General features: G+C 38.1%; 2 protein-coding genes across 2 annotated transcripts; both read left to right on the top strand.

The window, feature by feature from the left end:
* Window positions 1-752: 752 nt before the first annotated feature.
* LOC131427468 (glycine receptor subunit alpha-3) lies at window positions 753-35,718 on the top strand. The gene is made up of 6 exons (XM_058590684.1): window positions 753-1,109; window positions 33,478-33,560; window positions 33,634-34,088; window positions 34,206-34,441; window positions 34,535-34,891; window positions 34,955-35,718. The coding sequence occupies exons 2-6, from the start codon at window positions 33,481-33,483 to the stop codon at window positions 35,162-35,164; spliced, it is 1,338 nt and encodes a 445-aa protein (XP_058446667.1). The 5' UTR covers window positions 753-1,109; window positions 33,478-33,480; the 3' UTR covers window positions 35,165-35,718.
* Window positions 21,988-29,613, top strand: LOC131427180 (uncharacterized). Its single transcript, XM_058590148.1, has 3 exons — window positions 21,988-22,201; window positions 23,239-23,514; window positions 27,782-29,613. The coding sequence occupies exons 1-3, from the start codon at window positions 21,988-21,990 to the stop codon at window positions 29,611-29,613; spliced, it is 2,322 nt and encodes a 773-aa protein (XP_058446131.1).
* Window positions 35,719-54,713: the final 18,995 nt, after the last annotated feature.

The raw sequence follows: 54,713 nt of genomic DNA, 5'->3' as shown, positions 1-54,713 counted from the left end.
GAACGCATGGTGATTTGTGCGTCTAGAATTTAGTCAACAAGTATGCCATGAGTTCCGGAGAAGCACATGAGACTCTGAGTGCGACTCACTCAATAGGTGAAGAAAACTCATATTCACAGAAGCCAGCAACGTCAAAATCCATCTCTGTCAACCGTCCCGGTAGCGTGATAAATTTCATCATTATCAAATTTACAAGTGGCCCTTCGCTTCCTGCATCTCGTCCAGTTGAGTTCCTTTCGATCGTTCCCCCTCAACAAAAGCGCTATTGTTAGCCACTGCGGGTTTCGAAAGCATCGTCGTCATAATCATCGTTGTCTTCGTCACGTGGTGGCTCACCAGCAGTCCTATTTTTTCATAATTTTTTTTTTTTGGTTTACGTGCATTGAAACTGTTCCTACGGTCAACTGTACCCAGTTCTCGCTCTTATCCTTCTCATTATCCTCGGCGGTGAGCTGCTGCGGAAAAGTGTTCTCGGGTACTCTGGTCTCCCCACCATCTTCTCCTACCAGGCCCACGTGTTCGGTTCGGTTCGAGACTCTGTTCGAGCTTCTGCAACCTAAGAATCCTAACGCTGCTGCTGCCCGCTACTGCTTTCAACCATCACTCACCGGCAGAAGAATCAACAACAATGGAGGATCAAGGACGCGTCGCATACACATCAGCAGCAGTGGCAGCAGTAGCAGAAGATTTTCCTCCAACAGCCCAAGAGAGAGAGAGGCGCAGCGAAAATCTATTTAAGCCCACCCAAAGTTGCGAAAGCGCTTAGTTCAATTTTTCTACTTTCCCCCGGCGGCTCGGAACCGGTGAATCCTCGTGACGACATCAGGTTGTCGGTTTTCACATTTTAGCAGGCCATGGATTAGTGTGAACCGTACTGTTCTTAACTTGAAGCAAATGGATAAGCTTTGGTTTCGTTTACAACTGCTGCTACAGTACTGTTCGGAATTGATTGATGTAGCGTAAAATGTAACTTCTGGTAGTGGATAGAACGGAAGTGTTTAGTGTTACAAATAAAAATTTGATGAGTGAAGAAACTACTACTACTACTAGTTAGTGAAATACATTGCAACGATCGTTTCATTGAGCACTCAGTTATACAGTTCCAATTTGTAAGTGATGTAGAACTAAATATTACATGATCTATGTTCTTATTCGATTTATAACAAAATTACAATTACCGTGAAAGTTGAATTGTGATGTGAAAATTCATTTCAGTATTTAAATTTATACGACGTTTTTTTCCTGTATTTTTTCGCGTTTCGTTTTTCATTCTATTATTTATAACTTTGCAACACTAAATCAGATCAACTTATTAATATTTTTCTGGAAAATTACACGCTTTGTTTATATTTTTTACTGATCTACGTAACACTTCCAAGTACTTGTTCTAGTAGTTAGTTAGTTAGTAATTCCTCCTTAAGTCTTTAAAACGGCGCTTTTTTTGTGGTAGGAAATAGTTACCGGTAGCCCGTAATTTTTAAGTTTAGGAAAAAAATCCGAAATCCTTGTCAGGATTAAAAATCATGAAACCAATCATTCTTTCCTCTCAGAAAATCATTACAGTTATTCATAATTTGATTATCAGAACGATTCGCATTATGAGCAATAGCTCTGCTCTTATGAAAATCCATCATGGTCGTTATAAACGTTACATGCGGAATATATTTTATTCGAAAATCGTTACTCCACTTTTTAAACCGGCTTTCACTTTGAACCTTCCGAATAAATGTGATAGATGCAGACATTGGAAAAAAAGTACTACTAAATTTGTGTACTTGCTCCTGAGAAATGTTTAATAGTTTGAAATTAATTGTGTTTATCGATGAACTGACATCATATAAGATTACGAGTGGACTATACTAGGGGAACGTGCCACTTGAGCCAATTAGTTCATGAAAGTAATGTTTTAAATTATTAAAACTGAAAAAAAGGTATTTATGATGTTTTGTTGTTATTCGGTTATGAATCTAGAAAACCATCATCTAATAAAAGACATGAAAATGTTTTCGCCTAATTACGTGGTTTAATGTTCATAGAAATCTATATTTATAAAAATGAGAAACAAAAAAGCTATTTCACAGTTTCAGAAAGAAATATTTGAATGATTTTAATATGGAATATGTTTAATATCAAAACCACAATACTTTAATACTGAAAATGATTCAAAATATAAGAATTCAAATTAACCTTTAGAAGAGACTCGCTACTTTGCTATTCGAAAGCATAGTATTTAAAACATTAGTTAAGAGGGGGGTAGGGTCTAAACGATGGAAAAAATCATAATTTTTGCGAATTTTTTCCAAAATTATCGTTCAACAGAATAACTTCAAATGTTTTGCATGATAAAAAGCATCATTCGAATAATATTTTGTAATTTTGTCGTGGAAAAATATTGAGAAATAAGTCGGTGAAGAGGTTTTAGAACGCTTCTTAAAAATCATGATATGCGGTGTCCACTGTATCTCAGCGCAGACTAATTAGAAGTGAACAAATGAACGGAGCAAAGTTAGAGTAGAAGTTTTTCTAGACCCCAACGTCTCAGTTTGAATTTTTTTTATTTTTTAAAATTTTTGGCGATTGTTAAAAGTGAAGACTACGATTTTTCACTAAAAAATCCGCCATTTTGTAGCTGTTAAACCTCCCCAAAGTAACAAACAACGAAAAGGAAAATGTAGGGATCTGGTTTTTTGTATGTAGAAAGTGTGTGCAAATTTTGAAAAAAATTGGTACAGTAGTTTTTGAATGACGATGGACACGGACTTTCAAAAGCTGCTTTCGAGAAAAATGCGTTCAAAATTTTTTGTCTATAAAATTAATGGTAACAATTAATCACTCCAGGGAGCCCGTAGGGTCTAACATTTTCAAAAAATCATATATTTTCTTTTATAATTTATTATAACGAAACAATTCAAGAATGTTTTGTCAAGTTTTGAAGTCAATCGAAGTGGCAATCTTGGGCATGTGCGCCGAGCTCTTGCTTCTTCGTAGAATGAGATAGCCATAGATAAAGGTCCATAACTTCCAGAGTTTCGTTCCAATAGGCTTGAAAATTTCACAGAAAATTCTTCAAATCCTTTAGTATAAGAAAATATAAAGAAAAATATAAATGATTTTTCAAAAGTTTTAGACCCTACCCGCTCCTTAAAGCAAAGATTTCTGGGAAAATATTGGAATCATACATATAAAATGCATTTATAATACCATTTCTTTCACACCTTCGAATATCAATAATCGTTCATATGATTTGTTTGATTGTGTGAGACTAGCTCCGAATTCATTTGCTAAATTCAGGCTCGGAATTCAGATCAAGAATTCAGTTCATTAATTTAGTTTCAGAATTCTGGGACTGAACTTATTTTCATAATTCAGGATCCAAATTTAGTTCTAGAACTGAATACTAAATTTGAATTCCGAACCTGACTTGAAGCGCTGAATCTAGTTACGAAATCAAGAACTTGGGTTCTGTTCTTGAATTCAATTCCAACATGCTCAAAAACTAGAATCAGGAGTTAAATTCAGTTTCTGAAGTCAGTTTAAAAATTCTGGTTCAGCTTTTGTTCCAAAATTCAGATCTAGAATTTATATCATGATTTTTGTTTCGGAATTCTGAATTTCTTTTTCAGAATGAGAATTCTGAGCTCAAATCAAGGTCCCAACAAATACGCGCAAAATTTCACCTGCTGGAATTGGACGAATGGTCGCACAAAGCATAACAAGCAAAACTGACAAATAGAAACGAGGAATATTTTCAGCGATTGAGCGCAGTGGGCTTATCATAAGTTTTGTTGACTTGTAAAGCAGACTCTGTTGATTCGTAAAGTATTTTTGAATATTACACACTTTGAAAACACAATCCTAATTCAATCTTTATTGTTATTGATAATGATTACACTAGAATCATGAGTAGGGAAGAGTGCTCGGTTACCGGCACTATTTGCTTTTAAGCTTATAACTTCTGACTAAGTGCACATTATTCGGACATATATACATCAATGGAAAGCTAAAGTCCCTGGCTAACAACTGAATAAGAAACTAAGTTGATTCAATCGATTGATAAAATTTTATTATCAATTTAGTAAAGTGATAAATTTTGATCATTTCAAAAAAGGTGTTCGGTTACCGGCACCCCAAGAAATTTCGCTAAAAATGGAAAAATATAAGTAAAGACTGCAATTATTCAAAGGAAAAACGGAATTTATTCCTTTTGGAGGCGCTTTGGACCAAAGCCTTCATTGTCTGATGATAACTTCGCATTGGCTCTCTTGGCCGATGCTTTGGATAGTGGCGCATTTGGTTTTGTTTTGGCCGGTCTTTCATCGGCTTTGCGGGATTGAATACGTTGCTGCAGTCGAATAAGTTGGCTTTTTATCCACTAAGCAACGTTTAATGACATTAAACAGTGCATTCAAGTTCATTTTCCCTGAACTGGACTTTGAAGTCGCCATGGCTAACAGAACCAGAGAACCAAAGTTTTTTATTCATATGACAGATGTGTTGAAGCTGTCAAGTTGTCCATATGTTGCATATCACCAGAGATGCCAGGTAATACAATAAGTTTAGCTAGCAAAAAAGAAAAGATCGCACCAATTTTAAAAAGTCTGTAATTTCCAACGAATGTCTGGAAACAATCGAAGTTTCAAATGTCTATAAAAAGTCTTTAGACGAAAAAAGCTTCACATGTTAACTAATAAATTTGATAATTTACAGACAAATTTGCAGACTTGGCATCTCTGCACATCACCGACAATTTATCGCGATTGGTCGAAAAAATTGTGATGCCGGTAACCAAAATCGGTAGACATTTTGAAAATTACGAAAAATAACTTTGGTAGCGAAAATTTTGATAGAATCTAGTATTAAATCACAAAATAGATCGATTTCACCTCATATATATTCAATGCACTTACCTTTTCGATTGATGCTTTTCAATTTATGATACTATAAAAAAAAAGTCATGAAAAACTTTTGTGTTGTTTTCACGCAATTAAAATTTGGTTTTGAGCGGAGCAAAAAGTACAAGCGTCTGTTTGCTTTGGTATTCGACACAAAAAGAACGTGCTATTACACACACGACATTTGTCGGACGCTATCTGCTTTCTGTCAAAAGTTACGGTGGGGTGCCGTCAACCGAACATCTTCCCCTATTTATAATTGACTAACATGAGTTATATTTATATGTATTGACTAACATGCCAGTAATGTATCTGCCTGAGTTTAGTAGCAAGCGTAGATTTTCTTTCTACAGAATGATTGGAAAGTGTTTTCGGTATCTTTACCAGTAGTTACCAGGCAATGTGATATAAGCAGGTGAGGCAGACCACATGGCTTGCTTGCGTTGATAACCAAAAGTTTGTAAATAGTTCGGTATGACGACATACATGGAAAATAAACATACTTTGATTCAATGCCAACTCGTCCGAACGATGTGACGAGTGTGAAGCACGTGGTTGTTAGTTTTAATTGGCTTGCTGAAGCAATGTTAATTTCACTAACACAAAATAGTTGTGTTTGTTTCACCTGTTTCTACCACATTGGTTACTAGGCCCTTCCCGCCGATGAGATGAAATTTGCGTAAAAGTATTCACTTGACACGCATGATAGAGCGCGGTCAAATTTCATTTTCGATTAAAACACGTTCGAAATAAGAAATGCGTCATAAATTATTTACCACCGAGTTCGAAGCATGGGTCAGTCAAAAACGAATATGCAAATCAAATTTTTAAACTATGTTGAACAATGAGATTTTCAATGAATTCATACTTATACTATCCAATGATTTTCGCATAACATTACCAGTATAGTCTTCTATAAAAATTATTACAAAAAACTGTGCTTTTGGCTGTAAGCTTTCGTTTGTTTACTTGTTTGTGCGGTTGAAGTTCTGCGTTTTCAAAATGTCGCGTATTGAAAAGGAAGTGAAAATTAGGATAAGAAGCGAGCAGAAACAAGGGCCCGGAAATTGTATTCGCATCTTTTGCAGTGTCGGGATGCATGCGTTTTGATGGACGATGAGACTATTGTAAAGGAGGACTCAAAAACCCTTCCAGGTACACAATACTTTACTGTCGTCGTTGGGGAGGATGTGAGCGATGTGGACAGATCGATTCAAGTGGAGAAATTCGGTCGAAAGGTAGTGGTATGGCAAGAAATTTATTCCTGTGGTTTGAAGTCAACCATTTTTTACACTACCGGAACTATAAATACAGAAATCTATCGATCTGAGTGTCTCCAGAAGAGATTGCTTCCTTTATATAAGAAGCATAGTACACCTCCACTGTTTTGGTCGGATTTAGCGTCGGCTCACTATACCAAAACCACTTTCAATTGAGTTGCGGAAAAGGCTATAAATTTCGTTGAGAAAAATATCAATCCACCAAATTGCCCTCAGCTTCGACCCATCGAACGTTACTGGGAAATCGTGAAGAGGGTCTTCAAGAAGACTGGTGAAGCAGCTGGGAACACGCAGGAGTTAAAAAAAAATGCAGGGAACACGCAGGAGTTCAACAATTCAAAAAATGCGATGCAACACATGTCCGGAACTTGATGAAGAACGTTCGATCAAAAGTTCGAAAATTCGTGAAGGAAAAACTTAAATTTCATCCGGTTTTCATCATGCTCAAGTTCAATCTCGTACAATAAAGGATCAATTTTTAGTTTGAATAAAATCGTTTTTATTCATAATTTGAAAGAAAAATTTGTGGATAGCTTATTTTCGATACACTCCTTATTGCTTCAGCAACATCAATGCATTGAGCTCAACACAGTTAAACATTACTGGCATTATAAACGACAGTTACCTAAAAAATTAACGATTTCTTACAATACCCATTTTATTGTATTCAACTCGTTTTCATTTCAAAACAAAACCCAATGTTGCATAAATTCGTATCATTATGTAATGTAACCTATGTAATTTTTGCTCACTATACCTTATGATCAAGAAAGAACCGGAATTTTCATTTTAAAATTTCCGCGCTTGTCCAATCGGTAAACTTTTATTCTCTCAACGTTGGCAACACTTTTATACACATTCTGTCAAATTTTGACGCATATCGTACGATTAGTTTTTGTTTGGCGTCTATACAAAGAAGTTGAAAAATTTTCGTGTGGCGATTTTTATAATGGATGAAAATTTAGAACAACGTGCGTGTATCAAATTTTGTGTTGCAAATGGATTTAAGTGTTCCGAAACGTTGAAAATGTTAGAAAAGGCCTTTGGTGAATCGTATCTAGGAAAAAACACAGGCATACGAATGGTATAAACGCTTCAAAGGTGGTCGTACAAGCTTGGATCATGATGAGATCCCTGGCCGCCCGACAACATCTATTACTGAAGAAAACATTGAATCGGCGAAGCAAATCGTGTTGCAAAATCCGTCTGTACCGATTAGAGAGATTGCTGTGTTGTTGGGTATCACTTATGGATCAGCCGAACACACTTTAACTGATGTTTTGGGTTTGAAACGCGTCGCTTCTCGGCTGGTGCCAAAAAACCTGAATTTCATTCAAAAACAGCGTCGTGTTGATGTGGCCAAAGAGATGATTTCCAACGCAGATAGTAACCCCACATTCATCGAATGCATCATAACTGGTGATGAGGTGTGGATCTATGAATATGACGTCGAAACCGCACAACAATCGACCGAATGGCGCTTCGAAGGCGAGCCGTTGTTCTAAATTTTCATCCAATATAAAAATCTCCACACGAAAATTTTTCAACTTCTTTGTATAGACGCCAAACAAAAACTAATCGTACGATATGCGTCAAAATTTTACAGAATGTGTATAAAAGTGTTGCCAACGTTGAGAAAATAAAATTTTACCGATTGGACGAGCGCGGGAATTTTAAAATGAAAATTCCGGTTCTTTTTTGATTATAAGGTATATTGCCACCAAACCCACCGAGCATTTCTCACCCCAAGACAATACGAAATAGCAGTGCGCAAGCAATACAGAAAATGCTGAAAAGTCTATGCAACCTTATTTAAATTTCGGTTAGTTTAGCAAAAGTTTTATAATTTTGAGTTTCATTTTCAGATTCTTCGTGAAATTTTGCAACAAACACTATTTTTCAGTTCTAAAATCATCCCCGTGGAACGGAACAGTAACCGTTTATACATTTCAAAAACCAATTTCGACTCGACAAAGCAGAATTTCAAAATTCTAAGAATACTTAGTTGTGATTTAATTGCGAAAACCTAAGTGTTTTTGGTTTTTCGAAAATCGGTCTTGTTTTTGAATAATTGATAAAAAAAAAACGCCACGCGCGCATTTCGCTGCAATTCACCTTAAGGCACTAAATTTAGTTCCAAATCTAGTCAAGGAACCAATTGCAAAAATCGAATATAGAATTAGGATTCAGTTCCGGATGTCCAGCCAGCGACTGGCACCAATAAAGATGGTGACAAGGTATTATAAACACACTCTCCTAGTCAGTGCTTGAGCGGAAAAAAGATACAAAGCGAGAAGACATGTTTGATGGACAGAGAAGATATTTGGATGTATGGTATCGGTCGGGTGATGGCCAAGGTTGTAGACCATGTTCGATGTACGTTCTACCATGTCTGACTGCGTTTTAAGGTGTCTATAACAAGGTTCAGAGTGGCGAAATGGTAGCGCGTAAAGACTGTCTCATAAAGTATGGACGCACTTTGATTTCGCTGTAAATAATTCACAAGTGTAAGATATTCAAATTTTTTTCGATATACTGATAATATTAGACTACAACAACAGAATGTTATTCTCAACATTTGCTATTTAGCCATTGTAGACTAGCTGGCGCACCTTCTTGCGAACGTTCCTCATTAAATTCCGTACTGACTTTCTGGCGACAAGTTTTGACACTTTTTTCCAATCTTTTTCGAACTGTTGAATGGTTTCGGCTGCCGAGACATGTTTCCTAAGATGTGCCTCCGTTAATGCCCAAAATTCCTCAACTGGTCGAAGTTGTGGGCAATTTGGTGGATTCATGTCTTTTGGGACGAAAGTGACATTTTTGGTAGTATACCATTCTACCGTTGATTTCGAGTAGTGGCAAGAAGCAAGATCTGGTCAGAAGACAACAGGATCCTTGTGGCTTCGAATCATGGGTAGAAGTCGTTTTTGAAAACATTCCTTTATGTATATTTCGCTGTTCATTGTAGCAGTGGTGATGAAGGGTTTCGAAATCTTACCGCAGCTACAAATTGCTTGCCAGACCATAGTTTTCCTACCAAATTTTTCGACTTCAATCGATGTCTCGGACTTGCCCTTCTCGCACCGTATAATATTGTGGTCCCGGCAAGGATTTGTAATCAAGTTTCACGTAGGTTTCGTCGTCCATGATTATGCAGTTCAAATTTCCAGCAAGAATTGTATCGTACAGCTTTGGAACCCTACGCCTGATCGATGCTTCTTGTTTCGGACTACGTTTTGGTTGTTTCTGCTTCTTATAGGTTCGAAGATTCAAACGTTCTTCAGCACGAACTTCGAAGTGCCAACTTTTTTGGCCACATCCCGAACTGAAACCTTCTTCTTTTGCTCGAACGCCTTCAGTATACGTTTATCCAACTGATAATTAGCAGGACCTTTTTGTCGACCCGTTTTCGGTTTATCCTCAAAGGTGTTATCCTCACCGAACTTCCTGATTGCATTTCGTACGGCTTTTTCACTTACTCCTTTCATTTTTGCTATCTTTCTCAGTGACAGTCCGCGTTCTGTGCATCATTTGTACACAATTTTTCGACGTTGTTCTGCTGAAAGTCAACGCATTTCGAAACAAACTAATGAAAACGAATAAACAACTGCACAGGTGGTTAGAGAAGAGTGTAAACAACAGGACGCAGCCATAAAAATTGACAGATTTTGAACCATTGTGAAATTGCAGCGGTTTTTGGTTGCGTTCATACTTTCTGGGACAGTCTTTATAGAAGCACTAGATTTAAGGAAATGTATCATTTGGATGATTTTGATCTATTGATGCAAAAGATGAGGAGGTTTTATGCCTGCTGGAGAAAAAGTTTGACAGAAACTAATTCCAGTGGGCTTTTCCCTGACCCAAATAAAAGAATAAAAGATGACAACAACAACAGATGAAGGCGCTATTATAATTGAAACTGAAATTAAAAAGAGTGAATCAGATCATCCTGATGTGGTCTACCTTAAAATTCTTCTTACCAAGAAGGAAATGTTTGCCGAGCAAAAAGATGTCGAAGCAAAAAAAAAAATATTTTCGAAGAAGGAATCCATATAGGAATGTGTTTGTTGCTAATCAAATGTGTCAGTGGAAGTAAGCTGAAACTGAGATAATTTTTCTCGAGCAGTTTTAAGGAAAACCGAAGAGTTCTAGACTAAGACACTTTTCTTGAATTGCAATTTTAAGCAGAATGAACTGATTGGTTTATTTTTGAACCATATGGAAGATTTATTGATTTAAATCAGGAAAAGAAGCACCGGAGTTTGTTTTTACGCACATATTGTTGACATTACTTATACGCTTGCAAAAAGTCTTGCTCCTTAACTAAGGGCATCGAAAAAGATGGAGAATAAAAATGAAATCGTTTTCATGGGGTTTCTCGAAGTGGCGTGCTGTATGCAGACTTATTTATTGTGTTATAATGACAAACTTATGCAGATTTTTAAATTATATTTAAGTGAATATACAAGTACTGCATAAAAATAGTTGTCTAACGCTTCACTCGAATATCGCGCGTTTTAGTTTTCGACTTCGCGCGGTTTTCGCGCGTTTTGATTTTGAAATTTTTCGTAACAACCCTGTAAATGTTTATTTATGCTGATATATCGGTAGAATGAAAATGTTCGGTAGCTCGGCTGTTCAAAACTCGTCAAAATATGCAAAAATTACCAAACGAAGTTTAATGTGTACGTTTAATTTCCTTTTATAAATGGATGAATGCACTATGGATTATATAGCGGGATCACGACAACGTTAATATTGTAACCTACGAACATTCTTCAAGAGCAAGAAGAAGCAGTTGAAATCTATCGTCGATGATAGGTGAATTAAATTTTCGGTTGGATTTACAAAAGGCCAAGCAAGTGACAGTTTCTCTTTGTTTAATTTCCTTTCTATTAATTATCAAGCGGCTTCCACGTTTATCACTCAAATCGTTGTAACCTGAAACCTTCGAATTTTGAAATAACACAATACCACTTTTAAAATCACGTCACAGTAATCGAATGTTCAACTTGAAAAAATGAAATGGGTTTCTCTTGTGCGTTTTGCTGTGAGAATAAAACGCAACTGACAGCATTTGAAAAACACCTAACTGACTATAAGCAAATCAACCGATATATTAACTAAATCATTAATATTTTACTTGAAACAGCTAGGGCAAAAAACAACAAGAAAGTAATAGTGCCATTTTGTGACCGGGAGGTTTTCCGTGCGTTCAAGTGGACATTTTCTGGAAATAAATGACGACATATTAGCTATGTTCTTGTTAATTTCGTCTATTGAACCTCCTCTTCTAGGGTTGATGCCCGCAGTTTAGCCTTGGCAAAGCAAAGCAAAGTTTTGTCATTACATCCCTTTTGTGGAATTTGACCTTTCTGTTTCAACAGACTTCGCAGCCGATTCTTAGCGTACAGGATCATTGCATGGCTAGTACTATGGGTCCTACTGACACTAAGAATCCATTTAGCCTTGGCGTTACACGGATAAAAATCCATTCCCGGTGTCACAATAAAAAAAACAAAATCATGAAACATGTATTATTCATGATTTCACGAGCAAAATGTTTCATACCATGGAAATTGTCATGTGAAATGAGTTATCGTTCATGATATGAATCATTTTGCTCATGAAACCATGAACAACAGACATGATTTCATAATAAGACCCCAAGCAACCAGAAGTTCCACAATTACTTAAAATATTCACTTTCTTGCTGCTTAAAAGTACACGCGGAACTTTTGAGAACTTGAAAGTACATAACAAGTTCCGTCTGAACTTTTTCGCTGCATAGAAGCTGAACAATGTATTCTAGAAGCAGCTTAGAAGTTCGTTCGGTTGCGTCGCGCGAACTTTCAAGTGCTAAGTCAGTCCCTTTTATCTGAACTTTTGGTTAGTTGTTACATGTATCATGATTCCATGATGTTTTAATCTTGTTTTTTTTTCGTGCACCTATCGAATTCTGTGTAAAATTTGCAAGATCTTTCATACACTGTTTCATCTGCTTGAAAGAGCAGATGTCATTTTGAAGAGCTTTCTTATTTGACCTTCATAATTGCCCAGAATTCTACTGGAGCATGTACCTCCTTCGATACAAAAATTACATCGTTAGGAATCGCAGGTTTCGCGTAACGGTACGATGCCTGATTCGACCAAAACAGAATGTCACTTTCGTATAGCCGAAGAAAGGGCAAATAGCCCATTGATGGTGCCGATCGTTATGTATGGCTTGATTAATTTACCACAGCCACAGATCGCCTGCCACATCAAGTACTTTTAGACTTCCTGTCGCGGGATTTGACCACCGTATTCTGTTTATTGTTGTTGTTGTTGCTACTCGTTTCTAAAACTAACCATTTTATTCAAGAGCAAACACACGTAAGGCTTGTAACGATTTCGTGTTTACTCTTTATGCCACGTACAAACCATAAACTGTGTGATTTTCTGTAGTAGCACGAGAGATCAATTGTCATTAACAGTGGTTTAAGCCTCTTTTCCATTTCAAACATTGTATATTCCATATCAAGGGGCTGGGGTCCACTAGGAGATTGATAGTACCTATTAGCTCTCTCCGGACAGTACCAGCCTAGATGCCGTGTGGAATCCGGCGGAAAAGAAATGAACCAAGAATAGATCCACTGGGTTCCTGCTTCCATGTCGTAGAAGGCGACAATTGCAGGAGTTTCTTTTTCCTTTCAGTTATCAGATATTTTCAATATTTCACTTCTGATTACTCTATTCTCCTAAATTATCTCTTCATTCGAGCTATCAATTTCCGTCTAGCTTCGGAGAAAAGTTTTATTTGGAATGTTTTTTTGTTCTTCTATGTTATTGATTGTCTTTCAGGAATATAAATTGAATTGATTGATAACTAAAATCCGTTGATATTACAAAGTTAATACCAGAGATAACATATATCGGTATATTGAATACTTAGTAAAAAACACTTCATATTATTATTTCAAACAACAAATTAATATTTTTCTCGGTAGCCGGCTGCCCAGATCAACCAATATAACCAATTAATTTTATTAAATAATTGAAATAATAAAGCGGAAATAATAAAGACGCGCGTGAAATCTTTTTACCTTTATTTGGTGATTTAAAATGATTTTATAACAACTGTTTAGAATATGTCAATGCAATGAATCAACTATTTTGTCTAAATCTTATTCACTCGTTTATTTTGTATCACGTAATTTCATTTAAAAAAAATAGGGAAGTTTTCATTCTTTACGCGATAGTATTGCAAATTTTTCTTTAGTTTCCTCGAATAAGATCTGTGAATCAAGACTTCCCGGGACTTCAATATGGGATATTGTAGAAACGTTCACTCGGGAAGTCAGTGAGTTTAGTGGTGCATCCGAGCATCTTGAAACCGGAACATACTGAGTTGCGTGCGAAACCAATAGTATATACGGCCTCTAGTAACAGCAAGTGTTGGACTAACATCCCTTCCCATTCTTTAGACGATCTACGTTCGGGCCTGGCCGGCACCGGTACTGATCAATGAATTCTGGGATTAACAGAAGATGTACATTGAAGGATGATTTACCAGTCCCAGGTCGGATCATCTAGAAACTCCCTGTACAATTTCAACTAATCCCGATCAGTAACGGAGTAGCAACCAGGGGTGGTCGCTCAAGCTCAAGCTCAAATATTGTATATTTCATATCAGTCATTTACTCTTGAATCTTGAAAAAAGGAAACATTTAATCGATTGTAAATAAGTCACAAAAATTTTGCAACTGAAATTAGATTTCAAGAATCACACGAATATCCCCATAACATATGTCTGTCGTCGTAACAGACGTTCTGACTTCTATCCTTTCCAGAGTCCAACACGAGTAACCTTCTGCCGGAATCAATTCCGCCAATTTCACAAACAGCACAATCTTCACTACTCGCGCACTACCACTTCCGCTAACTATGGATGTATACAAATAGCTAGGGTTTGTAAAACATGGAGAACATAATGCTCTTGTCCACAGTGGAAGACCAAAGAATAGCCTATTATTAGAACGCGAGGGTATGGTTGGAGAGAAAAAATCGCTGACACAGCCATTTACTGTCTTCTCGAGTACCCTCCTGCTGATGGTACATCAAGGCGCTTGTTCAGTGCAGTGGAGATGCTCGAAATAATTACCGAACACCGACGGTTGTGTAGTAACGCGTCCTTCTGATGCACCACGTCAGTTCGAGATAAGAACGTATGTAGGATGCATTTACTTTGATGTTACTCGGTCGAGTTCGATGTCCGTTTATGGCGCTCGATAGAAAAAAATTGAATAATTAGGTTGTAATCCTCCAAACATGTGTAAATTTAGCTCGAAGCCACCGGTCCTAGTAGGAATTTATAGTTTCCCTACTAAACATCCCTCTATAATGCGTTCAATCGCAAATGTCCTGACTAAAGGTAAAAAAAAAGAATATTGAGAGTACTCCAAAGTTTGTGTGCCCTGCTGGTTACAACCGAACCGTGGATGATTTTTGCCCCTCTCACTTTACCGGAGGACCCGCAGGACGACTGCACGCGGAATGTTTGACAAGCTCTCTAATAGCTTTGAAGAGCCTTTTGAATTGTGACGTTAATCGTTTGTTCGTCTTTTCGTTTCACTCGTTATGCCTTCTGGCCAACCGGGAGAAAGTTGCAGTCCTCCTGCAAGCCCTGCGTGATCAGCGTGCTGGTTCCTATCGGGCTATAGTTTTCTATCCAATAGATCTACTCAACTCTTTGGATAATTATGTCACAAGTGTGAAGTGCGAATCTTGTACTGATTTCCTTCTATAAATTTACATGAGAAACATCAAACGTTTATAGTTTTAAGTTGCGTTGATGCGAACCATAAAAAAGAATACACTTTGAGAAGGCATGATATCATGCGTTTTTTTTGTAATAACGCCCAATAAGTCTCGTATCAACGTTCACTTTTAAGAGGAATTCTGAAAGGTGCTGAGAGTAAGTCACAATAGTAAACGATAGAGACAATTCTTCTCTTTTTTCTGGTGATAAAATTTATACTCTATTTTTTGATAGCTCGTCAGCTATTTTCTTCAAAAATGATTGTTGAAAGGTGGCTTATTGCCTCTTATTATAAAAAAATGTTATTTTTTGACGTGAATACGTCTTGCTTAACCATGGGGATCGTTTTCAAAACTCGCCCTGAGGAAGAATGGGTAGAACTCAGTCGTAAACATCTCGAGTTGTACTAAATGTAGCAACATAATTCTTTTTACATGCCATCAGAAATATAATCAGCAATTTGTGGTTAAATTTTCAACGGTGTGAGATTACCATAAATATCTCAAAAACAATATTTTCTTAAACTTTTATAAACATTGAGAAAAACTCACCATGCATGCTTCCGTTTCTCGTACCCGAGACGACGGTTTTGATGTAGTCAGGCACATATCAGTCCAGATGTCAAATGTTCTACTGGACGAGTATAAGAAGGTAACTTTGATCGAAAATCGTTCATTTATTCTAGTGCGTTTGACGGAACTGGACGTGAGGATCTTTTACCAACATCAGTAACAACCTGTGTTGTAAAACTCATGATCAGAAAAAGTTCATTACACTATCACTCGTGAAAAATTCAGTTGAAGAGTTTTTCTAAAAAAAACTCAGTAACTGAAAAAATCAGTTCCGATATTTTCATGCATGAAACAAGCATCCACAAAACTCTGAACCTCGAAATTCACAAGTGATTTTTTTGTGTCGACACCGAAGTGGTTCGCGCAAGATTTAATTATTATATTTTCATCAATAAAAAAATCTCTGCTGAATAAATTCGCAACTGAGAAATAATGACTGCAATATTTTCGATGCAAGTAGGGTGGTTAATATGAACAAACATATTTTTGCCAAATTCCAAATAGTGATTATAGTGACAAAAGGTTGTTTTAATTCCAGCAAGTTGAATATACTGCACTATTTCGATTAAACCCAATAAAACGCTATTCACCATTAATTTGGCTTCATAGAAGTAACAGGAGCGCAGCATTGTCAGCAAGTCTCGAACACACAGTAAGCGCAGTGTATGAATGGCTCAAAAAACTACTCAAAAATTGTTCGAGAAACTGCTCTAAAACTATTTGAAAAACTGCTCGAAGATTGCTTCCTAAATTGCTCAAAAACTGCTTTGAAAACTGCACGAAAAACTCATATAAAGCGTCTTCAACGTAACCTAAAAAACTGCTTGAAACTTGCTCAAAAACCTGATTAAAAACTGCTGAAAGAACTCCTAGATAACTGCTTTAAAAAAAGCTCGCAAACTTCACGAAAAACTGTTAAAAAGACTAGTCTGAAACTGCTCTAAATCTCAGAAAATATGCTCGAAAAACTGATTGAAATCTTCTCAAAACCAGCTAAAACACTTCTCAAAAACTGCTTGAAAACTTTGAAAACTACACGAAAAACTCCACTGCTAACAAACTGCTCGAAACGTCTAAAAATTGATCAAAAGCTTCTTTAAAAGCTGCTCGAAAACTTCTCTCAAAACTGCGGAAAGAATTCCTTGAAAACTGCTTTGAAAAAATCTTTAGAACAGCTTTAAAACAGCTCAAATACCTCTTAAAAAACTACTTAAAATACTGCTCTAAAACGTCCAAAATCTGCTCGGAGAACTGATTGAAAACTTCTCAAAAAACAGCTAAAAACTTCTCGAAAACTGCTCAAAGACTTTTCGGAAACTGAACGAAAAACTGCCCGAAAAATGCTAAAAACTTATTAAAAGCTGCTCTAAAAACAGCTTACACAACTGCTCGAAAAGTGAACAAAAAGTCGTAAAAAAACTGCGCGAAACCTTCTCTCAAAACTGCTTTGAAAACTGCTCAAAAACAGCTCGAATACTGCTCAGAAAACTACTGTAAAATTGATCTAACTTCACAAAAAAAGCTGCTTGAAAATATCCTTTAAAAAAAACAACTAAAAAATTTCTCAAAAACTGCTTAAAAAATTTTCGGAGCTGCAAAAAAACTGCTCGAAAACTGCTGAAAAACTTATCAAAAGCTGCTCCAAAAACAACTTTACAAACTTGCCGAAAAGAAAACAAAAAGTTGCAAAAAAACTGCTCGGAAAACTGCTTAGAAATTTTTCTTAAGTTTACGTTTCGTCTTAGACTCATCAGTGCGTAGCAGTTTATGTTGAACTGCTACATCCGACCTGACGGTTTAACATAAACCGCTAGGCAGACGTAAAGTTTGCAAAATACATCTTTGATATTATACCTAAGTGTAATATGAAAACTAACGTCTTGGACGAAACGTGTTTCAGCTTACTAGCCGTACAGTTTTGGTAAGTTTAAGGGGCGAAGGGTTTTTACCCCCTAATTGCTTAGGATGCTTAGAAATTGCTCCAGAACTGTTCGAAACTTGCTCTAAAAACGTGCTTACCCTGTAATATCGAAACTGCAAATCGGATCGAATTTTAATCTAAACGTGTGATAATCGATGGAACTTTCCATGAGATGTCGAAATAAGTTTTACTTTAGAGTTTATGGTTATTTACGGTACTACCAGAACCGGTATTCAGGAACCAGCATAACCGAAAACGATTCGTATGGCCATAAATTTATATGACAAATAAATTGCAATTGTTTTGAGTCCAACTTTGAAGCTTTTTTGAATTGTCATCTTCTATATCGATATGAATTTTAAAAACTCATCACCCTGTAATTCCAGACTCGGATAGAATTTATTAATTTTGTATGGGACCATAAATCCTTTAATTTGAATTTTGGTTTTTAAAATTCGATTTGGCCTTTTTTGAGAGAATGATTGTGCTTTGAGAAACGATTCGATACTGGAACCGGAATTCTAAAACCGGTGTAGCCGAAGTCGGGTAAATCCTTCTCCGGAGCTGTATAGTTTACATTTGATTCAAAATGTTGGAAAATCAGTGTAGTCTTTGAGAAATCGTAGTGCATATTACATTTTTGGGTACCTTCCGAATCGAAAACTAATTACCGCTAAAACTGAAATAACTTTATTTGGTTATCGACAATCCAAATCTACAAACCCGATATACCTGATAAATTTGTGTGAAATGGACATTTTTATACTAATCACCCTAAACCGAAAGTTGGATCTGACTAAAAAGCGAGATGTTTTATAGGATATTAAGACCTTTCATTTTGATATTTTATGGTTCCTAGATATCGTTTGAATCTTAGATCGGTTTAGCCATCTACGAGAAAAATGAGTTACACAGTTTTAATTTCGTTTTACATATCCTGTAGTTCCGGAACCAGAAGTCGGATCCAAACATAATTCAGGAATTTTATTTGGGAGCGTACGACTTTTCATATGGATCTGAGTTTGTAGAAAACGGTTGAGTCATCTCCGAGAAAATTGAGTGAAATTATTTGTCACACTCGCATTTGCTGATCTCGACGAACTGATTCGAATGGTATATGGCTGTAATGTTCTTCCAGCATTTATTGCTGTAAGTAGTTTGAATCAATATAATTATGGAGTTGCTTCCAACTCGAAAATGCTGCCATTATCTGAAAAAGTAAAAGTAAAAAGAAAAAGTATGCTGTACACAGTCTTTTTGGTACTTAGAAACAATTGTATATAAAATCGTGTTCCACGTTGCTCCCAAACATTACTTTGTCATTCAGCGCCCAAAACTCTTACTACTGGAATAAGGCGAAAAGTCTCTTACACAAAAATGTCGATATATCCGTTAAAAATGAACGGATTTCAACAATCTAGGGCTTGTTGGATAACACTACCGTACGCAATCTAAGTCTGGAAAATTTTCAATCGCGTTTTGGGTGACGGGGAGACCTTTCATTTGCGACTAGTTTGATCAAAATCGGTCCATCCATCTCTGAGATCTTGACCTCTTTGTTGACAACACACATACAGACCCACACACACACGGACATTTGCTCAGTTCGTCGAGCTGAATCGATTGGTATATCACATTCGGCCCTCCGGGTCTCGCAGAATTTTTCTAAAGTTTGAGCGAATTCTATACCTATTTTTTATTTATAGAAAAGGTAAAATCGTTTACCTCATGAGAAAACTTATTAGAAAATGATTCTCATGAAATTATTCCGGCAGGTCTGACCACAGAAGTGACTCTGGGTATCAATTCCTGGGAAAACCCAAGATAATAAAAGATTATCATTTTAAGTTGAGAGAACTATAGCTTTCAGAGAATCGATAATTTCTCAGTGTGGATTTTGGAATGAGGTCTGCCTCGTCTTCGACTCATCGGAGCATTGTAGTTCATGTTGAACTGCCAAACCACTTAGTAGTTCAACATAAACTGCTATTTAGAGAAGACCGGGACTAAATCGACCACTTTTTGAAAATTGGTTTTTACCCAAGTTGTCTGTACCGCTATGTTGCTTCAACCTTCAGCTACAATTTCAAACTCAAAATCCAATATTTCACTAACCGTGGGGCCAAACCGGACTATAGACTTTCACACAAAAATGAAGAATGAATACAGTAGGGTGTCAAGATACCTCAATTTGCGAAACCGAATTGATTCTTTAATGGATTAAACCTTTCCTGAGATAAAATCCTGCTCCCCGAAAATACAGGCTCCGCCATCTAACTTTTTTTTTTGAACTAGCGGTTATTTCGACATTGGTAACCTTAAGGTGAAATGTAGCGTCATAAAGTGCACGCAAAATTTTATCCGATTCAGTTGAACGAACCGTCGCACAAAGCATAACAAGAAAAACCGAAACATAGAAATCAGAACCTTTTTCAGTGATTGAGCGCGGTGGGCTTACCTCTCGTTATGTTGGCTTGTAAATAAGACTGGTCGTAATGGATTTTTGAATCCTTCACACTTTCAATATATGCTAATTCAATCGTTATTGTTAGTGATTACAATTTCACTAGAGCTATGAATCACGAGTAATTATGAATGACTAACATGAGGTTATATGTATATGTATTGACTCACTTGCTAACCATGTATATACCTGAGTTTAGTAGTAAGCATGGATTCTTCTCCAAAAGAACAATTGAAGACAAGAGAACATTCAAGTATTTTCGATATCTTTGCCAGTAGTTCACCAGGCCACATTGTTTGTATCACAGGTTATATAAAAGTTATATTTTCAAATATTCTACATGAACGATAATACTTGGCTTGTATTCATTTCATTCAGTAGCCTGTCAAGGTTGAAGTTTTAGTTTTGGTATAAAAATTACTGCAATCTAAAATAATACCTATCATATGATATTACACAGCCAAGCATTATTGCTTCAGCAACATCAATGCATTGAGCTCAACAGAGTTGCACTTTTTTAGCATTATAAATGACAGTTACTTAGAAAATAAACGATTTCTTACAATACCCATTTTATTGTATTCAACTCGTTTTTATTTCAACACCAAATCCAATGCTGCATAAATTCGCGTCATTATTTTATATGTAATTTTTGCTGACGATATAATGCCACCGTGCCCACCGTGCATTTCTCGCACCACCTCAATACGAAACAGCAGCGCGCAAGCAATAAAAAAATGCGAAAAAGTTTATGTGAACTTTTTCAAATTTCGATTATTTTAGCAAAATTTTAAAATTTTGAGTTGCATTTTCAGATACTTTGTGAAATTCTGCTACAAACACTACTTTTCAGTTCTAAAATCATCCCCGTGGAACTGAACAGTGACCGTTAATACATTTCAAAAACCAATTACGGCTCGGCAAAGCAAAATTTCAAAATTCTAAAGAATACTTAGTTATGATAAATTTGATTTCGTAAACTTAAGTGTTTTTAGTTTTTCGAAAATCGGTCTAGTTTTTGAATAATTGATCAAAAACGCGATTTTCGCATTCCGCTACATTTCACCTTAATGTCACTTCTGATTTTACAGAAACTTAGTGTTTAATAATTACCTTAAAATTCCATTCTCATATATTAAAATTAGAATTAGTAGAAAATGTTTAGTGAAATATTTATAGTTCACCTCAAGTCTTTGCACTACAAGCGATGTTTCTGAAACTTTTAAACCCGTGAGATACACCCTAAGAATCTTGTTATTATATACAGAATTGCCCTATCAGTTATATATATACATGCTTTGGAAGAAACAATGATAGCAGGTAGCGAGTGATAGCGTGATCGAAGATAAAACCGATCACTCAGTACAGTATCAAAGTCAGTTCCTTTCACACCCGGTCACCGATCAGGACGGTGTCGCTATCGGTTATAATAAATTAAATTTAAACGGTGTACAAGTGTTCCAGCTCTAGTAAAAAGAAAATTCCGTTTGGTTTCCCAGAGTCCGCAATATTGTCGTGTCGGCGGAATCGCGGGTTGCGAGTGTCCGCATGTAAATTCAAGTCTCGGAATTAACATGGTCCTTCGAGCCGGATCATTGCGACCAGTGCCAGTGCCAAAGTGAACTAAAAGTTAATCATTTTGCGGCTGACGTTCGGCCATTGTGTGGAACAATAGTTGCTTCGACAATGGTTGGCAAAGGGAAGCCAAGCAGATTTTACCGCCATGGCGCGGCTAAACTGTGAACGTTTATGAACAAATTCACGAATGATCGTGAATACTATTTGATTGAACGATAAAAAACTAAATATCGTTATCTATACGTGGAAGTTTTAAAATGATTAAAACATGCAGTGAGTGACTAAATATCCATTGGCAACATCGTTTGATGGGATTATAAGTGTGCTCAAGTGATCGTAATACGGTACATTCCGCTGTGAAGGAAGCCAAGAAGCTTGAGTGGGTCCAACGGCTCTTAGAATCGAATTCCTCGTACTCAAATCAAAGGTGGGTTCGTTCCTTTTGTTCTTGAATACTATATTGACGAAGTAATCAAAATGGCTGAGGCTGATGAAGCCACTGCTGAGGCGAGGCGCGAACATCAGGTTCGAGCAGATAATATAAAAAGATCTGTGAACGCTATCGAAACTTTCCTTGACTCGTACAATCCTGCTCATCATGCTGATCAGCTAGAAATCAGATTGGAGAAATTGGAAGATTTTTACAATCAGTATGTTGAACAAATCGTTCAATTACAGCTTCTTCCCGTTGGTATACCCGCTATTGAATATGATAAAGTGTTGAGTAGATTCGAGGCAAAATATTACCAACTAAAGGCAAGACTAAATCATTTGCTATCTAGGAAGGAGCCGGAATCTGCTAGTTCATCCAAAAGATCCCAATCAAACAGTTCTCATATTAAGTTTCCAGAACTGAAACTACCAGAAACTAGTTTATTGGAAATCCGCTTGAGTGGCGGTCTTTCCATGATCGGTTCAACGCGGCCGTGCATTCGTCCGCGGAGCTAAGTAATTCGGAGAAGTTTCAATATTTAAAAGGCATTCTGCGAGGCGAAGCCGCTGGCTTGATATCTGAAATACCGATAAGTGATGAAAACTATTTAGAGGCTTGGAAACGATTAGTCAATAGATACGACGATAAACGAATGTTAGTGAAATGTCATCTAGCAGAGCTTTTCAACACTCCATCAATGAAACAAGAATCCACGGAAGGAGTGTTGAATCTTGTTGACAGATTTGATCGGAGTATCGCAATTCTTAAAAAACTTGGAGAGCCGACAGATAGCTGGAGCTCAGTCCTGGTATATCAGCTGAGTCAGCGCTTAGATAACGATACGCTTCGCGAATGGGAGAATTATGTTGCTCGTCAAACTATCGTCAAGGTTGAAGGACGAGAATCACGTATGCCAAAATATACTGATATGATTAATTTTCTACAAGGCCATGCAAGAGTCCTGCAGGCTATAGCTCCTTCACAGTTAACACGGAGCGGAAGTAAAATCAAATTTCAGCCCAAATTTTCGACTTTACACGTTGCCCAAACGTCAAATGTAAGTAACGAATCGAATATGGATCGTAAATGCTTGCAGTGCGGAAATGATCACTATTTGCATCAGTGCTTTAAGTTCCGTAAGCTCTCACCAAGGCAGCGATTCGACTTTGTAAAACGACATCACTTATGTTTAAATTGTATGAAAACCTCTGGACATGGCTGCAAGGATTGTTCGTCGGATGGGTGTCGCAAATGCACAAAACGCCATCATACTCTTATTCATTTGCCACCACTAGAATCAAATGCTCAAGCCAACAGTTCTACAACCTCCACTCCTACCATCCAAACTGATCCCTCGCAATTTGCTATCGCACTATCTCACAACTCTAAAGAAAGCTCTAATCTTACACTGGTAGCCACCGAGCATCCCGCCTTAGAATCAGACACATTCTCGAGTCCTTCCTCTCAGCTACCTACGAACCCACCCAACGGTTTTACGGCCCACTCGACGAAGCTTCCCAACGAAACTGTGCTGCTCTCCACCGCGTTGGTTTACGTAGAAGATCTTCACGGTGCAAATGTCGTTGCTCGAGTTCTATTGGATAGCTGCTCGCAGTTTAATCTCATGACAGAGTCATTACTTCAAAGGTTGAAATTACCCGTCGTTCCCGAAAATGTCAATCTTGGCGGCGTAGGCAGCAAGGTTACTTCGATTACAAGGGCAGCCGAAACTTCCATTACATCTCGTGTATCACAATTTTCTCGAAAACTGAAGTTTCTCGTTCTTCCGATGATCTCTTCCAATCAGCCGGTACAAGCCATGAACACGGTGAATTGGGAAATCCCCAGTTGGACTACGTTGGCGGATCCAACATTTTGCACACCTGGGCCTATCGACGCTCTTCTTGGTGCAGAAATATTTTTTGAGTTGTTACGTTACGGAAAAGTGGCTCTTGGTCATCGTCTGCCACTACTTCAAAACACTATATTTGGCTGGATTGTATCTGGCAAATGCTCGGAGAATGACACAAAACCTCTTGATAGGCATAGTTTCCACCTGACTAGTAACGCACGGCTGGATCAATTGCTGGTTCGCTTTTGGGATTTAGATCAATGTTACTCGAATTCTTGTTGGTCTCCTAGCGAAAGGCAGTGTGAATGTCACTTTGTTACTCATGTGACTCGAAATGAGCGGGGCAGATACGTCGTCCGTCTTCCAGTGAAACCCGAGCTTTTACCACGCTTGCGAGACAACCGCTTTAATGCTCAGCGTCGCTTTTTAGCACTTGAGAGAAAATTAGACTCAGATTCTACTCTTCGAACGCAGTATGAAGAATTCATCCACGAGTATCTGAGCCTGGGACACATGCGGGAAATCACCTCAAATGAATTGGCAGCTGAAGATCTTACGCTCCCACAATACTACCTTCCACATCACGCAATTATCCGACCTGAAAGTACAACCACCAAACTTCGAACTGTATTCGATGCCTCTTGTAAAAGCAGTTCTGGAATTTCTTTAAACGATGTTCTACTAGCGGGACCCACAATACAAGATACGTTACTATCAATAGTACTGCGCTTCCGTTTACACGCATTTGTGATTACTGGGGACATAGCCAAGATGTACCGCCAGATTCTCGTACATACTATTGACCAACCTCTTCAACGAATTTTTTGGCGTAAAATAAATCGGAATCACTAAAAACGTATCAACTATTAACCGTAACATATGGTACAAGTTCAGCGCCATTCCTCGCTACTCGAGTTTTGCAGCAACTCTCGGAAGATGAACATGAGCGTTATCCTCTGGCAGCTTCTGTAGTCCGGAAGGATATGTATATGGATGATTTGCTCACCGGTTGCGATGATCTAGAAGAGCTGAAAATACTATGCACTCAGTTACAGCGGATATTCGAAAGTGCCGGAATGCAACTGCGCAAGATGTCGTCGAATAATCAAGAAATTTTGAACATGATACCTGATGATTGTCGAGAAACTAAAACTCTCATCGAGTTTGATTCCGAAGCACCCATTAAAGCCCTCGGGTTACTTTGGGAACCGTCAACCGATTCAATTCTTTATAAGTTACCTAGATTTTCACAATGCGAGCAGTTCACTAAACGCATCATCCTATCGAGAATGTCCAGCTTTTGGCATTAAAAATGCCTTACTCTTCACTATACGGGGCCGGGTGTCAATTAAAAGTTTCAAAAATAGCCGCGTAACCTTTTTGTGTCATAATTTTGAACGTTAATAACTCGGTCATTTGTTGATGGATTGTTATAATTTAACAACCAATCGATTCGGTAACTTTTAACTTAAACATGTATGACGACGTCGTTTCAGTATTTCAATAGCATACTATTGAAAAAATGGTTGGAATCGACCTATGTTTTCATCCACCAATCCCTGCTTTACAAAATGACGTCAACTTATTGTTCGGCATAGGAGGCTTTGCGTCATGCATAAAAAACACCACATCGTTCTGCGTAGTATGAAGAGAAATCTATAAATATAGGCTGCACAATATTTCTTTGCCTAGTAGATGTTTGACTGCGAATGAAACAAGTAGCTCGTCCAGTGAGCTGATGACTGGATTGTATATGCGTTCACTTGCTGGATTGTCGCTTTTGCATTATGTGTTGGTGAGACTTCCTGCTGTCTGCACAACACCGCTTCGTGTTCGCTTGAATATCTTATATATCATCTAGCTATTGAAAAACCGAACCAGCATGGTTATCGGTTCTTTTGAAACATCCCATGTATTTAGCAAATTGTTGGTCGATTTTGCCATTAAAAATGCCTTACACTTCGCTTCCCGAGGCTGGGTGTCAAATTAAAACATGCAAAACTAATCGCGTAACATTTTTCTGCCATAATTTTGAACGCTCATACCTCAGTTATTTGTTGATGGATTTATATAATTCAATTCGGAAACATTCCAATCGATTCGGAAACATTTAACTTAAACTTATGAGAAAACGTCATTTGAATATTTCAATTGCATTCCATTGAAAAATTTATTTGAATTGAGTATTTTTTTTTGGTTCTCTGGTAACTATCAGGCTAATTTAGTATTATCGGCAATAGATCTAATTCGGATCTAATTTACAGCGCTTGTTCCTTGATGATTTGTTAATGGAATTTCCTCATTTAAATGATTCCAAAGCTTCAATATTGTAAGCTTAAAAATGTTTTAATTTGTCAACGGATCGGTTTGCATACTTAAATCTCCATTCCCATACGAACAAAACGGTGGCGCGAAAATGGATTCAGTATAAAGTTGTGTTATTATGATAATCATAGAAACTTCTTCTTCATTATATGTGACTGAACAAGTTGTTGTCCCACCAGGTATTAAACGCTTCAAAAGATTCAAAATTAAATTCTGAAACTTATTTAAAAGCGGTCTCCTTGGTTTAGTAGTATAAATGAGTTCCACAGGCTCACATATACAGTACAATTAGATACAATATCATATAGTATCAAAGATAAACTAAAGGTAAGTTTACTTGCGATTTTACATGTATCGTTTGAATAGCAACCCTCGTAGAATTTGGTTAACCGCCAGTTTCAGTTCAATTATTATTTGCTTCAAAACACGCATTGTAACTATGACAATGTTCATTCATGTGTTAATAACATCAAGTTACAATATGAACAAAATTTCTGAATTTTGTTGCGTATCAATTTCGTATATTCCTAATATGCCAAAGCGAAAATCAATGTAAGTAACTAAATATTTTATGCGGACTGTTTCACATTTTTCTTCCTCGTATTGTTGCCATATTATTTACCGACACTTTCCGAAGATTATCGACGATTTTGAAGAAGGATTAATAAAATTACACTATCACTGAGCTTACTGGTACAACATTTTTCGTTAAAATAAATAAAATCTTCTCTTGGATCGATTAACTGTTTATAAAATTAATAAGTTTGTATGTTTCTCGAAGATTATTGTCATAAAATAAAACAGTTTCATTTGTTCAGGATTAAATCTTTAGGTTATTTGTATCTAAAATTGAGCTTTCAAGTAACTTTGAATTCTAGTTAAAGGACGTTATTCAAAATCTTAACAATGTAAAAAATTGTGGAAAGGGATCAAAATTGAATATAATTAATTATCAAGAAAAAATCTAATTGTCAATTTTATCATTCGCCAACAATCTAAGCGCTTAAACTAGAGCAAGTTTGTAATTAGTCAATTGAAAAAGTTTTTAGTTTAGTGTATCATCATCTCTTTATTTTTGTATATATTATGAAGACCTTAGAAACGTTCCATTTTTAATGTTATTGTGCTCGGTCGTGTCTTGAATACAACCCTCTAATTTTTTGATCCGCTAGGACTCCTAGGTCCAGCCATCGTAAAGGCAAAAATACTAATTCAAACCCTGTGGAAATTAGACTATGAATGGGATTTTCCGCTACCAGAGGCATTCGTTTCGGAGTGGAGTGAATATCAACGTCAGTTTAGTCAACTAAAAAACTTTCGTCTACCACGGCATGTGCGATCACTTCGCCGTTCTGCTCGTAACGAAATTCACGGGTTCAGCGACGCATCCGAGCATGCGTACGGTGCGTGCATGTATTTACGTTCGATTGCTCCAGATGGGTACGTAACTGTCAGGATCTTAGCAGCTAAATCTCGTGTCGCCCCTGTAAACAACAAATCCATCGCTCGATTAGAATTGTGTGCAGCTCTATTGCTAGCGAAATTGTACCTTACAGTCCGCGCTAGTATCGAATTTAATGGTAGCGTATTCATGTGGACGGATTCTACAATTGTTTTGCACTGGCTGTCTTCCAGTCCGTCAACATGGCAAACTTTTGTAGCTAATCGAGTCGCCGAGATTCAGGAGATTACGGCCAACTGTACCTGGAATCATGTTCCTGGTGAGGAAAACCCTGCTGACCTCATATCCAGGGGGATGGACATTGGTCCATTACTAGATTGCTCGTTATGGTGGAACGCCACGCCCTGGCTTGCTTCCTTAGATATGCCATGGCCGGAAGCCCCGGAGCAATTCGGACGTTCCAAGGATAGAGACTTAGAAATTCGAAAAGGCATTGCTCTTCCTGTCGCTGCGCACGAGACGGACTTATTATCGCAGTTTTCCTCACTCACCACCTTCAATCGTATCAGCGCTCTTTGCAAGCGATTCGCTGATAATTGCCGGGCCCTTGCATCTCGTCGTAGGCATCCTGAGCAGCAACTAATGAATCTCTGTCGGTATGGTGCAATTACTGTAAACGAACTAAACGAAATTCTGCTCTCTGTCGTCCGCATGGTCCAGCACGAATGTTTTACTTCCGAAATCTCTGCATTGAAGGCTAATAAACATGTGTCCAACCAATCCAAATTGCGATTTCTCCATCCCGAGTTGCACGATGGACTAATTCGTGTTGGTGGCCGGCTTCAAAATGCAGATATCCACGTTAATGCTAGGAACCCCCTCGTCTTGCCATCAAGACATCCGCTAACTCGCTTGATCGCGGAAACAATTCATCGACAGCAATTACACTGTGGTCCTCAACAGCTGTTAGTGACGATGCATCAACGTTTCTGGCCACTGCGCGGTCGAGACCTTGTACGTAGCGTGGTTCATTCCTGTGTAACATGTGTTAAGGCTCGACCACGTCAGCTTTCGCAACTTATGGGATCTTTGCCTGCCGTTCGAGTTACACAATCTCACGCATTCGAAAATGTTGGGATTGATTTTGCAGGACCGTTCTATCTTCGACGCTCAAGCCCTCGTGCCGCTCCGTCGAAATCGTACGTGGCAGTTTTCGTCTGCATGGCAACGAAAGCGGCGCATTTGGAACTTGTCAGCGAGTTAACTACAGCAGCGTTCATCGGATGTTTTCGTCGATTTATTGCTAGACGTGGTCGACCAAAAAATGTGTACTGTGACAATGCAAAAAACTTTGTTGGTGCCGACCGTGAAATACGACGTTTATTTCTCTCGCAGCAGCATCGACACGCCATCAGTAGTGAAGCTTCTGCTCAACTAATTCAGTTTCATTTCATCCCTGCTCGCTCACCAAACTTTGGCGGACTTTGGGAGGCCTGTGTCAAATCGATGAAACAGCATCTTCGTCGTGTTATCGGAACTGCATGCCTAACCCAAGAAGCATTCGTTACCGTTTTAACACAAGTTGAGAGTTGTTTGAACTCAAGGCCTGTTACGCCAATCTCGACGGACCCAAATGACATGCAAGTGTTGACACCAGGTCATTTTTTAATTGGGCGAGCACTCAACGCATTGCCAGAACCCGATTACACGCTGATACCAGAAAACCGGTTGCGAATGTGGGAACGCATCCAACGTTGCACACAACATTTCTGGCAGAGATGGCATCATGAGTACCTAACATCCCTTCAAAAGCGATACAAGTGGTCCAAATTCACTCGTAATCTTGCTATTGGCTCAATCGTACTACTACAGGAAGAGTCTCTCCCGGTGTTGAAATGGTCGATCGGAAGAGTTTTAGACGTACATCCAGACGAAAGCGGAATAGTTCGTGTTGCATCGGTTCGGTTGCCTTCTGGAATTGTTACCAGGAGGTCAATTTCGAGACTTTGTTTGCTACCCATTGAAGTTGATCCAGCGCAACTGCCAGACACAGCAAAGAACTCATCACATAATTCCACAGAGTCGACCTGAGACTCTGGTCACATCATCCCCATAGAACCTCAGTGAACCTAGGGAAGTGAATATTGATAAATTAATTATTGAATTATAATTCAAGGTGGCCGGAGTGTTTAATAATTACCTTAAAATTCCATTCTCATATATTAAAATTAGAAGTAGTAGAAAATGTTTAGTGAAATATTTATAGTTCACCTCAAGTCTTTGCACTACAAGCGATGTTTCTGAAACTTTTAAACCCGTGAGATACACCCTAAGAATCTTGTTATTATATACAGAATTGCCCTATCAGTTATATATATACATGCTTTGGAAGAAACAATGATAGCAGGTAGCGAGTGATAGCGTGATCGAAGATAAAACCGATCACTCAGTACAGTATCAAAGTCAGTTCCTTTCACACCCGGTCACCGATCAGGACGGTGTCGCTATCGGTTATAATAAATTAAATTTAAACGGTGTACAAGTGTTCCAGCTCTAGTAAAAAGAAAATTCCGTTTGGTTTCCCAGAGTCCGCAATATTGTCGTGTCGGCGGAATCGCGGGTTGCGAGTGTCCGCATGTAAATTCAAGTCTCGGAATTAACACTTAGTTTTATCCTTCCGCTGAACGAAAATGGTTGTGTATACGCTTGAGGAACGCGTGATAATAGTGCAGTTTTAATTTGAAAATCATGGTAATGTTGCGGATTGTGTTTGCCAAAAAATCATCTTCTCGGATGAGGCACATTTTCATTTCGGCGGGTATGCTAATAAGCAAAAGTGTCGTATCTGGGGAACGGAAAACCCGCACGTTATCATGGAGAAGCCGATGCATCCTCAGAGAGTGACGGTTTGGTACGGATTTTGGTCTGGCGGCATCATTGGGCCATTTTTCTTCGAAAATGAGGCAGGAGCCGCCGCCACGGTCGATGGCGAGCGCTACCGCACCATGATTAGCGATTGTTTCTTCCCGTTACTTGAAGAGGAAGACTTGGACACCATTTGGTTCCAACAAGACGGCGCTCCGTGCCACACAGCCAATGCTACGATCGATCCTCTGCGCACAGTCTTCGAAGATCGAAGTATCAGTCGAAATTCGGATGTCGTTTGGCCGTCTCGGAGCTGTGTATTGACGCCGTTAGACTATTGTCTTTGGGGGGCTGTCAAAGATAAGTGTTATGTGGACAAGCCAGAGACAATTCAAGCCTTGAAGGACAACATGAAATTATATTCCACAATTGACCGGAAGGATTGTACTTTAATATGAAAAAATAAATTTTGAAATCGGATGAACCGTTTGTGTTTTATTGCATATTTAAAAAAAAAGTGACATGGCGGACCCTGTATAGGAACTGTCTCGAAACTTGACTCTCTGCTGTACCAAATAATTTATGTTGAAACTAATTTCAGAGTCTGTTTTGAAGACTATTTGACTTAAAAACTGCTCGAAAACTGATCGAAAACTGCTCAAACAACTATTTGAAACTGCTCTAATACTGTCTAAAAATTACTCAAAAAAACTGATTGAAAACTGCTCAAAAATTGCTTGAAAACTACTCAAAAATTACTCTAAAGATTCCTGAAATTTTTTTCTGGATGCTTCACGAAAAACTACTCGAAAGTTGCTTGAAAAACTGTTTGAAAGCTGCTAAAAACTGACTTAAAAAAACGGAAATCTTTACAAACAGATTTAAAAACTGTTCGAAAGGTGCTCAAAAACTGCTCAAAAAGTTGCTCGAAAAGTGCTCAAAAAGCTGTTCGAAGCATTCTCTAAAAACTACTCAAAAACTACTCGAAATCTTCTCCAAAATTACCTGAAGAACTACTCGAAAGCTGCTTAAAAACTGCTCGAAAAGTTACTCGAAAACTGCTCAAAAAATTGCTCGAAAAGTGCTCAAAAAGCTGCTCGAAACTTTCTCTAAAAACTACTCGAAAACTTCTCCAAAATTACCTGGGAAACTGCTCGAAAGGTCCTAAAAAGATGCTCGAAAACTACTGCTGAAAGAACTGCTTAAAAACTGCTTGGAAAAAGTTCGCAAACTGTGTGAAAAACTGTACTGTACTGAAAATAGCTCAAAAACTGCATGAAAAACTGATCGAAAACTGCTCAAAAACCCACTTGAAAACTACTCAAAAACTGCATGTTTACGTTTCGTCTTCGACTCATCAGTGCGTCAGCAGAAACCCCCGGATCAACATAATCCGCAGAGCAGACTAAAGTTAATGCGATTTGCAAGATACTTTTCTATCACGCAAGAAATGTAACATCTAAGCTGATGTCTCGAACGAAACAAGTTTCTGCTTGCTGGCCGTACAGGTTACTACTCAAAAACTGCTGAAAAAAAAATCCCAAAAACTACACGAAAAACATCTCGAAAGATGCTAAAAAACTGCTCGAAAACTGCCGAAAAAGTTACTCGAAAATTACTCAAAAAAATTGAACGAAGCTTTCTTTAAAAACTGCTCAAAAACTATTCGAAAACTTTTCGAAAATACTGAAAAACTGTTAAAAACTTCATGGAGAACTGTTCGATAACTGCTCAGAGAAACTACTCGAAAACTACTCCTAAATTGCTTGAAAAACTGCTCGAAAGATGATAAAAAGGTGCTCGAAAGCTGCTGAAAGAACTTCTTGGAAAAATTTTTTAAACAGCCTTGAAACTGTTCGAAAGCTGTTCAAAAACAGCTCTAAAAGAGCTATAAGAACTGCTCGAAAACTGCTCCCAAAACTGCTCTAAAACTACTCAAAAACTGGTGACAAAATAGCTGCATGAAAACTGATCGAAAACTGTTCAAAAAACTACTTGAAAACTGCTTTAAAATTGCCTAATGAATTACTAAAAAACTGATAGAAAACTGTTCAAAACTGCTTAAAAAGTTTTTCAAAAACTGCAGGAAAACTGTTGCAAAAAACTGTCCGTAAACCTCTCCAAAAACTTCTAAAAAATGCTCGAAAACTTTACGAAAAACTGCTTGAATAAGGCTGCAAAACTGCTCGAAACTTGCTCTAAAAACTGCAAGAAAACAACGAAAAACAGCTTGAAAATTGCAATTTACAATGTTTTTATGTAGGTATTATTCATTGTTTTTCCACTTTAGCAACAATATCTCGTTGGAGTTATTATATTAAATCGGTGCGACGTTTCACCCTGAATTTTTTGAGTCATCCGAAATGTCAAATAAACAATTAGTAGCTGAGAGCAAATCTATGATCAAATAAATGTTCGAATTAAGTAATTCTAACTTATAAATGACAATTAATTCAATATGGGAAAAAAATATGTTGCATGAAAATTTGAATAACTATTTGGTAACGAATTAGAATATGAGAAAACTAGGTTAGACATGTTCATACTATTATTGCAACATAGTTTAGACTTAATCGTGACAGAACTAGTTGCGAAATGCTACTTGGATGAGCAAGAAGAATAGTGAACGAGATGCCTAAGATAATCCGAGAGAAATTTGTGAAGTGAGGTCAGCAGCCGGAAAGTGATAAAGTGTGAACTTTAACCAATGCGTACAAAGTTTCGTGTACGTGTTTCGCGTTACATATTCTGGTTGCGTTCTGGGGCGTGTTCCCACATGTACTAGAGTATTCTTCACGGTAAAGATTTTTTTGAGATCATTTTTTGTGAATTTTCATTATATTGTTTTTTTTATTTATCTATGTTTCTTTGTCAACGGATGTATTTTTTGGAGTTCGTTTCAACATTATGATCTAGTTGATGAAGAGAATCGTTTGTTTACACTGTAAAATTATTTCCGGAAAATTTCCAAAAATTTCTATCAATTAATAAATTTAAATGTACCACTTAATAGAATCTTTAAACAGAAGCGTTTTTGTTTTGCAATAATTCAATTTTAGCTCAATTAGTTTTTGTTTTTAACTCTAACAGGTCATGCTATTAGACTATGTTCCAATTCTGTTGACCACCATACTAACAGCATGTATCACAAGCACCGCCGGAGAAGGCTACCAGTAAGTATTGAATATATTTTCATCTCGAAAGTCGTTCCAAAAAAATTTTGTTTTTCTTCAAACTCATCCTCAGAACCAGCCTAACCTTCAACGATATCCTTCCGGAAGATCCAAAACTCTACGACAAGATGCGTCCGCCGAAGAAAGACGGCCAACCGACCACGGTGTTCTTCCACGTGACCGTCATGGGACTCGATTCGATTGATGAAACGTCCATGACCTACGCGGCGGATATCTTCTTCGCCCAGACCTGGAAGGACCACCGGTTGCGACTACCGGAGAACATGACGTCCGAGTATCGGTTGCTGGAGGTCGAATGGCTGAAGAACATGTGGCGACCGGATTCGTTCTTCAAGAATGCCAAGTCTGTTACGTTCCAAACAATGACCATACCCAATCACTACATGTGGCTGTACAAGGACAAAACGATTCTGTACATGGTCAAGCTGACGCTGAGGTTGTCCTGTGCGATGAACTTTCTCATTTATCCGCACGATACGCAGGAATGTAAATTGCAGATGGAAAGTTGTAAGTATTTCGGAGTAAGTAGCTCCGTTGGCAGTAGAATTTATATCGAAAACCAGAACTAGAATTGTGATATTTTTAAAGAAAGGCATTGCGCATCTCACAGTTTTCTCCATATAGTATCTCACACAACGGACGATCTGATTTTCCAATGGGACCTCGACGTGCCACTGGTTGTGGATGAAAACATTGAACTGCCTCAACTGGCACTGGTGAAAAACAACACCGCCGATTGTACGCAGGTATATTCGACGGGAAATTTCACCTGCCTCGAGGTGATATTCGTCCTCAAAAGACGCCTTGGATATTATCTTTTCCACACCTACATACCAACTTGTCTGATTGTCATCATGTCGGTAAAGAAGATTACAGAATCCAAACATGAGCCACTGTTTCAGTGAGTTTTTTTCCTTCTCTCTCTCTCTCTCTCTCTCTCTCGACTTTCACAGTGGGTCTCATTTTGGATCAAACCGGAAGCGGCACCGGCTCGAGTTACCCTGGGAGTTACCTCACTGCTGACGCTTTCCACGCAACATGCCAAATCTCAAGCATCGCTACCACCCGTTTCCTATCTGAAGGCTGTAGATGCGTTCATGTCCGTTTGCACGATTTTCGTGTTCATGGCCCTGATGGAGTACTGTCTGGTCAACATTGTTCTCGGTGACAATGACCCCCCGAGCCCAAAGCCACCTCCGCCACCGCCACCCAAAGTGGATCGATTTTTCGATTTTCCCGGTAAAAATGGCAAACGTGGCAGTAAAACGATGGATCACCATGAACCTACGATCAATACTTTTCAGCGACAGGTATTCTGAAACTGCTATCCAATACTTTACCTTATAACTTACTATTTTTATTTCCTGCGCCAGGAAAGTACCATGCTGCTCTCTCCCGTTCCGCATATCCAAACGATTCCGCCACCTCCGAGTAAGCCGGCATCGGCCGTTCCCAAGTTGACACCTGCTCAAATTCGCCTGAAACGAGCGATCAACATCGATCGATGCTCCCGAGTCTTCTTTCCACTGCTGTTTACAGTGCTCAATGCCGCCTATTGGATAATGTTCTACGAGTACATTTAAGTGAAGTTTGCGAAAGCATTTTAAAGTTCTTCAATTAGCAACAGAAATGCTTAGAAAATGTCACTCAAACTAGCAGACCAGATTGTAGTGAGCGTCAATTTTTTCGTAGAGTGAAGTAAACTAATATAGTCTTAAGGGCTACCTATGGATAGAATAAAACTAAAAATAGAAGAAGAGTACATTTTAACGAACACAGCTGTAAATTACTGAAACACCACGCGCCTCCATGTAACGATTTCAAACTGATAGTCAAACGGCTTGAGTCGATGCCATTGGAAACCGGAAACCGATCAATTCCATGCTATTTGTACGATGATCAGGTGTCGTGTTGAGAGCCGAAACTTGAAATTGTCGGTTTGAATACTGAATGTTCTCTGGATAACCAAGATCAAACTAGCCGGCAGTAGATGTTAAAAGAGCAATGTATAGAGGGATCTTCTCATATTGAACTACCGTTACTTGTTAAACTAGAATGTAAAACCAGGCTAAAACATGTCATTTACTGTTTTGTATATACATAGTCGATGAATGAATAAAACGAACACTTATGGTTACGATTGTGTTTCTTCTTAAACACCGGCCATTTTGGCTTTGCTTTCTATTCACATTGTTTTCGTTAGTCGGGGGAAAACCTGGTATAATTTACGGGTAAGACAGTACTACCAAATACAAATTATAATACGGAATGCTTCGACAAATTTTCAAGGACACATTTTGCATCGTGCGGTACACTGTCATGATACACTGTCAGAAAGACAATGTACTTTAACGAATTTTCTATAAAACTAGCAACGCTGAAGGGTAAGAACAAGTTCACCATAGTTACTGTTTATTATAGTGAAAAATAAATAACGGCCTTTGCCTAAGAACCACAGACTAACAGACAGGACACTCAAATTAGATTCTTCAATCATTTTAACGGTCAATTCGAATATTCCTTTATTTGGGACAGTACTCACATGTGTCATGATGGCGCCATGTTACCCTATCAAAGACATCCTGTCTGTCATCGAGACTGTGTTTGTTTTTTTCGTTTACCAGCAGAGTTGCCATTCATACAGAATTACCTGTAATGTCTTGATTTGTATACGTCCATGCGAATTTCATGCAGGATACAGATTTAACACATATTGCCAAAACTATATACATAATTGTGCCTACTTCTCATCCTCCAACGCAATACAAAATCCAACCCGTTTTGTTACAATATTTACTTACTTCTGGTCTGCCGCCACTTAATTTCGGGGGAAAATTACCAACACAATGAAAAATAGTCTAGATGAACAACGTTGGTAAATGGTTACCTTCCAACATCGCGAAAAAGTTAAATATATTATCAACGTAATACAATAATTTATTGTGATGATTCATTTTCAAATATTTTGATGAAATCAGGCATCCCTGCAAGCAGCTGATCGGTGTTGACAAACGAGGGGAAACCAACTAGTAAAAAAAACTTTTACATAACACAAGGGGTGTACAGATAGTAAATAGTTCGCGCAGTACTATATAGATGGAACTAGTGCATCACGAAAAATTATTTTTATAAGAATTAACTCATACTGTCATGTCTGTTAGTCTGTGTAAGAACGTTAATGAACCGATAATAGTTGAAGCTATACAACAAAACTAGTGTTAATTACAGAAGTATTAAATTAATCATTTTGTTGAAGAGAAATAAGTAGTCGGAGTTGAAATTTGTGTTCTAATTTTGATACGGTTTTTTTTTTCTAGAAACTCTGAAATCGAAATCAAAGTCCATGAAGAAAACGAAGCTCAGTATTTTTATATTGCGTTGTACAACAATTTTGCTCTGGTTCTAATATTGATATAACGACTTACTTTTCGCTGCTACAGCTTCTTACCGATATCACAGGAGCTCTATTCAAGGAAACCTTATCTATGTATGTATTACAGTCTGGCCGGTGCCGACGTACCTCTTGGACGTTAGGGAGGCAATACCAATATTCATTTTCGAAATATCGTTAAGTATTTGAATTCGATCGTGTGCAACCAGCTGTTATTGATGTTCCGATGAGAACTTTTTGCGGTTTCCACGACTCAAGAAGTATCAATAAATAACTGAGAAAATTGTTTATCAAAAGTTTTATGATAAACAGAACAAAAGTAATTGAGAACTATAGGAAGATCGATTTTGTTATACACAACGCTTTTCATGTAGCTCTATTCCAGTTCGTATCGAACAATCGTTCAAATCGGTCGCTTCGTTAGAATCTCCCCAAGCGTAGAGTGTAAATTTGTGAATTGCAACCTTTTGTTACGGGTAATTTCAGTACCAGTGTTTAGGATCGGAGCTAATCCATCTCGATCAAGTGAAATTCGATCCGTTGTACGGATAAAAAGTGCATTATTCGATACCACAAAAATCGTTGTGATAACACGTGCTTACAGCAACGAATCTCCATATTGGCTGCCAAGGTCGAGCTCTGCCTCCCGGACGGTAGCCAGCTCGGACTTAGCCTTCCAGACATAAATTGATAGCCTATCGGCAATACTGTATATGTGCAGTGAAGACGTGTGTGATAGTAGTAGTGTGTCTGAAGATACTGCTTAGCATCCACCGCCATCGTGCAACCAAACACGTGCTCAGCGTTCATTGGTTGCTGTGCTGATTATATGTTACCTTGAGTAGCGTTCTGCACACCAGCAGCAGAGACGATCATTTTGCTGACCTTGAAGTGAACCAGTGTTATATCAAGCTAAGTATTATTGTAGTATTTGTTCTCTCTATCCTTCTCGCTAGTATATATTTGTAAAGCGTCTCCCTCACCTTATTATGAGCGAGGGTTGAGGCCTTTCCCCCTCAAATGATAAACCCCTCATCAATATGGAGGGTATAGATGATCTTCCTCCCTCTGACAATCCATCTCGTACTCGCGTGTGGCCAATCGGTTCTGCTGGGCCTTATGTGGTATATTTCCGATCCAAAAAAGATGAACCGCTTAATTTGATGCAAATATCGCGCGTACTGGCTAAACATTATCCGGACGTGATTCAGATAACAAAGGTTCGAGCAAAAAAATTGAAAGTGGTTGTAAAAACTATAGAGCAGGCGAATAAGATCGCTCGCCACGATGCTTTTACACGGAGCTATCGAGTCTACATACCAGCGCGAGAAGTAGAAATTGACGGCGTGGTCACGGAAGCGAGCCTGAATTGCGAAGACCTTCTGAAGCATGGGGTTGGTTGTTTCAGGGACCCTACACTTCAGAAGGTAAAAATATTGGACTGCAAGCAATTGAACTCAATAAAAATTGCAGAGGATAATACAAAAACATATTCTCCATCCGGCTCGTTTCGGGTGACTTTTGCTGGATCTGTTCTTCCTAACTTCATCCTTCTGGACAGAGTTCGCTTACCGGTTCGACTTTTTGTGCCGCGGGTGATGAATTGCACTAACTGCAAGCAGTTGGGCCATACAGCCACCTATTGCGGCAATAAACAGAGATGCATTAAATGTGGAGGAAACCATATGGATGATTCCTGCGGTAAAAAAAGCTGAAAAGTGTCTTTACTGTGGGGAAAATCCACATGAATTGAGTTCTTGCCCCACTTACAAACTGCGCGGGGAAAAATTGAAGCGATCTCTTAAGGAACGTTCCAAGCGCACTTTCGCAGAAATGCTGAAGAACGCCATGCCACCTGTCGAATCGGTTAACCTTTATGATTGTTTGCCTTCTGACGAGATTGACTCCGATGACCCTCAAGAGGGAACATCCTTTGCTATGCCTAGCGGTTCTAGGAAAAGAAAGCCAACCTCATCTCCTAAACTGCCTTGTAAAGGCCCAAGGGTGTCCTCTGCGGGGATCAACAAAGTTACAACACGGGGAAGTGCTTCACAGAAACCGAAGCAAAAGGCTCCTGGTCTGGCAAACTTAAGATCAGACCAAGAATTTCCATCACTTCCTGGTACAACAAAAACCCCCAGTACCCCCAAAATTCAACTAGAGAATCAATCAAGTGCTGGACTACTGAAATTCTCTGATATTGTGGACTGGATTTTCAGAACTTTCAATATCACTGATCCTCTTAAAAGTATGATGATGACATTTATGCCAACAATTAGAACATTTTTGAAGCAGTTGACTGCTACATGGCCCCTCCTTTCAGTGATTGTATCCTTCGATGGCTAACTCATCGAACGGGGTTGAGGATTCAATCACTCTCTTACAGTGGAATTGCAGAAGTATTATCCCGAAAATTGATTCCTTCAAAATTTTAATAAATAGTGTGAAATGTGACGCGTTTGCACCTGGTTGACTTCAAATATTTCCCTCAACTTCCACGACTTTAACATTATTCGCTTGGATCGAGATAACCCCTACGGAGGAGTACTTTTAGGGATCAAAAAGTGCTATTCTTTCTATCGAATTAACCTCCCCTCGATACCAGGTATTGAAGTGGTCGCATGTCATATCACAATCAAAGGCAAGGACCTTCGCATTGCTTCCATTTACATTCCCCCAAGAGTCTCGGTTGGGTTCCAATGGCTCAGCGATATCATGCAACTCCTTCCTGCGCCGACGTTAGTTTTAGGAGACTTTAACTCTCACGGTACGGGATGGGGTTGTCTTCACGATGACAACAGATCAACCGCGATCTATGATATTTGCGATAACTTCAATATGACTATTCTGAACACGGGAGAAATGACACGGATTCCTCCACCACCAGCAAGACCAAGTGCGCTGGATTTATCCCTTTGCTCGACCTCGTTGCGGCTAGATTGCAAGTGGAAGACAATCCCTGATCCCCACGGTAGCGATCATCTACCTATCGTAATTTCAGTCGCCAGAGGATTGAGACCATTGGAGACAATCAATGTTTCGTATGACCTCACACGAAATATTGATTGGAAATGCTACGCAATCTTGATATCTGAGAAACTAGAAACAACACAAGAACTTCCCCCGGAGGAAGAGTACACGTTTTTGGCTGGCTTGATTCTCGATACTGCGATTCAAGCTCAGACGAAACGTGTACCCGGCGCGAAAACTAACATCCGTCCTCCCAACCCGTGGTGGGACAAAGAGTGCTCATCACTGAACGCGGAAAAATCTTTAGCATTCAAAAAGTTCAGAAAAAATGGAACATCTGAAAATTATCGGAATTACGCAGCACTAGACAAGCAAATGAAGAACTTAGTTAAAGCAAAAAAACTAGGTTACTGGCGACGGTTTGTTGACGGATTAACAAAAGAAACATCGATGAGCACTCTTTGGAACACTGCTCGACGAATGCGCAACCAAAACAAGTCGAACGAAAGCGAAGAATATTCTAACAGCTGGATATTCGATTTCGCAAAAAAAGTATGCCCCGATTCTGTTCCGGAACAGAAGATCTCCCGCGTCGCGACATCGAATACAAACGAAACACCGTTTTCGATGGTAGAGCTCTCACTTGCGCTCCTGTCGTGTAACAATAAAACCCCGGGGCTAGACAGAATTAAATTCAACTTGTTGAAAAATCTGCCTGACACCGCCAAAAGACGCTTGCTGAATTTATTCAACGAGTTTCTAGAGGGTAATATTGTCCCACACGACTGGAGACAAGTGAGAGTGATCGCCATTCAAAAACCAGGGAAACCAGCCTCCGATCACAATTCGTATAGGCCGATTGCTATGCTTTCCTGCATCCGGAAATTGTTCGAAAAAATGATTCTCTTTCGTCTTGACAATTGGGTGGAGACTAATGGCTTGCTTTCAGATACACAATTTGGCTTCCGCAAGGGCAAAGAAACGAACGATTGTCCTGCGTTGCTCTCAACAGAAATTCAAATGGCATTTGCTCGTAAAGAACAAATGGCATCAGTTTTCCTAGATATCAAGGGGGCTTTCGACTCAGTTTCTATAAATATCCTGTCTGAGAAGTTGCATCAGCATGGTCTTTCGCCAGTTTTGAATAACTTTTTGTTTAATCTATTGTCCGAAAAACACATGTATTTCGCGCATGGTGATTTGTCGACAATACGATTCAGTTACATGGGTCTTCCTCAGGGCTCATGCTTAAGCCCCCTTTTATACAATTTTTACGTGAACAACATTGATGAATGTATCAACACACCTTGCACGCTAAGGCAACTTGCCGACGACAGCGTTGTGTCTATTATAGGACCCAAAGCTGCCGATCTCCAAGGACCATTACAACATACCCTCGACAACTTGTCAACATGGGCTCTTCAAATGGGTATTGATTTCTCTACGGAGAAAACTGAGCTGGTTGTATTTTCAAGGAAGCGAGAACCAGCACAACTACAACTTCAATTAAGGGGTGAAACCATTGCTCAGGTCTTCACATTTAAATATCTCGGGGTCTGGTTCGATTCCAAAGGCACCTGGGGATGTCATGTTAGGTATCTGAAACAAAAATGCCAACAGAGAATCAACTTTCTTCGTACAATAACTGGTTCATGGTGGGGTGCCCACCCAGGAGACCTGATCAGGCTATACCAAACAACGATATTGTCCGTAATGGAATATGGATGCTTCTGTTTCCGATCCGCCGCGAACACCCATTTCATTAAACTGGAAAGAATTCAGTATCGTTGTTTGCGTATTGCCCTAGGTTGCATGCAGTCGACTCATACGATGAGTCTCGAAGTTCTGGCGGGCGTCTTACCGTTGAAAAACCGTTTCTGGGATCTCTCATATCGATTGTTAATCCGATGCGATATCTTGAATCCGATGGTGATTGAAAACTTCGAAAGGCTTGTCGAGCTTAATTCTCAAACCCGTTTTATGTCCTTGTATTTTGATTACATGGCTCAGAATATTAATCCTTCTTCGCTTGCTTCCAACCGTGCTCATTTCTTGGATACTTCTGATTCTACTGTGTTTTTCGACACATCCATGAGAGAAGAGATTCGTGGAATTCCGGATCACATGCGCCCTCAAGTGACCCCTAATATTTTTTACAATAAGTTTAGAGCAGTCAACTGTGAAAAGATGTTCTACACTGACGGATCAAATCTCAACGGGTCCACGGGCTTCGGTATCTTCAACAAAAACATCACCGCTTCATACAAACTCAGTGATCCTGCTTCAGTTTACGTCGCAGAATTAGCTGCTATTCAGTATACCCTTGGGATCATTGAAACCTCGCCCGAAGACCATTACTTCATTGTCACGGACAGTTTAAGTTCAATAGAGGCTCTCCGGGCAATGAAGCCAGAAAAGCATTCCCCATATTTCCTGGGGAAAATACGGGAACACTTGAGAGCTTTTTCTCGACGGTCTTATCAAATTTCCTTAGTCTGGGTCCCTTCGCATTGCTCTATTCCGGGCAACGAAAAGGCAGACTCATTGGCCAAGGCGGGCGCATTAGATGGTGAAATTTACGAAAGACCAATTTGCTTCAACGAATTTTTCAGTATATCTCGTCGAAGAACTCTCGAAAGTTGGCAAACTTCATGGAGTAATGGGGAGCTGGGACGATGGTTACACTCCATTATCCCGAAGGTATCGACGAAACCTTGGTTCAGAGGGATGAATGTGGGTCGTGATTTCATTCGTGTGATGTCCCGGCTCATGTCTAATCACCACATCTTGAATGCACACCTCCGGCGTATCGGCCTCGTGGAGAGCGGTCTCTGCACTTGCGGTAAGGGTTATCACGACATTGAACATATTGTCTGGGCATGTACCGAGTATTGTGGCACCAGATCGCAGCTAATGGACTCCCTTCGGGCCCGAGGTATATCACCCGGGGTTCCAGTACGAGACGTTTTGGCCCATCGAGACCTTCCCTATATGTCACTCTTGTACCAATTCATAAAAAACTTGCAAGTCTGATCTGTGTTTTGCTATCCTCCGATGATATTTCAATTCAAGCTCGATTCTAACATCCGCTCGCAACTCCTCATCCAACATCTGTTCACCATCTTCTTCGGAACTAACAAGATCTTGTGCTGACACTAATTTTTTTTGCTCCCCCTTCTCTCGTCTCTTCACTATCTCGACGTGAACTAATTAGATCTTTTCGCTGACCTAAATAATTTCGCTTTCTAACCCCTTTTTCAAAAACATTTATTTCTCTGTTTCACTCCTTCTTTTCCGCAAAATTCACCACCCCGGAGGGCCGAGTCGACGATCAACATGCGGGCCACCCGCCGGGTTCTTGTTGCCCGGGGGTGTTTCCCGCGGACCCACACGAAGAATGAAACCACCATCGATGCATACCATCGTCACCAGGCACCAACGTCACCAACCGAACAGCCTCCACCAATGACTAGTTGGAAAATATGGTCATGAAAGTGAAGATTCTAATTTACTCTAATTTTAAGTAGTATAAAAATGCCCTCGGCATCTTATAGCTTAACGCAGTGTGCCTTAATATATGTTATTGAATAAAAAAAAAAATTTAGCTCTATTTGTATTATAATATCAAAGATAAGTACATTATTCAATGGGGTTAATGACAATCAAATTTTAATATAACTTGTTTTGATTCAGAACAGTAGCTTCTCTATATTTGAAGCAGGAGCATGTGGATTTTAAACAAATTTATTTCTTGGTTTCTGTTGATCATGATATAAATTTTGATTGCTACAAACAAAATGAAAGAATAAAAAACGTTAGTCTACTTTCTAAAAAACATTGTTCTTGTTATATCCTGTTGTCACTCACGGCAAATGAAATGAATCAATATAGGGTAAGGGCTCTCTATTTCATCTCATTTGTAAGGACGTCGCCTTCAAACCTCGATTTAGCCACTAAAATCACTATAACTATTTCATATTACTGCTTCATTCGCCTTGCTCCACATTGAGATTTGATTCACATTCCTTGGAAATTAAAATAATGTTCATAAAACAGCAAAAAACACTTATGAAATGTTCACTACTCTGCTCCTAATTTCATCTTAATGGATTTTTATCCATCCTATCGTTGATCCTTTATTCATCCTATAAATTAGCAATGGCGACAGCAACCAAAACGAAATATTCCACTATTACACTCTCAGGTTCAAAATGTCAGAATTCTTCTTAAAAACGGCCTAATGCCAACTGACAACATACGATATTTTTAGAATCAGTTTGAAATCGTTTCAACGTTTAAAAATTTTTCAGTCGTTTCCGTTACCTATCGCTTTAAATTTAAAATTTTACTGAAAAGTTGAATTGGTGAACTTTAAATGAAAACAAAACTGTGATTGTTACTATTTATTCATTAGCCCTTCTTAAAACAAAGTGTAGAGCCAGAGATGCCATTTATACAGATTTATATGTATTGTATAGATTTTTGCGTTCGCATACTGGTTTAAATCAAAGTACCGATTTTGTAAAGATTACCTAAATTTAATACAGATTTGTACAGGGTATCTATTAGTATTTGATTGCGGTGATTCTTTAAAAGTTTATTAATCATCGGACAAATCACATGTTAAAGTGGAAATCTTTTATGTAGATAATTGTTTATGAACACTGACAAACATTTATATTAAAATTTGGAACCAATTTGAACTATTTGAAGCCAGATATTTTCATAGAATATGTATTACGTTGCATAGAAAGTCTGTATCTGGTCTATCTGTTTTCACTAATAAAATGATGTTAACAGATTTTATTAGTGAAAACAGATTTAACATCATTTTATTTGTGAAAACAGATAGACCAGATATAGAGTTTCTATGCAACGTAATACATATTTTTTATGAAAATATCTGGCATCTCTGTGCACATCCGATGAATCACACACACTTCACAGCGTTATGTTGACGTATAGCGGAATGAAACCAGTGCTACTAGATTTGCCACAACGGTTATTTAATTAGTATTTAACATGCTCTTCCTGGTAATATTCGAAGCCAAAACAGTTTTATTGAAATATTAATATCAATAATATAATTAAACTAATGTCACGGATACCAAAAAACATTCTTTTTGATGAGATTTTGAAGAAGAAAAACAATTTTTGTTTTGTAACATTATGAGATAACTTGGCAACTTTGTGAAACCAAATGAGATGAAAACAAAGCGCAATCAAGTGAACCAAGTGAAAAACTTTCATCTCATATTTTTAAAGACTTTTATTGTTTGTCGGGTAGTTTTTGAAGTTTTAAATCGTTAATTAAACAAGTGGCAAGTGAACATTACTAATTATGAAGTCATCCAGCATTCAATGGTAGTGTAATTGTGCGAAAAAGTGATCATGTTTTGAGACGAATCGATTAGTAGATAATCAGAAACATGACGAACTGTAAATCTTGAGACGAAAATGTGTCCTAAATTGAAAAGTGAGTTTATTTGAAATGAAAAAAACGATAACCGAAGAACTTAAAACCATTTCTTTCAATAGGAAAGTGTGACAATAGCTTTTATAATCATTTTAAAACATTTCACAGTTTGGTTCAGGTAGGTTTTAAAATACTATTCATGTTCAAAGTAATGAGGTGAAGGGATGAGATGGAAATAGGAGCTCAGATGAAATAGGGAGCCGTTACCCTACTATGCTTCACTTTAACAAATGTCGCGAAGAATAGCTGACGGCTTCTAAATGTCTCATGACTCATGAGCAAATGTTACCTGTGAAATATATTACAAAAATCATTAACAAAGATCAACAAAAAACAAACTTACGACAACAGCCGCTCATCGATTAGGATTTGTGGTAATGAAGGTTGAATCATTTTGTGCATACGTATAGCAACTCTAACGCATTCCTCAACGTTGATTTGGTTAGCTTTGCCAAACTAAACTAATTGCTGAAAATTGAATTGTTGATATATTTTATTTGAAAGAATTATCCATCTGGGGACGGGTATAGCGTGATGGGATAGTCGATGCCTTTCACGCAGCCCGCCTGGGTTCGATTCCCAACCCCGCACATAGGGTCAGAAAGATTTTCTGGTCCGAAGAGGCGAATGACCTAAGATGTTAAAGCACAGACTAACAGACAGGACACTCAAATTAGATTCTTCAATCATTTTAACGGTCATTTCGAATATTCCTTTATTTGGGACAGTGCTCACATGTGTCATGATGGCGCCACGTTACCCTATTAAAAACATCCTGTCTGTTATCTAGACTGTGTTTATTTTTTTCATTTAACAACAGAGTTGCCAATTATACAAAATTACCTGTAATGTATTGTTTTGTATACGTCCATGCGAATTTCATACAGGATACAGATTTAATACATATTGCCAAAACTATATACATAATTGTGCCTACTTCTCATCCTCCAACGCAATACAAAATCGAACCCGTTTTGTTACAATATTTACTTGCTTCTGGTCTGCCGCCACTTAATTTCGGGTGAAAACTACCAACACAATAAAAAATAGTCTAGATGAACAACGCTGAGTCAAATAAATGGTTACCTTCCAACATCGCGAAAAAGTTGAATATATTATCAACATAATCCAATAATTTATTGCGACTATTCATTTTCAAATATTTGGATGAAATCAGGCATCCCTGCAAGCAGCTGATCGGTGTTGACAAACGAGGGGAAACCAACTAGTAAAAAAACTTGTACATAACACAAGGGGTGTACAGATAGTAAATAGTTCGCGCAGTACAATATAGGTGGAACTAGTGCATCACGAAAAATTATTTTTATAAGAATTAACTCATACTGTCATGTCTGTTAGTCTGTGGTTAAAGCCTCTATAATTGAAACAAAAAAAAAATATCCATCACGCTACCATTCCACTATCCTTAACCACTATCAACAGTTGAAATATTGCCAGTAATTACTTTTAACTTTTTCATGAATTTGTTGATAATTGAATAATTTTAACAACGGACAAAAAACAACAACAAACAAACTTATTTCGTGTCGTAGCAACTAAATTCATTCGATATATCGTTGCCAGCAATTTTCTTTTAAAACGGTCCAAAGCTGTCATGACAAAACAGTGAAACAGGCTAGGCTAAATTGATGTAGGCGTTGAACCAAACATTGGCAATAGGTTTGTATTGGACCTAGGGGTATTATTATTTGTATTTGGTACTACTATTTTCTATTCTGTTCAAATTAGAATAATTGTGCCAATGGTCTCAATCTCATTAGTCGATCAACGACATTATTTTAATTGTTACTCGACCAAAGACCCAGCATCGCAGCAAAATTCTAGAGGATCAAGGCTTCCCAATCCACCTAGCGGTGTGATTAGGCCATTTTCTAGTTTATTTTTGAATCAAATTTAGGTAGATCCAACGTATCGATTCGTGTAAATCTAAAAGTATTTCCAGTGTAAATCCAGTACCGAAAGTAGCAGCAATAATACAAGCGATACAAGACTCTCATAGTAACAGACTGGTAAATACTTCTTAGGAAGCCAATTTCCCATGCTATAATATTCGCCGGTCTAACAGTCTATGGAAGTCTGTTATGTAGATTAGTGACCCTACATCCAGAGATCAGTGGAAAAAACAATAATACTCCGAAGAAAAAAAACTTAATAATTTCATAAGTTGTGACTTATGAACCATCACAATTTTGATTTCATTGAAGACTAATGCTTTCAGTAAGCACACATATGAACTTTATGAGCATAACTTATGAAATTCATATCAATGACATATGCATTACTTAAAACACAATTTATTATTTATATAACACTCTACCTTGTTAAAACGTCATTCCTTATAAGAACAATCAAACCATAAAAATGGAAAACGAAGACACCGTTGTTTTGCTTCAAAACTTTGTGTAAAGCGCACCATCTGAAGCGTGCAAAACACTTTCTCGTAATTCGAAATTCCAAATGATAGAGTGTGGAGATGAAAACAATTGTTTGGAATTGGATTGCGGATTGGAGGAAAAGAAATGTAAGTCTCTATTCATTATTTTATTTCATGATAGTAACACTTTGTTTATGCATGACACAGCAAGTAGAAAATATTGCGTTTGTGGACGTTTTCACATGACTTGAATATATACTTTGGAAAGATTTATAAGAAATCCCAATATGTAGACATTCATCATTTGCAATCCACGAAATAGGAAATTATTATCTATTCAGACTAAATGACATTTTTTTAGTAAGTAGATGCTTTTTGATTGATAAATAATGTAAAGAATATATTCTGTATTTTGAAAATTTTTAGAGTTTATATATATATATATATATATATATATATATATATATATATATATATATATATATATATATATATATATATATATATATATATATATATATATCTATATATATATATATATATATATATATATATATATATATATATATATATATATATATTCGAACACATTTACCATGGAGTTCAGTAGCAATCGTCAAGAAACCCATAAGAAAGTAGCGATGAATTTCATAAGTTGGGGTTATGGAATATATAAATAACTTATTACATTAATATCTACATTTCTACATTAATAATAAGTCTACCTCACGAACTTCATAAGTATGATTTATTAAATCCATAAGTAGGTCGCACACCAGCAGACACACCACTCAAATTCACAAAAAGTGCACGTACTCTAAACTTGAGTTACCACCTATCTACTCATTTTTGAGTTAACAACAGCAAGGTACACTGATAAAAATTTGCTCAATTGATTCATATGTAAGCAGCACAATATCAATACATAACCAAAGATTTCATGTGCAAACTCACTAAGATGCCTGACAAGACTATTTTTCACTTAGCTTCGATGTGTTTTTCCTTTAGATGTGATGTGATTTTCTATTGAATCGAACTACATGTGTTAAACATTTCATTTTCTAATGGAAATGAGTACAGCACTTGATTCGGTCAACTGTGTTTCAATTGAAATCTAAGTGAAAAACCATGTGACATTCATATGAAAATCATATAGAATTTAGAGGTAACTATATATCTTATCGTTTTGACATGCATTTCAGATAAACGCAGCATGATTTCCACTAAATATCAACAGTTTTACACTCATTTTATGAGTTAATGTTTATTTTCATACATTTCATGTGTTTTACAAGCAGTGATAGATCTAATGCTTTGCACATGATGCTAGCGTGCAAGTTATTTTCAGTAGATTAACAACCAGAGATGCCAGATGTATATATAAAATCTGTATAAACTCTGCATAAAAAATCTGAATTTATCTACAGGGTCCGGCACTCGAAGTGTAACCAACTTCAGACCGCTCGCGCAGCTGACGCACGGGCATCAGCTCTCTAGAAATTTGCTAAATGACAGTTCGGAGTTGTATTGTTTACAAGCGCAAGAAAGCATTTTGCCAAAAGTAAACGCGAAAAAAAAAATCTTGACTTGAGAGAGCGAAGGAGTTTTTTTTTCCATAAATACGTTTATTTCTTAAGGCAGTTTACATAAGTTTTTCTTCGCCGTAGCATCACTTTTACATAATATTCTTATCCTAATTTAATTCTAACATAGTCACAACGTTTTGAATTTATTAAAACATATTCTCTTATAGCTTAAATATCATCTTAGGTAACTCGTCATTAATTATGAAATCTACTCGGAAATATTATTTGAACCAAACGATTAACTTCTATAAATTATAAAATAAGCTGTTATTTTCAGACATTTTGTTGATAATTTCATAAACTGTTTCGAGTTTGTTTGTATCATTACATAATTTTTATTCTAATTTAGCTATTGGTTGAACTCATGGACGCAGCTGGGATCAGAACTAAGTCTTAAAAGGGGCCTTTATTAAATTGAAACTCCAATTTTCTTTATGAAATGATAAATAAGTTTCATGTATGAAAGATCACGACAAGCAAGAATGTCTCGAACTGGGATATTGGATAGTCTACCTTGGGTACGCAAAGAATTTATTAGTTGAGATCTGACATCACGATACTCCACGCATGTCCAAACGACATGATCAATATCCCGATAACCTTCTCCGCAAGCACAATGATTAGTCTCGGAGAGCCCAATTCGAAGGAGATGTGCATCTAACGTGTAGTGATTGGACATGAGTCTGGACATCACACGAATGAAATCCCTACTCACATCCAGTCCCCTGAACCATGCCTTTGTCGATATTTTCGGAATAATTGAGTGCATCCACCGACCCAGATCATCTCTATCCCAAGATGCTTGCCAGCTGGTAAGTGTTCTTTGGCGAGACGAGCTATAGAATTCGTTGAAAGCAATCGGTCGCTCATAAATTTCACCCTCAATAGCACCACGTTTGGCTAAAATATCGGCTCTTTCATTGCCAGGAATGGAGCAATGAGCCGGGACCCAGACTATAGTGATTAGATAATTATTGTTCAATATGTCGTTCAGGCACTGTTTTATTTTGCCCAGGAAAAACGGTTCATTTTTGCCAGCAGCGTTCGAGCGAATGGCTTCAATTGCACTCAGACTATCTGTGAAGAGGAAATAATGGTTTGGAGATAATGTGACGATTACACTCAAACTATAATGAACTGCTGCTAGCTCTGCTATATAAACAGATGCAGGTTCTTGAAGCCTAAATGAGGCCGAAACATTATTGTTGAACATACCAAACCCTGTCGCTTCTTCAATTCGCGATCCGTCCGTATAAAACATTTTCTCAGAGTCAATATGCCTGAACTTACTTGAAAATATTTTTGGGATTTCCGTCGAGCGTAGATGATCCGGGATTCCACGCACTTCACGCTGCATGGATGTATCGAAAAATAAAGTTGAGTCAGGGGCACTTAGGATGCTGACACGGATAGGAATACATATATCTTGAAGGGTTGATTTCCTGTGACATATGGTTAAAATATACTGTCATAAATTTTGTTTGAGATCGAAGCTCGACTAGTCGTTCGAAATTATTAATTACCATGGGATTCAGCACCTCACATCTTATTAGCAGGCGTGATGAAAGCTCCCAAAATCGATCTTTTAATGGAAGAACTCCCGCCAGAACTTCAAGACTCATTGTATGTGTCGAATGCATGCAGCCTAAGGCAATTCGCAAACAACGGTACTGAATTCGCTCAAGTTTGATAATATGAGAGTTTGCAGCGGAACGAAAACAAACGCATCCATATTCCATCACTGAAAGTATCGTTGTTTGATACAATTTTATTAGATCTTGCGGATGAGAACCCCACCAAGATCCTGTTATTGTTCGAAGAAAATTTACTCTTTGTTGGCATTTCGTTATCAGATACCTAATGTGTCCTCCCCACGTGCATTTGGAATCAAACCACACCCCGAGGTATTTGAAAGTCAAAACCTGTTGGATCATTCTTCCCATCATATGAAGCTGAAAAGACGACCAGCTCTGTTTTCTCCGCAGAGAATTCGATACCAAGATGAACAGCCCAAACGGACAAGTTATCTAAGGTATCTTGCAATGGTTTATGCAGATCAATAGCTTTGGGCCCAGTAACTGAAACCACGCCATCATCTGCCAATTGTCTTAGTGTACATGGGGTTACTAGACAGCTGTCAATGTCATTCACGTAAAAATTATAGAGGAGCGGACTGAGGCATGAGCCTTGCGGGAGACCCATGTAGCTAATTCTGAATGTTGCCAAATCGCCATGTGAAAAATACATGCACTTCTCTGACAAAAGGTTGTGCAAATAATTATTTATAACCGCTGGAAGTCCATGTTGGTGGAGCTTGTCTGAAAGAACATCAATGGAAACTGAATCAAATGCTCCTTTAATGTCTAAAAATACAGATGCCATTTGTTGCTTTTGAGCGAAGGCAATTTGGATGTCAGACGAAAGTAATGCAAGGCAATCATTCGTCCCTTTATTTCTACGGAAGCCAAACTGAGTATCTGACAACAAACCGTTCGTCTCGACCCAAGTGTCGAGACGTCGTAGAATAATTTTTTCGAACAATTTTCTGATGCAGGACAACATCGCAATGGGTCTATATGAGTTGTGATTGGAAGCTGGTTTCCCCGGCTTTTGAATGGCGATAACTTTCACTTGTCTCCAGTCAGGTGGAACAATATTTTGCTCAAAAAACTTGTTGAACAATTCCAACAAACGTCTTTTTGCGAAGTCGGGCAGATTCTTCACCAAGTTGAATTTAATTCTGTCCAACCCAGGGGCGTTATTGTTACAAGACAAGAGTGCTATAGAAAATTCCATCATTGAAAATGGGTTATTAATAAAACCATTATTTGGAGGAGATTCCCGTATAATGCTCTGCGTAGGAACAGAATCTGGGCAAACTTTCCTAGCAAAGTCAAATATCCATCGGTTCGAGTATTCATCACTCTCATTGCCCACGTTACGATTCCTCATTCGTCTGGCCGTGTTCCAAAGAGTGCTCATTGAGGTATCTCTTGACAAACCTTCGACAAAATGTCTCCAATAGCTACATTTTTTGGCTCGAAGTATGCTCTTGTACTTGGTTTCGAAAACCATAAGTTTTTCAAAATTCTGAGGAGTTCCTCCTCCCCGTTTTAGAAACGTCTTGCAAGCATTTTGTTTTGCGAGTTTAGCCTCTGAGCCCTCTTTGTCCCACCAGGGGTTGGGAGGCCTTCTGTTAATCGTTGGCCCAGGAAAGCGTTTAGTTTGGGATTGTTCTGCGGCCTCCAGAATCGAACAAACGAGGAAGTCATATTCTTCAAGTGGAGGGAGCTCTTCCATTGAATTCAAAATACTAGAGATTCTACTTTGGTATTTAATCCAGTCGATATTTTTTGTCAAATCATATGGAATACTAGCTGAATTAGCAATACATTTGTTACAGCTAATTGAGATGATGATTGGTAAATGATCGCTACCGTGTAAATCAGGCAATATTTTCCAGGTGCAATCTAGTCGAATTGATGTTGAGCAAAGAGATAGATCTAATGCACTTGGGCGTGCCGGAGGTCTTGGGATCCGTGTCATGCTACCCATATTTAATACCGTCATGCTAAAATTGTCACAAATGTTTTGTATTAAAGATGATCTGCTATCATTGTAAACGGAACCCCACATCAATCCGTGCGAATTTAAATCCCCCAGAATCAATCGTGGAGCAGGAAGGGCTTCAACCATTTCATTAAGCTGTCGCTGTCCAACTTGTGCTTTTGGAGGAATATAAACCGAAGCTATGCAAATATCTTTGCCTTTAATGTTTATTTGGCAAGCAACAACTTCTATACTAGAAGATGAAGGGATGTTTAATCTATAAAAGGAACAGCATTTCTTAATTCCCAAAAGCACTCCACCATACGGAGAGTCTCTATCGAGACGTATAATGTTAAAATCATTAAAATTTAAAGCTATGTTTGAAGTAAGCCATGTTTCGCATAAAGCAAATACATCACATTTTTGACTATGCAATAAAATTTTAAATGAATCAAGTTTTGGCATGATGCTTCGACAATTCCACTGCAGGACAGTGATTGTATCATTTGCGGCGGGTGATAAATTATCCATCAAAAGATACAAAACCTGAGACAATTGGCCATTGAGCTGATAACTGCTTCAAAAAATTTCTAGCTATTGGAAGGAATGCCATTATGAGGGTCTTTAAGGGTTCAGATATATTGAATGCTGAGAAAATCCATTCAACAATTTCCGAAAACTTCAGTAATCCTGTTGGAGGCTGTAAAATGGAGCCCGCAGGATTATTATCTTTTTCTGTGCTAGATCCTGGATTGATTTGTGAATTTGACAAACCAGGAGGCACAGTCTTTGGTTTTGACTTTTTTTGTTTAACACGGGGATCTTTTTTTGAAGATGAAACTTTAGGTGTCTTTTTTGGTAATTTGGAAAAAGACTTCTTTCTCTTAACTGACCCTTGGGTAGTGATAAACGAATTACCTTCACTATTTTCGTCAGAGTCAGAGTCCTCTGGTTCCTCTAGATTTGAAAACCCGTTTTCGGTTTCCAAAGGGGGGACATCAATGACCGTTTTAAGCATTTCTGCATATGTGCGCTTAGACCGTGCTTTTAAAGAAAGCTTAATTTTGTCTTTGTGCACTTTAAATGCAGTGCATACTGAAATATCCTCATGAGGACTTTCCCCACAATAAATACATTTTTCAATTTCCTTGTTGCAATCATTATCTTTATGAGGTCCTTCACACTTAATACATTTTGGTTTGTTACTACAGTAAGTAGCTGTGTGTCCGAATTTTTTGCAGTTCGTACAATTCATTACATTTGGAACAAAAAGCCGAACAGGGAGGCGAATTTTATCGACATAGACATGGGACGGCAACGCAGATCCGGCAAATGTCACTCGAAACGAGTCTGATGGGCGATAAACTTTCTTTCCCTCTTCATGAACTACTGAGTACAGTTGTTTGCACTCCAGTATTTTCACACCCTCAAGCATAGAGTTCTTGAAACGACCAACACCATGCTTGAGTAAATCATCTACCGAAAGACTCGCTTCGGTAACAACACCGTCAATTTCGACATCTTTGGAGGGTATGTAAACTTTATACTCTTTATTGAAATGTTCCGAAGAGACAATATCATTCGCGTGTTTCAAATTATTTACCACAACACGAATTTTATCGTTATTTACTTTTATGATCTCTTTGATTGAAGAGAATCGTGATGTCAAACCTTTAGAAATTTGGTAAATGTTTAATGGCTTTGATATACGTCTAAAAAAGACTATCCAAGGCCCAGAAGAGCTCTCCTGATATTTTTTCGTTCG

This window comes from Malaya genurostris, chromosome 2 (genome assembly GCF_030247185.1).
Source record: "Malaya genurostris strain Urasoe2022 chromosome 2, Malgen_1.1, whole genome shotgun sequence".
Lineage (NCBI taxonomy): Eukaryota > Metazoa > Arthropoda > Insecta > Diptera > Culicidae > Malaya > Malaya genurostris.
This window is presented reverse-complemented; position numbering and strand designations above follow the sequence as displayed.

What these genes read in the sequence shown, in the direction of transcription:
- LOC131427180 (XM_058590148.1), top strand. Translation starts at nt 21,988, where the DNA reads ATGGCTGAGGCTGATGAAGCCACTGCTGAGGCGAGGCGCGAACATCAG. An exon ending in ATTACAGCTTCTTCCCGTTG is followed by an intron (nt 22,202 to 23,238) that starts GTATACCCGCTA and finishes TGCCACCACTAG; the next exon opens with AATCAAATGCTCAAGCCAAC. An exon ending in TTACGTAGAAGATCTTCACG is followed by an intron (nt 23,515 to 27,781) that starts GTGCAAATGTCG and finishes AAACTTTTGTAG; the next exon opens with CTAATCGAGTCGCCGAGATT.
- LOC131427468 (XM_058590684.1), top strand. Translation starts at nt 33,481, where the DNA reads ATGCTATTAGACTATGTTCCAATTCTGTTGACCACCATACTAACAGCA. An exon ending in ACCGCCGGAGAAGGCTACCA is followed by an intron (nt 33,561 to 33,633) that starts GTAAGTATTGAA and finishes ACTCATCCTCAG; the next exon opens with AACCAGCCTAACCTTCAACG. An exon ending in TCAATACTTTTCAGCGACAG is followed by an intron (nt 34,892 to 34,954) that starts GTATTCTGAAAC and finishes TTCCTGCGCCAG; the next exon opens with GAAAGTACCATGCTGCTCTC.